General features: G+C 47.5%; 2 protein-coding genes across 2 annotated transcripts; both read right to left on the reverse strand.

Annotated features, from left to right (window-relative positions):
• Nucleotides 1-11,806: 11,806 nt before the first annotated feature.
• LOC133347952 (receptor-type tyrosine-protein phosphatase eta-like) lies at nucleotides 11,807-25,798 on the reverse strand. The gene is given in 9 exon segments (XM_061560717.1): nucleotides 11,807-17,376; nucleotides 17,870-18,005; nucleotides 19,548-19,708; nucleotides 21,820-21,894; nucleotides 21,896-21,943; nucleotides 22,436-22,570; nucleotides 24,165-24,241; nucleotides 24,651-24,785; nucleotides 25,771-25,798. Coding segments are annotated over 9 exon segments (981 nt in total). The 3' UTR covers nucleotides 11,807-17,190.
• Nucleotides 25,799-31,127: 5,329 nt separating this feature from the next.
• Nucleotides 31,128-57,893, reverse strand: LOC133347585 (receptor-type tyrosine-protein phosphatase beta-like). Its single transcript, XM_061559983.1, has 11 exons — nucleotides 57,606-57,893; nucleotides 42,025-42,370; nucleotides 40,426-40,698; nucleotides 37,817-38,089; nucleotides 37,337-37,609; nucleotides 36,846-37,118; nucleotides 35,652-35,924; nucleotides 34,531-34,803; nucleotides 34,100-34,372; nucleotides 32,168-32,435; nucleotides 31,128-31,325 (listed from the first exon to the last, which is right to left on the reverse strand). The coding sequence occupies exons 1-10, from the start codon at nucleotides 57,693-57,695 to the stop codon at nucleotides 32,200-32,202; spliced, it is 2,583 nt and encodes an 860-aa protein (XP_061415967.1). The 5' UTR covers nucleotides 57,696-57,893; the 3' UTR covers nucleotides 31,128-31,325; nucleotides 32,168-32,199.
• Nucleotides 57,894-59,308: the final 1,415 nt, after the last annotated feature.

A 59,308-nucleotide genomic window follows, 5' to 3' on the forward strand; every position in this document is an offset into this window, starting at 1 on the left:
ACACACCACACCACACACCACACCACACACCACACCATAAACCACACCACACACCACACCACACACCACACCACACACCACACCATACACCACACCACACACCACACCACACCACACACCATAAACCACAACACACCACACACCAGACACCACACCCACACCACACCACACACACCACACGACACACCAAACCAAACCACACTACACACCACACACCACACCACACCACACACCACACCACACTACACACCACACACCACACACCACACCACACACCACACCACACACCACACCACACACCACACCACACACCACACCACACACCACACACCACACCACACCACACACCACACCACACTACACACCACACACCAAACCACACACCACACACCACCCCACACACCACACGACACACCACACACCATACATCACACACCCACGCCACACACCACACCACAAGTGCTGTATAGCGAGCACCTGTTAAGGGCCTGGGCACGAACTTTTGGGTGTTGTGGCCAGCGCACGCAGGCCAACGTTGACGCAGAGCGCCGCTGATGATGCTTGCCGGCGTGCCGACATGGGTGGAGGCCCGTGCCCGGTGCAGATATCACTCCCCGTTTGAGTCTAGCCGTGGCATATGGACATTAATTGGATTTATGGGCCACCAAAATGAAATGGCATTAAATCTCCGACACTAAATGCTCGTGAGATGGGACTAAGCACCTATAAGTAGCCTGGAGGGAACATCAGTTTGAGCCAAAGGAGCCGCTGTTATCGTGTTTTACAATGGCCATTATTTTTTAATTGATGGCTGCCGTGTCTGGCGTTACGACCATAGAGTCGTTACGTATGACCGCGCTATTTAAACCGGATTGTAAATTAAGGAGTTGGCCCCGACGAGTCAGCGCCGAGGAAGGGCGCTCGCTTACAAGGGCGCCCACCGCGGTCGAAACGGGTTCTCGCGTGTTGCGAGTTGATAATCATGGTAGATAGTCTCTGCCCTGCCACCAGTGACTTACATTGGCTTACACGGGCACCCAAACACTTGCATAGAGTCCCGCAGACTTAATGAGATACCCATAGACTTACATAGAGATCCATAGACTTACATAGAGACCCACATACTTACATGGAGCCCATAGACTTAAATAGAGACCCAGAGACTTAATGAGATACCCATAAACTTACATCGAGATCCACATACTTACGTAGTGTCGCGATTGGGAGACAAGGGTTTCCAAGAGGCACCTTCTTTATTCAACAAGCCCACACTTCACGGGTTCGTCCTCACACTCTCCATCGTCGCCTAGCCTCGCCTAAACACGACCCTAACCGCGTAACACCGATGGCGCCGACCGAGACAGCCAACAACGATCCGGCCACGCAATATCTAGCGAAGACGACAGCGACGACGAGACGAGTCCACTCCCAGAACCGGCAGCCCTGAGCTCCCGCTCTCAACTCCTTTTATGCTCCCAGTGCGGCCTGGCCCCGCCCTTGACCGCGCCTCCCTTCTCGAACCCGCTAGCAGGTTCCAGGGGCCTCCAGATGGGGTCCTCCTTGACCCTTGCCCCAGTTCCTCCACTCTGCCAACACCCTGTGCACGTCCTCACCGGCGTGTGTACTCTCCATCCACCGCAGTTGCCGCTGCTGTCCACCAGCCGGCCCTATTACTCTACACTTACATAGAGAACCATATACTTACATAGAGAACCATATACTTACATTGAGACCCACAAACTTAATTAGATACCCATAGACTTAAATAGAGACCCACATACTTATGTAGTGACTTACTCAGAGACACTAAAAGTAGGAGGCACTCTGGTTTATTAACACGACCCGACAGTAACGCTTAGTAACTAAAGTTCCCAGTCAGGACAGCTGGCAGACTGCCTGACTCACGACGCCGAGACGGTGAAGACTCCAGCAGCAGCACGACGGGAATCCCCCCACTCCACACGACAGCCCCGAGGTCCCCTCCCAGGGCCCCTCTTATACCGTCAGCGGGGCCTGGCTCCGCCCCCAAGGCCACGCCCCCCTTCTGGAACCTACTAGCGCGTTCTCGACGTGCCCCTTCCGTGACCTTTCCCCTACATCCCTCTGTCTGGTCTATCACGTGAACTGCTGTCAGTCAGGGCTGCTGCAAGCTGCAGATCCCCTTCCCTGCCAGCAGCCAGCGCTGTGCCGCTACGTGACCGATTCTATGTCACTACACTTCCATAGAGACCCATAGACTTACATAGAGACCCACAGACTTACATAGAGACCCATAGACGTACATAGAGACCCACAGACTTACATAGAGATCCATAGACTTACAGAGACCCACAGACTTACATAGACTTACATAGAGATCCACAGACTTACATTGAGACCCACATACATAGAGGCCCATATACTGCTGACAACATTGTTACGTTTTGTGTGTTTAGTTTGTCGTCATTCCCCCGCACCTCCGATTAGCACGGTTGGTCACGTACGGTGCGAAAGAAGTTCAACGTACACAGAGGCGCGCAAGGATCACGCCGGGACTCGTAAACGTACGTAAACTGAGTCGCGATGAAACGCGCTCATCAAGTGCAGTGAGCGGATCGTCTGAGGCCGGTCACCAGCGACTCCCGCGGACACCCGGACTCACGTAGATAGCCCCCAGGCTCGCACAGAGAACCACACAGATCACGCAGCAGGGGACGACTCGTCGAGCCGCGGGGGAGGATGGGGGTTAATTTATTTTGAGCGGTAAACAAAGCTGGAGAAATTTCGATTTAAAGCTTTCGTGACTGCAGGGATTCATCTTCTTGGTTCTTTCGGTAAAGTCACGTAGAAGGGAAATAATAAAATAATAAAAATAAAACATAATAAAATAATTATCACGACGTTTCGGCCACAACGCAAGCAGTCGTCCTCAGGTGAAGAACAGGTTTGTCGAAAAGACAGCGTTCAGACGCGTTCAGACGCTGTCTTCCCGACAGACCTGTTCTTCACCTGAGGACGGCTGCTTGCGTTGTGGCCGAACGTCGTGAGAATTATTTATTCAGTTTTATTTTATTATTTATTATTTCCCTTCTACGTGACTTTACCGAAAGAACCAGGAAGATGCGTAGACTGAGTTGTGATTTCAGCTGTGTCGAAGCGAGGGGGGCGCTTCTATCGTATGGCATTGGGGGGGGGGGGTTGGTGGCGGGGGGGAGAGCAAGAGTTTGTGTCGATGATGTCACAGTTGAATGTTGAGGTCCTTCAACCAATCGGAGGCAGCGGTAGACGCGTTGTACGAATTGCATCGATTTGCCGCCAGGGTGTGCGGTGATGTGTTTGATTTGATTGGGCGTGACCACGGTCGCGGGTTCGGCGATTCTTTGACGTTCCATTTACGGGACAAGGGTTACGCCGCACATCTGCCGCAGCCGCTCGAACCACTGCTCAAAAAACAACAAAGACACGGGTTCTCTGTAATAGCCTCTGGCAGGCTGTTGGGGGAAGTGCTGTAAGCGAGCACCTATGAAGGCCAGAACAATCACACAAGAGGGTGGGTGGCCAGCACCACGCCCGACCGCCTCTGTCTCCCCAGTGGCGATGTTTTTACACTCCGCAAACAGATACTAATTTCAGGCTGAGTCGACCTAGGGGAGGACAAGGACCGGTTCAGATAATCGTCACCGGTGTGTTGGCCGTGAGCGGTAATCGAACTCGGGTGTCCAGGTTCGTGGCGCAGCGCGCTCACCGCCGCACTGCCGCTCCCCGAAATCTCAGCGACACACGGACACGCAGACGAGGCAAAAGCACGTTGAGAAAGTGAACCTTTCTCTCGGGACGCAGGGACCTCGTGATGCGGTCTACGAGTGTAGCTACACTCAATGTCACCGTGCACTTTTGTTTAGGCAGGTAAGGGAGTCCAATGAGGAACAGTATGTCTGTGGAAATCGTGACGACGATCACGGGACGCATGGACCCCCTCACTGGGAATGGAACTCATCCCCTTCAAGTTGTGAGTCATGTGCTCTGGCCACCACAGGAGAGAGAGAGAGACACATACACCGATGGTGAAACAGCAACAAGCCCGAAAGCCAGTCTATAACGGGAGCCTCTATTTTGTTCGTGTTTTCGACTGCACAAATAAATGCGCGCACATGACATACGCAAACGCACATGCAAATCTAATGATTTTTTTTATTCCTTTGCCAGGTAAGGCCCACTGAGCTATGTCGCCCTTTTTCAGAAGCGACCTGGCCACAAATGATGGCTCAACGAAGTTGCTTATCGTCATATGGAAATGTATTGCACCCAAATACCCGAAAGGCATGTTGGTTCTAAATGTGGAGGGGAAAAAACAGAGGACCCGGAGAAAAAGTCACTCGACCACGGGGAGAGAGACACGGGATTAAACCCACGACCTCCTGTATACCAGGCGAGGCAGTTAACATCTCTCCACCGCGGCGCCCCAAATAGAACTACGTTGCCAACGTCCCAAAGTTTTACGGATGTCGGTATTAGTGTCGTCAGTGAGCTTCCAAGCGGTAGTGTAGTAGCGGGTAGCGTGCCGCACTACGAACCCGGCGACCCGAGTTCGACTCTCACTCACAGCTAACGCCAGTGACGATTGTCTGGATAGGTCCTGGGCCTCCCCTAGGTCGACTCAGCTTCAAATGAGTAAACATCGCCACTAGGGAGGCAAAGGCGTCCGGGCGTGGTGTGGGTCACCCACCCCCTCGTGTGTCGTGTCGGTCTTCATAGGTGCTCGCTAACAGCACTTGCCCCCAAAAAGTCTGTTCAGGCTATACGGGGGATATTTGTCTTTTGGTGGAGTGTGGTGGTAGTGGGTTTGTGCGTGGTGAGTGTGGTGGTGGTGGGTTTTTTCATGGTGTTGAGTTTGATGGTTAGTGTGGTGGTGGTGGTGCACCTGCCATTCATCTCAGTCAGTCAACCCATGGCACTTAGGTCTGTCCGGTGACCTCTTGCCAGCGGGCGTTGGAGATTTAACATGGCTTTAAAGTGCACATAGCCTGGCACAAGCGCCGTGGTGACGTCACCGCCACTTAGTGACGAATGGTGGTTATTATTGTTGTTGGTTGGTGGTATTTGTGGTGGTGTTGGTGGTGGGTTTGTGCGTGGTTGTGTGGTGGTGAGTGTGATGGTGAGTGTGGTGGTGTTGGGTTTTTTTGCGTGGTGAGTGTTGTTAGTGGTGGTGTTTGGTGGTGGTGGTGTTTGGTGGTGGTGGTGTTTGGTGGTGGTGGTGTTTGGTGGTGGTGGTGGTGGTGTTTGGTGGTGGTGGTGGTGGTGGTCGAGAGCCACGCAGGTGAAATAGAAGCCCTCCATCAGCTGTCGCGCGGGACACGTGGCCCCGTGGGGTCGGCTCTGCCAAAAAATCCGGCAGCACAAACTCTGGGCGTGGGATTCCTGTGGGGCTTAAATATAGCCCCTTTTAGTGGCGAATCGTGCCGCCAGCTCCTTCCCAGCCGGGGACCCAGGATTTACGCTGGCCACGTGTCACCCACGCCAAAACCGCACACACACACACGCACGCGCGCGCACACACACACGCGCGCGCGGACACACGCACACGCGGTTGAGCATCCGTGTATGTGAGTGTAATTTCTGTCTCGAGTTCGATTCCGACACACTGCCACCAACTCCAGTGACGATTATCTGAACCGGTCCTGGGCTTCCTGTAGGTCGACACAGCCTCAAATGTCTACCTCGTGTGGCGGTGTGTAAGCATCCGTATGTATTCTTTCGCACCGTACGTAGCCAACCGTGCTAATCGCCACTGGGGAAACAAAGGCGGCCGGGCATGGTGCTGGCCACCCACTCCCTCGTGTGCCGTGTTGGCCTTCACAGGTGCTGGCGAACAGCACTTTCCCCAAAATATGTTAGGGCTATACGGGGGATCTTTGTTGTGCTGGCCAAACCATACGCTTGAGCTCTTGCCCCAACAGGCTTTGAAGGTTACACGGGGGTTCTTTGTGTATAATACTTAGATTGACGTGCAGGGAGGTTTGCACATCTCTAGATGGGTTACACGGCCACACGGGTCGCGGCCAGGCCAATCCAGGTGCGTTTGTATGTTTGTAAATCATAGATTGATATTTATATTGTACATGTATATATACACACATTTAGACAAAAATCATCCGAATAGCCTTGAACAAACTGGTGGGGCAAATGCTGTTCGCGAGCACCTCCGAAGGACGGCACGGCAGACGAGGGGGTGGGTGGTCAACACCACGCCCGGCCGCCTTTGTCCCCCCAGTGGCGATGTTTACACACCGCACCAGGTACTCATTTGAGGCTGAGTCGACCTTGGGGAGGCCCAGGACCGGTTCAAGTAATCGTTCGAATATTTGTAGACACGTGATTTCACGTGGACATTTGTTTGTACACGCACATTTATCAAGCGTGAACACGATCGTGGCATGCCATGTATTAGATGGCAACGTCTTGGAAGAGGCCTTGATCCAGCATTAGATCAATCATGGCTGGTGACGATGAATACCAACCTCGAGTTTGGGCTGGAATAGATCAATATGACGACGCAGGATTTGCTGCCATGGCGAAACAGTGAAGCCCACTGGATATCCAATACAGAGGGCGTTAGTTCGATCTCTCGGCGTGGCAGTTAAAACAATGGCGACGTCCCCCCCCCCCCCCACCCAAATCTCCCGTCGAATGTACGCCCTTCTGGCAGCAGTGAGACGTGAGCAAAACAGCGATGAGCCGTTACCTTTTACATGTAATAGAAGAGTGATTTTCATCTCTAGCTGTATCATCCAAGGATGATGTGTCATCACCAGGTAACGTTTGTCAAACGATGGGGAAGTTGATGGTGGGAGGTGGTAAATTGTTGCGAAAAGCGAAAGTTGGGGTTTGCGTTCCACATCCGAGGCTATGGATCTAGAGACGACATTCGCCCCCTAGCGGTCACTGAACTGAAGCCACAAACCACGACGCACTGGGGCACCGTGTGGAATGAGGTAACACTCAGAAGTGACGCTCATAATACAGGGGCCCCTCTACTGACTTATACTCGACTTACGAACTTTCAGAGATACGAACAAACCCTGTCCGTATGTCCAGTTGCCTGTTCGGACCGAGAGTCGTAAGTTCAACCGCCGCGCAATAGATGGCGGTGGTGGCACCTACTTCTGCAAAAAGTGAAAAAAAACAGTGGAATCTACATCTACAGGGGATGATACAACTTGTGAAGCCATTCCCCGTGTTTAGTGTACGTGCCGTAACAACATGTTTGGAATCGACAGGAGTAAAATTGGATTACGAACAAATCGACTTACGAACAGACCTCTGGAACCTAACTCGTTCGTGAGTAGAGGAGTCCCTGTCACAGTAAAATATATATATATGTTTTACTAAATATCGGTACAGAACCATGGTCACATCCGATTATCACGATTGGTTACGTACGGTGCGAAAGAAGCCCAACGTACATAGCATCGGCGAAACAGAGCAAAAAAAATCTAAATCAAAAAGAGATACGTGCATGGAATGACTCGGAGAGACGCAAATAGGAACACGTGGACTAAGATATCGCTGGCGAGTTACATAATGTACGTTCTTAAGAAAGTGTGGATTGGGCAGGACACACCACGGCTAGAAGTGGTTGATGATGGCCCCATGTCTTCTTGGTTCTTTCGGTAAAGTCACGTAGAAGGGAAATAATAAAAATCAAACATAATAAAATAATTCTCACGACGTTTCGGCCACAACGCAAGCAGCCGTCCTCAGGTGAAGACCAGGTCTGTCGGGGAGACAGCGTCTGTCGGGAAGACAGCGTCTGAATTCAGACGCTGTCTCCCCGACAGACCTGGTCTTCACCTGAGGACGGCTGCTTGCGTTGTGGCCGAAACGTCGTGAGAATTATTTTATTATGTTTTATTTTTATTATTTTATTACTTCCCTTCTACGTGACTTTACCGAAAGAACCAAGAAGATGAATCCCTGCAGTCACGAAAGCTTTAAGTCGAGATGGCCCCATGATCAAGAATAATACCGCAGTTGAACGAGTCCGAGAAGATGAAATCGGCTCTGGGTGGATTATTATTGTTTTTTTCGGTAAAGTCACGTAGGTAAAAAATGAAATAAAAATAAATAAAAATAAAAGAATAAAAATCACGACGTTTCGGAGGCAACACAAGCTTCCGTCTTCAGGTGAAACCGTCACAGTAAAATATCTGTATCAAGTGAAGAGAAGTCCCAAGAGGTACGACCTTATATACTGGTTAAGGGGGGGTGGAGCCAAGATGTGCCGCGGGAGAGGAGGAGTTGTGAGATGGTCAGTACTGCTGCTGGAACTGAGCCTTTGTGATGTCGGTGTAGAAAGCTTCAAATCTAGAATGGATTGTTATTGACGTCGCAAGGGTAGTAAGAGGTGGTGGCGAATTGGGCATGCCATCCATCCAGACATCCAGTGGATCGACCATGGCCGATGATAAGACTTTAAATATCACGGTGTGTTTGTTTACCATCGTGGCTGCGCGCCACGGTGTAACGTTTACCCAACTTGCGTGGTTGGGTTTTTAGTATTGGGCATCTGTGAAGAACAGCTTACAGCTCATCTTCTTGGTTCTTTCGGTAAAGTCACGTACAAGGGAAATAATAAAATAATAAAAATAAAACATAATAAAATAATTCTCACGACGTTTCGGCCACAACGCAAGTAGCCGTCCTCAGGTGAAACCAGGTCTGTCGAGGCGACAGCGTCTGAATGAAACAGCACACGTGCTTGGAGCATATATACTGTATAAGCTGGGTTGGAAGGGGGGGTAAAGGGGGCGCCTTGACAAAAGAATTTGCATATCAAGAGGAATCCAGCATACCCATGGGAAATGCAGGTATGTGATTCGTACTACTTGTGTCCGTGCATTATGCAGGATTAGATTAATCCCTGCAGTCACGAAAGCTTTAAATCGAAGCTTACAGCTCATCGAATTCCTCGAGTATGAATAAATATTCTCATTCTGGTTGGCAGTCGCGGAACCTGCGCTGTGATTGCTCACATCACACGCTGGTTCAACGCAATCGCACCGATGCCCGCGTATCGATACGAATACTTGCCTCAGCGAGGGATACCGTGGAACGCACCCTCTACAGGCTCGTGGCAACGAAGCACTTTGCGGCTTAGCTGATGCCACAAACACGAATTTAATACATCGGCTGAGGTTACTGCCAACGCAATATACAGATATAATGATTCAGTCGTTCCTATTTGCATCGCATTGATTTGCTGCTGCTGCTGCGGTTTCAAGATGATTTTGCTTAGCCAGATGAGAACTGTCCATTGAGTAAAGCTCCGGATTTGGCAAATCGAATGATGTCGACCGTCAAAGCTAACGGTGCGTAAGTGCAGGTATTATGGTTATTCTTGATTTGAAGCTTTCGTGACTGCAGGATTCCATACTCTTTGATTCTTTCGGTAAAGTCTAAATAGGAAGACGCTGCTTCAGCAGTTCCACTGCTGGATTATATTTTTTCCGCCTGAGGACGATCGCTTGTGTTGCGACCGAAACGTCGTGATAAATTATTTTTTGTTTTATTTAATCTTTCTACCTACGTGACTTTACCGAAAGAACCAAAGAGTATTAAGGTTATTTTCGACGGCACTAATAGCCAGGCTGGTCGCTAACAGCTGCGCCACCGCTCCCCACCAGCACCAGCACGACCAGCGGCAGTAGCAGCCAGCAGCACCAGCAGCCGTTCTGTGCGCGCCCTAAGGTCACTTGGAACCATCATCACAGCAGTGGCCCGCTGCCTCGTGGCCTCGTCGGCTGACAGCCGGTGAGTTAGTGCGAACCCCGCTGAGATGTTGGGCGAATGCGGTGGTTGGTGTGGGTTGTGTGTGGGGTGGGGGAGGCATCAAAGCAAAGCCCTCCCCCCCACGGCACTCCATCTCCTTATGTTCCACACGGGTCATGCTTTCCGAGATCTCGTGCGTGCGCGACCTTTTTTGGGGATGGCTCATCCTAAAATTCTAAGAACACTTTACGTTGTTTTTCTAATCCGCTACATTTACACGGACGGACTGCGTGCATTTGCGAATGACCGTGGGCTTAGTTTCTCACCGCTGGCCCCGAAGTTGGAATTGTCGGCATCAGGCGCTACCACTCGGGTACAAAGTTCGCTTATCTATTACCTCTAAATAATAATGACGATGATACGTTTCAATCTTGATTTGAAGCTTTCGTGACTGCAGGAATCCATACTCTTTGGGTTCTTTCGGTAAAGTCACGTGGGTATATTTTATTTTATACCTACGTGACTTTACCGAAAGAACGAAAGAGTATGATGATTTCGATTTAAAGCTTTCGTGACTGCAGGGATTGATTTTATTGGTTCTTTCGGTAAAGCCACGTAGAATGGAAATAATAAAATAATAATAAAACACATAATAAAATAATTCTCAAGACGTTTCGGCCACAACGCAAGCAGCCGTCCTCAGGTGACTTTACCGAAAGAACCAAGAAGAGTATGATGACGTTTGCATGCTGGAAAATAAGAAGAGGTTTGGCGGGGGGGGGGATAGTGTGGGGGGGGGGGGGTAATGACGTCACGCCACGCTTGTGAGGTGGAGGGGAGGGGGTTGATTGGGCTGAGGTGGAGAGGGCTGTTGTGAAGAGGATTGGGGGGGGGGGGTAATGACGTCACGGGACGTAGAAGGTAATGAGGAAAGGAGTCCTGACGTCACGCGTCACCGGCGAGTTGGAGCAGAAGGATGGTGACGTCACGCTCGATTTGGGGTGCGTTAGGTTGGGGGTGACGTCACCAGACGCGGGTGGGGGGGGTATTGGGAGTAGAGTGGGTTAATGACGTCACGCAGCACGGGTGAGGTGGACGACAGGGAGTGATGACGTTCAAGGGACTCGGGAGTGGTGAGTGGAGGGGGCTGGGTATGACGTCACGCGACATAGGTGATGCGTTTGCGAGGAATTGATGATAAAGTAATTCGATATCCTTTCACCGCAGAAGTTCCTATATTATTGTACTCTACATTATTACAATTAAATGAGCGTATTAATTACCCAATAAATATAAAATAGGGCAAAATAAGAGGATTATTTGAACATATTTTGAAGTCTCACTGAATCTCAAGACTTTTTCAGGAGAATTGCTGCCGAGTTTTCGCAGTATGGGAGGCAACGTTACTGCTGCTGCTGCTGCTTCTGGATCCTAATTGAAGTGATACTGGTAGGAACCTCCTGGTTACACCAGCCCACAGGGGATTATTGTGTCCGTCCGTCGTGCAGGGAGGGGCTGGGTGGGGAGGGAGGGGCTGGGTGGGGAGGGAGGGGCTGGGTGGGGAGGGGAGGGTGGGGCTGGGTGGGGAGGGGAGGGTGGGGCTGGGTGGGGAGGGAGGGGCTGGGTGGGGAGGGGAGGGTGGGGCTGGGTGGGGAGGGAGGGGCTGGGTGGGGAGGGGAGGGTGGGGCTGGGTGGGGAGGGGAGGGTGGGGCTGGGTGGGGAGGGTGGGGAGGGGCTGGGTGGGGAGGCTGGGGAGGGGCTGGGTGGGGAGGCTGGGGAGGGGCTGGGTGGGGAGGGTGGGGCTGGGTGGGGGGTGGGAGGGGGGGGGGCTGGGTGGGGAGGGGCTGGTCACCCCGTGGTGCCCTTATAAAACTCAACGTTTAACCTACTCACGCCGGCTTGTGCCCGCCCTCACAGTCGGGCATATTTGCGGAATACACCACGCCGCCGTTGACCCTGGCCATTGACCGAGCAACCCAACGTTCCTACCAGCTCCCTCCGCAGGAATGTGTTTTGCAGGTAACGTTTCAGCAAGCGGATATTGGGGACACAAAACAAGCTCGTCACAAGTCAAAATATATTCGTGAACTAATTTACACAGTAAAAACAATTACAGTAAAATTAAACCCAAAAAAATACAATTATGTTTGGCTGGCACAGTAGATCGAAATGCACAATTATAACATATATAACACGACCTGATCATCATGAATACGATAACGACAATACTGGCACACAATCGTCGGTCCAAAGCATAGCCTCTGCAATACCCAACAGCACTTTGAATCCCGCCATGCGCAAGCGACCTTCCCCGTGGCGTTCCCATAACCGTGGGGATTTGTTCCCGTGTACACGGAGGCTGGGGAACTTGACAGACTTCCCCCACTACCTTGAAGCTGCCGCTCCGGGAGATGGGAATCGAACAGGCGCGCTGACCATGAACAAACATTTCACTACCTGTGAGATATTTCACTACCTGTGAGATCTTCACTCAAAACTGCCCTAGCTGCCACTGCTATTCAGTGGCCTGAAATCAAATGTATCGCTCCAGATGACCGCTGCAAAGTATGATCTTGAATTTTGATTATGGTGTGCTGATCTTTAAAGGTGCATTGAAAAAATGTCGATACTCCTACTGATACTCCTGCTGTTATGGAATGACTCATGCTGCCAGCTATGGCTGCAAAGTTTGGTCGTACATGTTATGTATATCGTTTATTGTTAAATTTGAATCACAGTTCCTATGATCACTGTTACATTGTTTTTATAGATTTTTTTTAGTAATTTCGAAAACGCTTTGGTTTAGCCATATTTGTTTGTTGTAGTACAGAGTTAGACTGATAACTTTAATCTAAATTGTCTTGTGGTTGTTATTATTTGACTTGCATCCCACTGGGATTTTTGCACACAGCAGTTGATATGCGGTGCTTTTTCTGGAATATTTTGCTGTTTTTTCCTGAAATGTTCTTGTTGCGTGTAGTCACTTTAAGATGTTTCCTTGTTCATGGCTCACAGGGCTCTACCTAATAAATGAAATTGAAAAAAACTGAAACAACCACGGGCTGCTGCTCGGCGAGCATAGCAAGCATCGCCACTTCACACGCGGATTCGGGAGTGTGTCGTCGAAACGCCACGCACGGCTGGAACCACAAAGTGAAAAGCGCGCATCTCTCCATGCGAACATTCGTTATTCATGTTGGTCATTTTACACAGCATCACAAAAGACAAGTTCTAATCAGTTCCGTGGAAACCCATTATCATGGCCGCAATGTGTCACGTGGCATTGAACGTTATATCGTAAACAATTAGAAATCACTAACATATATACAAATTCTTACTTTACATTTCACCCTATTTTAACATGTACACACACGTTCGGCTCACCCCGATTACTTTCGCAAAGGCAAACAAGCAACTATTATCTTCAACTGTACCACGTGATAGAAGATAATGAAAATATTCCAATCTCTTTTCAAATCTGGCATGGATTCGATAGTGGGCTCGGCAACGCGAGTACCGCGCTGTGGAAAGTAAAGTGGTCGTGAACAGGACACAGTGGCACCCGTCATGGGAATGTGGACTTTCCAGTGCACCAACGACGAGGGGGCACGAGCCCGTTGAGCGCAGGGGTGGTGCGGCCAGTGCCGGATTAAGCTAGTGCGGGGCCTGTAGCATTTGTTATAAAGGGGCCCTAAATAAAAAAAAACACATAAATATTAAAACACAATTTTTTACTTGCACAGTAAAGTCATTGTATTTTTTCATTTTCTATGCAGCCAGATAATACGACAAATCGCTAACCTTCAACACCCGGTCGTTCGTAAAAGTTGAAGGTGGTATAGTACTATAGTAATAGTGCAAGTGCAGAATCACTGAACCGGAATTGATAGCTTGAAAGCATTTAGCGCGGGGCCCTTGAAAGTGCGGGGCCCGTAGCATGTGTAGCTACTTGTGCTACATGTTTAGCTACTTGTGCTACTGGGATAATCCGCCACTGGGTGCAGCCACATCACAAGGCACGGTATAAAACGCGCGGCAAGCGCGTCGAAATAATTAAAAAACCAAAAATGTTCGTGGTTTATTTTGTTTTGCTTGCCAGGGACGGAATGCACAAGTCCAATCCACTGATGGATGAGGATCTCCCCATACCGCGGGGCAATTATTTTCTTTTTATCACACTTCACCACCACGCCAGTCAGAGTGGCTCAGTGACAACGGAGTGACTATTGGGTGGAATGACATGGCAGTGCCGGGCATCGCACGCCAATTACAGCAGCGCTGGGGATGAAGACACTTCGTAGAGAGAGGCAGTGAGTCACAACAGGGAGAGAGAAGCGTAAATCCTTGCGTCTGGACTTGAACAAGCGGACATAATCTGCGGTGCGTTTGCCGTGTGAATATGTAAGTGAGTTCCCACTGTGAGTCATCTCTACTGATGTGCTCCTGCGCTCCTTAGTACGGTGGCAGTGTTACAGGAATGGAAATGGCGAGATATAGTTTCCGGTTGGTGCTCATCACATCACGGTGTAATTTTTAAAACGTATTTTACACCGACGCGCGCAAGACGCAACGGCGAGCGTTGGCTCGGACGAGGGCTGCTGATGATACGGGGAACGCGAGCGAGAATCGGGCGACGGCTCAAGCGGCGTCAACGTCAATGGCCAAACAGAGCAGGCATTGGAACGGGGAGAAAGGACCAATTTACCCCACAAACCACGAGTCTAAAAAAACTGTATTTTTTTATTTTACTAGGTAAGGTCCACTTAGCTATATAACTCTTTTTCAAAAGTGACCTGGCCACAAATGATAGCTCAACGAAGTGGCTTATCATAACGTGGACATTTATAGCAGCTAAATACTCTTAAACACACGTTTCTAAATATATAGGCAAAAACCGGAGGATCCTGGAGAAAAATCCACGCGACCACAGAGAGAATACGCAAACTCCAAATATACAGGCGTCGGGGTCGGGACCGAACCCACGACCTCCTGTATACCAGGCGAGTTAACATTTCGCCACCGTGGCGCCCCGCATAAAAACATCGCTCGGCTGATACGGATATCTCCTACACCGACGGAGAATTGAGAATAGCTCACAGTGCAACCGCGGTCACCGATATCAAACCGTGGTACGCAGAGTGACACCACTGCCCGCTTCTATCAATCACTGGCAGCATGTCAGATATTCACCAGGCTACTTGTGAAGCTGTCCACTGGCTCACCCACCAACCTGAACATGAACAAATAAACATAAGGTGCTTGCCACAAATGAATCACAATACCTTGCTGATCTCGCCAAGGAGCATAGACCATCACGCAAACTCTTCTTTAGAACTGCTTTGTGTGTTTAGTTTGTTGTCCTTCCCCCGCACCTTTGAATAATACGCCTGGCTACGTACAGTGCAAAATAAGTTGAATATACATTCGTACATAAACGTTGCTGATTGGCTTCCCTCCGCTCGCAACAAGAATGACTTGCGCCCGTCCAGGTGGCACATTGCACGAAGCGCTCGGCTCGTGATTGTAGAGGTCACGAGTTCAAATCCACGTCGGGTTATGACTGAGTGGTTAATTTTAGAGACTGGTCCCTACCATGGGAATGTGGAATGTACACCTGTGGCTCAGGGTCGTTAATCAGAGAAGAGCGGGACCCCACGGTCAGTGGGAAGGGAGGCACTGTGGCTTCTATTTTGAGGAATTTTGTTTAGGCTATCAGAAATAATTGTAAATTTGTATTTTCTATCTTAAAAAAATATATTCTTTGCAGTTACTTTTTCAAGTTTACATGATGGATGTAGCTTGCACCGTAAAATATGTATGTTCATGAGAAAACATACAATTAGCATTGATCAATGCATCTGGCTGGGTGACAGTGTGGAAAAATTAGCAACTCAGAGTTGGCAGTTTGTGACTCATCACCATTATCTTGTTAAAAATAAATACTAAATTGCTTGTTTTATGCCAATAGTATTTCACAACTTCTGTTGTTCCAAGGTCTCCCTTTTAAAATAATCTCTTTTGGCTCCTGAATGCATGTTGTAGCAAAAAAATGAGTGGGGATTAAATATTTCCAAGTTCACTGGTGCAGAAACTACCACATGAATATTTCTTGTTTTATTTTAACCCTCCCATGCATCTCGTTTGGTGGAGAGGACTCGCTCTCTGCCCTAAATGATCGCCGATGAAATGACCTCGGTTAACACAACCGATTCAGCCGTTTGGTATGGCATACCGACGCTTTGTTGCACATTCTGAGAGCTTCTTCAATCTACACCAGCGGTTCTCAAAGTGTGGTCTGCGGGCCGTCGGGTGTGCCGTGGCGGTCCTGCAGGTGATCCGCGGGGCTGTGATGCAAATGCAGGTCGACCTGGAAATAATTAACTTTTTATATACCCTTTGTTTCGGACAGTAATATTTTACTCAAATTTTATTTTAAAAGTTTAAGTTAAGTAAACTACCCTGATCAAATTCGCCGAACATTAAGATCTAAATGCCACCCGAGACAAAAAAAGCTTATAGCTGCATAATTTTTTTTATGTTCCGGTAATATGCATATTTTTTTATTCCTGGTATTTAGAGAAAGAAGTGAATGCATGTTGTCATCAGACGGGAGGGAAGCTGGGTAGTCCACGGAAATGTTTGCATCGTCTGAGTGGTCCACGGGCCAAAACAGTTTGAGAAACACTGACCTACGCAAACGATATTGTCGGGCAAGCAGATGTACAAAAGCACCAATTAAATTTGGTAAAAAAAGAAGGAAATGAATTCAAGCTCCCAGAATATTGAGTGAATGTCATAATACAACGCTCCACGTGATGGGAACTTGTTCCGGAACGGACAAAGCATCCCAGCACGTGGAACGAAACACGGGACATCGTGCGGGAACGACACGCGCCGGAGAGCCGTACGGCGCACACCCGCGGAAATCTACGCCGAGGGCCACATCGTTGGGACTAAACCGTACCAACATCATTCTGTGTGGAGCGTGGACTCTGGCCACCGAACGACGGTATTAAATTTTGATTTAAAGCTTTCGTGACTGCAGGGATTCATATTCTTGGTTCTTTCGGTATTAAACTCGCAGTTTGTGCTGCTCATTCGTGAATTTATCCCACGACTGCATCCATTGGGGGGCGAAAATTTCAATTTTGTGGCATTGCGCGGTGAAAGAAAAAAATTCTCCTGCGGATCACTCGTTACCGCTTACGATGAAAGCAGTCGCCTGCAATCGCAAGAGACGAACGTTTTGGCGACTTCAAACAAACCATCAGCTATGTACAAGAGCCGAGGATGGTGACAAGCTACAATGATCTTCTCATCTCTGCTCTCCTCCCCCAGACACCACACCCCCCTCCCCACCAACGACGATAGGCATGGATTGTCCCGACGGGTCCGTCCTGCCGACCCCCATTGCTTGGCAGGCCCCGGCTGGGCCACGCCATTTCAATTGTCGGTGAGGAATGTGTGGTTCTCGTTGTTGTTCTGGTTGCGCGGCTCCATGTGGAAGTTGTCGACGATGTTGTTCTCGTAGATGCCCTCGTTGGAGTAGATCACCTCGTAGTCAGAGTCCTTCTTCTTCTCCTCCTCCAGCACTTTGAGTATACACTTGTGGATGAATATGTACTGCATCTGCAAATCGCACGTCCACCACGGTCAGAATTTTAGTCTCTTTGGTCTCAGCCGAGCCGACGGCAGCCTGCGCAACTTTAGCCAAGTCTTCGCGCGCGAATTTCATTTAACCGGCATTGTTTATTTTAATAGCCACATTACGTGCACAAAATAAGGTTTTACAAAAAAAAATCCACAGGTTGTCATCCAGTGCGCGAGTGTGCGAGCGTATGAGTGTGTAAGCCAATGAGAGTGCACCAGTGTGCAAGCGTGCGGGTGTGCGAGTGTGCCGGTGTGCGAGTGTGTCTTTGTGCGAGTATGTCTTTGAGCGGGTGTGTGGGTGTCTTGAGTGTGCGAGTGAGTGTGTGTGTGAGTGTGCAAGAGAGTGGGTGTGTGAGTGCGCTGGTGTGCGGGTGTTTCTTTGAGTGGGTGTGCGGGGGTGCGAGCGAGCGGATGTGTGAGTGTGCGAGTGAGCGGCGTGCGAGCGTGCGAGTGCGTGGGCGTGCGGCCGCACCTCGGTTTGCACCATCAAGACGCGACTCATGCGCATGTCATGCACGATGCGGTAGATGTCGATCTCCGGCTTCTTGTCGATGTCTTGCAGGAGGTGGTCGAGCGAGATGAAGGTCCCGGTCCTCCCGACGCCCGCGCTGCTCCCACACGCGCACGGAGACGCAGCACGCAGAGCGCCGTCGTTTAAATTCCTTGCTTGACTTCGATTCGAACTGGGATCGTGTTTATTCCCTCTGGCAGGCTAGGGTGGCTAGAGGCAAGATGTTAACTACCTCGCCTAGTATACAGGATGTCGCAGGTTTGATCCCGACCCTGATGTCTGTATGTGTGTTCTCCCAGTGGTCGCATGGATTTTTCTCCGGGTCCTCCGGTTTTTCCCTCCACACTTAGAATCAACACGCATTTAGAGTATTTGGCTGCAATAAATGTCCACGTGATTAGCCCCTTCGTTGAGCTATCATTTGTGGCCAGGTCGCTTCCAAACAAGAGCTATATAGCTCAGTGGCCCTTACCTTGTAAAAATAAAAGTTTAGTTTACAGAATGCAACAACTACCTACCGGCTCGGCAGTTGAAGCAACGGGCAAGTTTCTTTCAGTCCCCCCCCCCTCCGCCCCTATCACCTGTCCACCCAGCAGTATAAATGGGAACACCACAGAGTTGGTCAAGCGGCAGGTCGAGTGTGGTGGGGTAAAGTGTGGGTAGTACTCCCAGACTCTTCTTCCTCCAAGACGTCCGCCCAGCGTGAAGGAGGAAGGCCAAACTGCCCTCTAGAGTTGCCCGCTAGAGTTGCCCACTAGAGTTGCCCGCTAGAGTTGCCCTCTCGAGCTCCGTCGAGCCGAGACCCTTCTGCCAGCAGTGGCGTGAGCAACACGCACAGCAGGGCTGCACTTCTACCATTGCCCTCTATTTACTACTCCCGCTACTTTCTGTGATATTTGTGCGTTGACTGTCACAGTGCACACCAGCATCAGTCAGCCTTGGTCAATCGACTGCTGGATGAAGGCGTCCCCCAAAGTCACCGCTATCTTTCACGATCCTGCGATGCGATGATCCACCTAGCACCTGTACACGAGCCGATTCCATTGCTCCATCTCCGGAGGGAACGCCTTCTTAGGTCCGTTCAGTTTCTTGGCATTTCGTTAATAATCAAGGCCACAATTTTGTCGCGATTATCTTTAGTCAAATTAATGGCTGATGTGCGGGGAAAACGCAATAATTCGCGCAAAGGTCACAGAATAAGTCGGGGTGATTACCCACCTAAAATTTTCAACGTGAAAAAAAATAAGTAGATATTTATTTGAAAAAATGAAATGAATAAAATAACTATTTGGTTATTTCGGTAAAGTCACGTAGAAAGAAAATAAATTAAATAATAGAATACGACGTTTCGATTGCAACACAAGCAATCGTCATCAGGTAGAACTAAATTTGAGAGAGAGACAAAACACAGACACGGAGACACACAGACAGACACACAAGCAGAGAGAGACAACACAGAGACACACAACATAGACTGTCTAGAGAGAGACACACAAATTAACGATTTTCCGTGACCATCGTGACCTCCTTGCCAAAGCCAGCATCGATCACGGTCTATCGTCATCACACATCATCATCGTAGTCATCGTTAAAATTATTGTCACGATCGTTAGAGTCGTCGTCACCGCCGCCGCTGCACCTGCAGTGGACAACGATGGGGCCGCCCTTGTTCGTTGTATTCACGTGGGTGCGGAAGATCCGCACGAAGTTGGTGAGCGAGTCCGTCGTGTCGGGGACGCCGTGGTCTGGCCACGCCGTGAAGTGGAAGTGGTACAGCGGTCGCATTTCATCTGTCTTGTGCTGAGCCGGAGGATAGGGGGGGGGGCGCAGGGAGAAAGCGGCGGTTAGTGCGCCCGGCACGCCACATTCAATATGGAGTACATCTCGCATTGGCTGTGCCGGCTGGTCACGTGCCTACTACTCTGGCGAGACAGCGGTTGGCATGGGAGAGGAAACGTCGTTTACGAGGAGGGAGATAGCGGTTTGCCAAGAAGAAGATGGCGGTTGGTGCGGGAGAGAGAAAAGGCGGTTTGCAAGGAGAGAGATGGCGGTTGGTGCGGGAGAGAGAAAAGGCGGTTTGCAAGGAGAGAGAAAAGGCGGTTTGCAAGGAGAGAGATGGCGGTTGGTGCGGGAGAGAGAAAAGGCGGTTTGCAAGGAGAGAGATGGCGGTTGGTGCGGGAGAGAGAAAAGGCGGTTTGCAAGGAGAGAGATGGCGGTTGGTGCGGGAGAGAGAAAAGGCGGTTTGCAAGGAGAGAGATGGCGGTTGGTGCGGGAGAGAGAAAAGGCGGTTTGCAAGGAGAGAGAAAAGGCGGTTTGCAAGGAGAGAGATGGCGGTTTGCAAGGAGAGAGATGGCGGTTGGTGCGGGAGAGAGAAAAGGCGGTTTGCAAGGAGAGAGATGGTGGTTTGCAAGGAGAGAGATGGCGGTTGGTGCGGGAGAGAGAAAAGGCGGTTTGCAAGGAGAGAGATGGCGGTTTGCAAGGAGAGAGATGGCGGTTGGTGCGGGAGAGAGAAAAGGCGGTTTGCAAGGAGAGAGATGGCGGTTCGCAAGGAAGGAGATGGCGGTTTGCAGTCAATGGTGGGACGGCTGCAGGGGAACGGTGGTGGTGGTGGTGGTAATGTCTGGGGAGGGGTGAGAGAGTAAAAATAAACATTCGTAGCTGCCGTCTGTTGACAGCGGGGACCCTTAAGAGGCTGGTTGTTTGCGCTTAAGGTCATGACCAGGGCTTAATTTCCGGCGGGGGTCCATCTCAGCAAATAGCAGTGCGCCCAGCACACCGTGACTAATATAATTCTCGCTGCATCGTGGCTCCCGGTCATGGTGGCACTTCCCCTCAAGACGGTCCCCGTCTCAAAGCCCACTGCAGTCAAGGAGGACAACATTCAGTGAGAATGACGCTCTGGTGGGCACGACCGTCCATACACGAAACGTGCAGGGGGAGCGGGGATCATCGCTCATGAAGCCCTTCGCTGTGAGCACAGCAAGACATCTTAGCGGAGTTCCTGTAACAGCTGTTAGGGTTAGTGGTCTTATGCTACGGAATGTGGTCTAGAGATACGGGGGTTGGGGGGGGGGCAGCTATTTACTCAAAATCTCAAACAAATTGCCACGGTCACCAAGAATTACACTTTTTCTTTTTCGACACGGAAGAGTGCTACGACGAGTAAGGAGACTTTTAATGAAACATTTTAATTGACGCGAGGGAAATGCGCGACGACCCACAGATGCACTTTACAAGGCACTTTTCATGTTTTTTTTTTTGCAACTTAAAGGTGCCTTTCTTTGTAACCTTTACTCAAATGGCAGCAAAATGTACTTATTTCGCTCGTCTCATCCCCTCAAATATATTCCTCATTGACAACATCCTGCCCTCCGGTCAATGACTTATTGTGGGTTGTGTGCATTCACGCACGCATGCACTAGGCGCGTGCGTGTGTGCGTGCGAGTGTGTACGCATGTGTGCGCGCCTTGAGACCAGTTGCACAGGTATTCGGTGCTATATATATTAGATCAACTCGGCCTCAAATGAGCACCTGGTGCAGTGTGTAAACATCGCCACTGGGGAGAAAAAGGTGGCCGGGTGTAGTGTTGGCAACCCACCCCCTCCTCGTGTGCCATGGTGGCCTTCATTGGTGCTCGATAACAGCACTTGCCATCAACAATCTTTTAAAGGCTATATATGGGGCATCTCAATACAATAAACTAACATATGATAATGGTGTGTATGTGCGCTTGCATTTGCGTGCAAGCGTACATACATGTATGTGCACACGTTTCATGGGAACGCGTGTTTCTGAGCACGTGTACGTACACGTGCATGCTTGTGCGCGAATGCTTGTTGCCCGCACACGGTGTGCGTGTGTGCGTTTGTGCATGCGAGAGCGCCCGGGGGTGTGAGCGCGCGGGCCTCACGTTCTTGACCAGCAAGTGTCGGATCGTCCACTCGGGGCTCGGTTTGTCCCACTCCATTACGAGGCCGATGTCACCAGTAGCGCACTGGCGTGATGTCCATGGGCCAGTAGCACTCGCACTTGGGCTGAGGGGAGCCGCGCGGACGGAGCAGAGACAGAGGAGACAGAACGCAAGGCAGCGAGCGGCAATCAGCGCGGTCAAGTATGGGTCGAGCGACCCCCATGGCGGAGGCCTTCATAGAGTGGTGGGGAGTTGGAGGGGGGTGGGGGGGGGGGTGACACGTCTCGATTGTATCATCTCGTTTGCTCCACGAGCCTGAACTAAACGCTCGCGTGGAGTGTAACGCATTACTGCCAATGGGCGAGATTTGTATGCAAACGACATGCGAATGCTGTAAATTGGCTGAAGTGGAAAACTAAAACTGCTCGCTAACAGCACTTGCTCCTACGGTCTGTTTCAAGGCTATACGGCGGAACTTTGTGGGAATAGTGGTCGGGGGGGTGGGGGAGGATGGAGTAGAGTCGGTGAGGGGGGGGGGGTCAGTGGAGTTGGGGGTGAGGACTGAGTGAACCACTACCTAGACCGATCCATGACCGCGGTCGGTGCTGACACTCACCTGCCCACGCTCCACACAGTTGGTGAGCATCACGATCTGGTTGACCTTCTGCTCCCACACCATCCTCCAGAAGTCCTCCCTCGTGCCCGCCAGGGGCCCCTGCGCGGCGATGTACTCCCGTGACGAGGAGTGGCCCTGCGCGCCGCACAGAGACAAAGATCCCCTATGTAGCCTCTCAACAGACCGTTGGGGCAAGTGCTGTTACTAAGGCTGACAATTGTACACGAGGGAGCGGGTGGCCAACATCATGCCCACCCTCCATTCGTCACCCCAATACTGATGTTTATACACCACACCAGGTACTCAAACAAGGCTCAGTCGACCTAAAGAAGGCCCTGGACCTGTTCAGATATTCGTCACTGTTGTTGGCCGTGAGAGGGAAACAATCTCGGGTTACCAGGTCCATAGCGCAGTGCGCTAACCGCTATATAGACAAAGATCCCCCGTATAGGCTTAACAGGCTGTTGGGGAAAGTGCTGTTAGCGAGCACCTATGAAGGCCGGCATGGCACACAAAGGGGGTGGGGTGGCCAGCACCATTACCGGCCGCCTTTGTCTCCCAAATGGCAAAGTTTGCACTCATTTAAGGCCGAGTTGACCTTGTGAAGGCCCAGGACTGGTTCAGATATTCATCAGTAGTGTTGGTGGTCGCCGGGTTAGTAGCGCAGGTCGCTAACCGTCGCACCACCGCTCACACACGCACACGCGACACTTCTTCCTGAGCTGCATGGAATGCCGCAAGTGGAGGAGAAAGGCAGTCACGTGTTTTGTTCGCCGAGGTTTAAGGGGCAAAACCTTTCTTAGAATTACTGTTGTTATTTAAACTAGAAGACACCCCTTCACCTCTTAAGTTCTAAACACGAACCAAAGTCATCAAACCAGATGAATGGCAGCAGCTATAGCACGTGTCTAATAAAGGACTTCGCCATGCATTGCTTGGTCTCCTTCACTCTTTATTCGGGTTAACACCCGCACCCCGCTGGTCCCAACACCGGACTAGCTGCTCCTCGCGACGCGCCCTGCACGCGCTCTTCAGTCAGTCTTTCCCACTCCCCCTGCTCCGCACACCGCTGGCCGCAGGTGCTGAAGCCCTGCAGCCACGTGGCTGATGGCGCGGATTCCCCCCAGCCACCCAACGTGGTCGCGCTTCTTCACTTCAACAACTGACCCGGAGCCCTTCTGGGCTCCCACCTATATCCCATTCACCATGTGACCCTGTCTCCTCCCTCAAGCACGCCCTTCCAAACCTTCCAGATCTCGCCTCCCCATCGCGCCCTGCTGGCTCCGCCCCTAGGTTCCGCCTACACTCACCTCGCTTCCGATTGGACCCGAGGTGAGCAGGGGACCTTCACATACGCCCCCATACTGGCTCCGCCCCCCAATACCCTGGGCCGTATGATTGGCCCAAAGGCCAGCAGCGAACTCCGCTTGCGCTCGCATTACACGTGCAATGGCCAGTTGAGACCAGTCTCAATCTCTCTCCTTCTCAAGGGAGATCTGGCTATACATAAATACAGATGTGGCTATACATAAGTATTTATGACCGTGTGAATGCGTAGATTGTGTGAATGGACCTTGATGTATTTGGCGTTGATGTCAGTGATGGACATCCTTGATGGAGTGTGGTAGTGGTGATGGTGGTGGCGGTCGTAGTGACGGCAACGGCCGTCGTGGTCACGACGGCAGTGATGGTGGTTATGGTGGTGGTTGCGCAGCGTAGCGACGCTCACCTTGATGTAGTTGGCGTTGATGTAGTCCGAGTGAGGGATGTCCTCGACAGACGCAAGCTTCACTCTGGTGACGTCAACTGCCGGGTGGGGCGAGGGCCAACGCAAGACAAACATCAATCGAGGTTTCTTACGTTCACTGATATGTGCCTATACCGAGCCAGAACCAAACCATAAGGCACTGTCCTCAGCAGACATGTGAATCTGGCTCTGGAACGAGCGGAGCCAGAGTCATGGCTTACGACTCAATAATTGCCCGTGACGTTTGTCACTACGCTGCGAGATCACGGCGTCATTACATCATCTACACGTGTCTCAACTCGTTCACTGTGCGTACACTAAGCACACTAAGTCGCACTGCATCGTCTCATCTACATGGTCTGGTTTATTGCGTGTGAAGTCAGTAGCATGGCTAGGCATCTGTAGTGGAAAAAAACTCAACCCACACTGAGACGCTCAGGGGACAATGTCAGCAGAAATGACACTCACACGGGAGGATGTTGGTGTAGCGGTTCTTGGTTCGGTTTTCAGCCAGTGTCGCCGCTTCCATCGCTTGACCCTTGCCAACAGCTGCTGAGCTCCTGACAGGTGTGAAACATTGACCAGAATTGGTGAAATTGGGTGCTCAAACGGCTCAGCATCTCAAAGCACCTTACATCACATCTCAACCACTCCAATGCCCTGCTGCAGTCTAGCCAAAGGATCCCTGGTAGCAGCTCTCTGTACAGTACAACACAAAAACAGGACCGACTTGCCAAAGGGACGTTATTCTCCCAGTGAGAGGCAAGTTGCTATGCGGTGTTGCCACTTAAGTTGCGAGTAACTTATCAAATGTGTCAAATTGGGACCGTGATGCCAGCACACATGGCCTTGTCTTTCTAACAACCTGACCAGATTATAAAGGGTGAGTCCAGTTTCTTTTATTTTGTTGCACCAGGTGAAAGGTCAAGAGACCGGGATGAGTCTCAGATGCAACAGTGAGCCGGGTAACCAAAATGATCAAAGCAAAAAAATATAAAAGCCAAGTATTGTGGTTAATGCAGACATGATTCCTCGTAAAAGGTTTTGTTGCCAGAAAAAAGGGGAAAACCTATTCTCATTTGTTGGAACTGGCAAAGGAGGTCCCATGAAAGTTTCGATCTTCAATCCTTATGTTTAAAATATTTTCACAAGAAGTTTGAAAATGAGAATCGAGCCAGATCAGGAAATATTTTCTTTTTGTTATACTTGCAGAGAGGTTATGGACAAAGTGCAGTGACATGGAGCTGTAGTAGAGGTGGGGTTCCAAAAGGCAACACGTTGTTATTACATTTAGGTGGAATTCCGGCTTACACGGACACGACGGTGCATTATGGCGGGACTTATCCATGCCCAGCGGTAGACATGTTGTGACGTGTCAATTCATTGGCTAAAGTAGGCTTTTTACCATCGCGACACAAGCGTCGAATCCTGCGTGTGCGTATCACTTATTTCCGATTGGTATATGTCGCAGGGGGCATGATGGACGACGGTCATAGCATAAAAACAAAGAGGTAGACAAGGAATAGAAAAACGCCTGAGATCGACCAATGAAATTATATTGTGTACAGGCCTCTGGATGGTTTGTTACATTGCAGGATCGTGCGAGATGGCGGCATTCTGGAGAGAATTTTATCCACCAGTGGACTCACAATGGCTGATCACAATGTGTCGCATGCGGGACTTGTTTGGCCATACTTCACCACGCTGGTCAACGCGGGTTCGTAAAGTAGGAGGCCCACTAACCTGGTATTCCTCGGAAAATAAATACCCAGAGTCGGCCTCGCGCTTCTTATAATATTCCGGAAACCTGGAAAATGAGCAATCAACGAGTTTGTTGTAATGAAAGCAACTGAAAAAAACGTTCAATGTTACTCATTAAGAATATCGAACATCTAATCTGTACAATACGCAAGACTTTTAGGGGGGCAATTAATTAAGCGTGGGGCCCCTGTGCACGTACATGCGTTATGTAAAGACAGTATCGTTTTAATGTGCTCGATATCAGCACTGGACATTACAATTGTCACAATATATTGGCCACTATTTATTACATTAGTATTATTTATATGCTTGGTTATGCAGGAAAGACTCGCCGAGTCTCAACTATTTCAGGAGGGTCCTGTCAAGGTTTTTGCAGCAGAGGAGTTAAGCGCTATGTTCTTCCCGAGTAAATAAATTTGCGGTGTCATTTTGAACTCTGGACCATGAAGCCGACAAACAATGGTATACTTTTCTTCAAATTATGTCACAGGATCTTTAATATTCACTTTGAAGAAAACGGATTGTATTTTATGCGAATACGCCCGCAGCATTAACCAGGACGGCCTTCTAGATTTTAACCGTAAACCTGTGCAAGCAACAAGCTGTGAACACACTACCGCTCGATCACGCCACCACTCAGACACACTCAGACTTACTTGCTAAAAGGCACTGGACTTCTTTTCCTATAATCACACAGATGCAAAAACAACGTTCGAAAATCAGCAAACAAGATCAACAAAATTCAGTATGCGACGACGCATCGATGCAACCATTAACGTGTTCATATTCATGATCAGGGCTATTAATTTCTTACTGAACATGTTCTGGTTCACTATCAGACCGGAGTGACCAGATTACTATTAGCAGACAGCCATAGTGAAAGGAATACTGAATGTGGTGTGCTGGGTGCGGCATATCTTCCGGGTAACTGTTCGTCTGAAGTAAGTGGCACGTAACTGGTAAGCCAAACTTCGTTTTCCATAATAGCTCATAGTGTAGCAGGCTGCTCCGCTTCGCGAGTATGGGAACGTTTCTGTGTGCACACAACCGCACGGGCAGGCCGAAATGCTACCTATCAAGCAATTTTTTTTATTTTACTAAGTAAGGCCCCACTGAACGATCCAGCACTTTTTCAGAAGTGACTTGGCCACAAATGATCACTCAACGTAGTGGCTTGTCAAGTGGAAATTTACAGCAGCCATAATACTCTTAAATGCGTGTTTCTAAATGTGGAGGGAAAAACCGGAGGACCCAGAGAAAAAAAATCCACGCAACCACGGAGAGAACACGCAAAAAATCTAAATAAACAGGCGTCAGGGTCGGAATCGATCCCACGACCTCCTGTGTACCAGGCCAGGTAGTTAACATCTCTCCACCATGGCAAGATGTCGATTCGAGAAAGCGTCTTCCTCTTTACCCCTATTCCAGTGGCACATCCGAGTCGAGCCAGCATGAAACCGTCACGGTTAGGGTGGTTTTCCACTGGCCATTTGCCAAGCCGAGTCAGACCTAAACCTTGGCTTCACAAGACATCCGCATTTAGCTCTGGGCCAAGCGGGATCAGCGGCGTGGTGTTCATTATGCGTGACGTCAGTCAGTACAGCTCAACGCAGCTTCACCACACCCTTCCCAGCACAAACCGGAGCAGGGTGCAGAGGTTGCAAGCTCAGAGGTCACTAACACGGGGGTCACATGCTTGCGTGTGACGTCAGCGGCAGTGGAATAAACAACCTGGTGTCTCCCGAGCTGCTCCGGGATGGCTCAGCACGTGGTTGTGCCAATTGCAAATGGTGGTAATTGTGCCGTGCGTGTGTTTTGGCCGTGTCTGCATTACCTCATTGTAGATAGTTTATTTGTCAGAACTTCGTTGGGTACGCGTTTCCTAAAGAAACGCAGAAATGGACAACGATGTCAATGATTTAAAGCTTTCGTGACTGCAGGGATTCATATTCTTGGTTCTTTCGGTAATGTCACGTAGAAAGGAAACAAAAACTATATATAAAACAATATTGTATTGTTTCCCTTCTACGTGACTGTACCGAAAGAACCAAGAATATGATGTCAATGATGTTGTTTTAACCCTCGGATGCACCACGTCCTTTGTGGTGTACTGCTACGATTCGTTGGCATTTCAACCACGGTGCATGCAGTTCTCTCCCTCGGGTATCACATATTTAAGGAGCATAAACTACACAAACTCCGGTCATCCTCGCAGCAGTGGCGGCTTTTGGCTGGCCATCGAACAAAGACGGTCACCGCATTGCGCGCTTCCAGATGCGCTTCTGGAACGCTCTTCCTTCCGATATTAGGAAGCTGCTGGAGCTGTGCACGTTTAAATCTGGATTTAAAACTCATTTAATTAGAACTGCTTGCATGTTTAATTTGTTGCCCTTCCCCTTGCACCGCCGATGAGCACGGCTGGCTATGTAGAGTTCCAAAAAGAGTTCAACATACATACACATATGTGGCGGCCTAGCAGTGGACAATGTGACGACTATTGCAGAAGCATTATGCAAGGTGGTGGTGGTGGCAGGAGGAATCTGTGTGTACTGTAATGGACATGATGAGAATGTTGCGTATAAATTACATAAATATTGTTACAAAATCAACATTCACGTGGAGTTCGTTTAACTCAGCTATATGTTGTGATACTTTTAATAATCCATACGTGAGAGAGTTCAGCACAAGGGACCTTAGTCATCATCGTCATCCTACATCGTGAATTACAAATCATCTATTACCAACAAGATACAAATAGGCAATACACAATACCATATCGGTACCTCTGCATAAACATTACGGTATTTCATCCACACAACCTTCTGGGAGTACATACATTTCAGCAGCATTGGATCATCAACACAAGCAAACTGACTGCATTATGCATTTCCAGAAGGCTGTGTGGCGTGTGGGATGTGCAAAAGAAACGTAACGTTTTATGTGGAGGGACAGATATGGGATCGGGACATATTGTCCGCTCATTATTTTTTTTGCTTATGTGGTGGTCAGGATTGACACACGCGCCACAACCTAGGGGAGGGGTAGGTACCGGTCTGAACCGGTCCGAACCGGTCGGGCAAGAGGCGGTTGGAACCGCTCTGAGGGGAGGGGGCTGGTGAGAGCTGGGGCCCCCAGAACCCCCGCCCCTCAGAGAGGGAGTATATAAGACGGCTCCCGGAGAGCGGGAGTCAGTCCATCTCAAGCGGGAGTCAGTCCATCTCAAGCGGGAGTCAGTCCATCTCAAGCGGGAGTCAGTCCATCTCAAGCGGGAGTCAGTCCATCTCAAGCTGAAGCAAGAAGCCGCCCGAAGACCCTGGACCCCAAGCCGCCGATGCCCGTCGACAGGCCGGGGCTGAGTGGGGTGCCGGTGGTGGGTTAGCCTTCCCTAGGCTGAGGAGCCGGAGGGCTTGAATAGGGAGCGTGGTTAGAATAGCCCGGAGGCTGTACCTCCCTAGGTTGGGGTAAAGGGGCCATTCCCCAGTGTGTCAAGATGTCTAACTGTTAGTGAATGAAAGCGTGTGGCCTCTAAGAAGTCTCCGTCTCCTTCGAGAACGTTACACTTATATCCTCCACGATGACGTGCATTATGAGAGTATCATGCATGACTAACAATTCAACATATTTAAGAATGACAATTAAGAGACAAATAACATACCGTATATGCTACGAAAAAGAAGAATTAGAATAACATAAAAATCGTAAAATCTCATCAATGGTCCTCTAACTATCTGAGACAGTGTTCCAGTACCCAACCAGGCTGCTATTATGATTTAATTTAAAACACCGTGAGCCACCAACTGAATGCCGTGAGGAAAATGTTTGCAATTTAAAAGCAGTACTTGTGTAGTGTTATAAGGACGGACTTCTAAACTTCTTTATGGCACACACTGTTTATTATCTTAATACACAGTCCCTACCACACTAAGGGGTATATGGTCCCCTCACCCGTTACCCTCAGAAGGTACAGCCTCCGGACCTTGCAGGCTATCTAATCCCCCTGCTCTCCCAGCGTCCTCTGGCTGGACCTAGGGGATCTCTCCCCAACCACTGGTTACACTGATCCCTAGCCCTGATAAGGGCTGGAGGGCTTGGTCCAGGGTCCTAGACGTCTTCGGCCGACTTGGGTCTTCGTGCAGCAGAACTCCTAGAGCTCTCAGCGCTCTGGCTTTTATACCTGTTCGTGGCCGGGTTGTCCAATCCCCGGCCACCTTGTGGGACCCTCTGATTGGTCCTTCCCAATCTGGCGTTTGGATCCTACCTCACCACATTTGACCCTGACCGTTTGATTGAGTGGGAAAACCTTGTTTACGATCCGCTCTCTCACAGTTTGCGAACAGCGAGTAGTTAACACCACTACACTTGTACACTATCGATCTGGGTGAGCGTACGGAATGTAAAATGTATATATTAAAGTGCCGGGCCATTACCTTCGTCGATAGAACAGGAATCCACTGACAGCACCAGCAATCACTACAACCATTGCAGTCGTCAAGCAAGAAATCAGAATGACATCTGGGCCTGCAAAACACAGACCACATAACCATTTGCAAAGCGGTTTCAAACAAACACTTTACATTCTACAGCAGTGTTCCTTTAACTTGTTTTGGCCCGCAGACCACTCAGCGGATGCAAACGTTTCCAAGGACCAGCCAGCCCCCCCACCCTGATGAGAAAATGCATTCACTTATCTCTAAATACCAGTAATACAAAATGATTCATATTATAGAAACATAAAAAATGTATGCAGCTCGAAGATTGTTTTTCTTAACGATTAGACGTTTGAGTTAGGGTAGTTTTCATTAGGGTAGTTTACCCAACCCAACGTCATTTTTAAATTAAATATCATAAGTAAAATATGAATATGTCCAAAAGAAAAGGTATAAACATTGTCATTATTTCCAGATCAACCTGCATTTTCGTCACAGCCCCGTGGACCACCTGGAGGACCGTCACGGACTACTTTTGAGAACCACTAATCTACAGAAATGTGTTTTTTTTAATCTTTAATTATATGAGATATATGGATATGCGTACAGATTAGAAACATGGCCACTGGAAAACAGGATGGTACAAAAGTGGCGATGAAATAGCATCTTTGCTTGAAACACCATAAACTCACATGTTTTCACTAATTTGTCGACACTTGGCGAACATAAATTCTGGCAGCATGCCTCTACTGACACATTGTACGTAGTGCTGTAGTCCAATGCACCGGTGAAATAGGCATTTTCGCTTGAGTTAAAACTGCGTTCCCATTGAACCGATGAACCTTTTGATAAGACCACGTTGAAGAATTCGACATTTCCTTCGGGTTTTACCCACTTATATTGATGTGATTGTAATTCTCTACTTCTGGTGTGACATTCTTCATTTGGTTTGGATCTGTTGACACATAGACGTGGAATAAAAAACAAAACACTTTACTGTTAGGAGAGAAAATGGCAGGGTGGTTACTAATGCAGAGCCCTCTCGGACTGGAAAAGTTCTAAGTTCAAATCTCGGTCATAGCTCGACGCAGCCCATTACCATATTTTCGTGGCTGATACAAACAAACACCACTGTGTGATTGTGAACAGTGGTCGTCCTATGGATAGACTGGCCCCCACTATAAGAACGTGGAATTCCACGACTGGGTGAGTGCCACCATTGTAGAAGTACCACTGAATCCCAGAGGTCATATGCAGCGCCATGCCACAGCGTTGCATTTTCCAATGCACTCCTGACAAAAATTGTTGTTTGGCTGGTATCAGGGCCAAACTAGTACTCAAGTTGTCGAAAGGTCTATTGAAAAGGAACATCTTGCAATCCCCCAAAACTGTCAGGGAAGCTCTTTGTACAAGTTACAAGGATTATGGTATATCATCTGTGGGCAAGGCCAAACGCGAACATAAAGAGGTACAGGAAGACCGAGCTGTGAGACATCTGAATTTCAGGTAAGCTCATAAACCCTAAAATGCCCTCTTAGAGGGGTTCTCTCAAGCTCCCTCCAGTGGGGACCCCTTCCTCCAGCAGTGGCGTAAGAAAGCAATTGCAGGGCTGCACCTTTACCTTAAATCTGTTGGCCTGCAATTCCAAATGGTTGTTACACTCATTATTTTGTATACACACACGCGAGTCACAAACAAATGTCATCATCAGAAATTACAGCATTGCCAATATTAATTACAGACATGTTGTTTTGCGTGGATATTAACGCGACCACTTATCTTATCCGCAACACTTACATGTGACCTGTGCCGTTGGCTCGAGAGTATTTTTACAAGATGAACTGGACGTGGTAACCTGAGACATGGTATTTGGTGCATGGCTGCAATTTTTCGAAAGAGCACTCCGTTTTGTCGGGATTTAGATGTTCTATTAAATCTAGAGATGTGTCACCGTTGGTCAGTAACACGGTATAATTATCTACATTGCCAGAAGCCTTGTCAAAGCTCACTGACAAGCTCTTATTGAGATCTGTATTGATATTCAAATTTCTAACCAAGTTAGGATCTGAAAAAAAGAAGAGCACACAAATACAAGCGTGTTACAACCTTGACAGCAGTTGACTTCATTCGCGCGAGAGAGCCTTGCTCTTCTTTCGTACGGCGTGTAGCAGCAATACGCAAATCTTTTTTGGAAAAGCCAGTGAAGTTATAAATCAATGGGGTTTTTTTTTTTGCCATTCATCGGCATCGGTGATGAGCTGACAAACACTGCTTTGGTGCCGCCGTTCTGTGGTCTCAATGGGGGCAGAGGACCCACACGTCGCATCGTTTGTTCTGCTCCACAGTCACAGGTGGAATTCTCTGATAGCCTCCACACAGGGCAACAGCATCACAACTGCGGCACTCGCAATTGGGCAGTGCTGAATCGTCATTTGCAACTGATGTTCACGATACAAGCGGTGAGTGCCGTATACAAATAATTATAACTGACTGCACATGATTTACAATGGAGGATAGAGCAGTGGTGCAGTGGTTAGCGTACTGTGCAATGAACCCAGAGACCTGAGTTTGTTTCACGACCACGGCTAACATCAGTGATGATATCTGAACCGGTCCTTGATTGCCCCTTCACTAATCTGCACTGACCAGCATGGTGAAGTATGGTCAAATAACCCCCATGACTGACATGGCATGGGGAGAACCTGCATCTAATAGTGGATTGACAAAGTCTCATGAATGGTATTATAAGATGAAATGTATATGCTAACGCTATATTTAGGTTAAGACACGATTACAGCTCTTAAGCTTAAAAATAGTACAGTAGACTCTCGATTATCCGCATGCGGTTTAACTGATTCGAGGACTAACTGCGCACCCGAGATTTTGACGTAAAATAATGACTCTGATTTACCCTTAAGCCCATATTAATAATCTAAAAACAGTTATACATTGTTATTCTTGGAAATGTTTATTACAAGCCACGTGCTTAAACTGTGCTCCAGTTAATCCGAAACCCAAACAATAGACCTCTACAGTACAGTAGTTGCATATCTTTACAAAAGTGGGTGGCGTTCGATTGGTTATTGTCATGGCTCTGCTGTCAACTTAGTGGGCGGAATCTTCTGCACGGGAGCAGGAAAGTGTTACCACTGAGCACGCGCATCGACCGGTTGAATCTTTACTACAAATTTTAGCTTTGCCCATTAACAAACAAATAATTTACGTGTATATTAGTGGATTTTGGCATCGACATCTGCGGAAAATTGCTATTTTTGGATTATCCGCGATTTTGAGTTATCCGCGGCCGTCCTCCCCATCGTTAGCCGAGGTAATCGAGAGCCTCCCGTGGTTGGCTTGTGAGGAAATGCACCTCCTAGGTGTGCAGATAATAAGGTCACTGACAAGGAACTCTGAATATAGTTCTGCCAATAGCTCCTTCCACAGCCCATTCTCTAAAAACGGGGTGGTGCACTGTTCACTCCGAGAGTTCTTTATGCCGACACCACAATTGGGGATAGCATTGGGGAGAGACGTATTAAGAAAAAAGAGCCCTAAACTTCCCCTAACTTGGGTCCATGGTCTTGACTGTATCCATTCGGCGTGTAATGATTCCCAGTCTGAGCGATTTGATAATTTTCCAGAGTTCATACAACTGCATTAAAATTGGCAAACATGACATAAATTCGGAATGCGTGTGCTGTCACTCTCTGCGAGTGTCACGGGACTTACTTGTGCACATATCTTTCTTTGCCTGAATGCCCTTGCAATCTCCACCAATGGTTGTGACAATAACCTGGTACAGTCTGCCTGGATCCAGCTTCGAGAACGTGTGTGATGTTTCGTTCGCCATGAGAGATACATTTCCAACAATGAGATCATTTTTAAGTTCCTTCAGCTCAACAGTGTAACTGGCTGTTTTGCACGTGGTCTGACTAAATTCAACCGTTAGGCTGTCGGTGGTGTCTCTATTTTCGAAAATCAAATCTTCAACAGCGGCAGGATCTGCAAAGACAACACGAGTATTGCACGCATGACAAGCAGAAGTGCAGCTTGCGGGAAGACAAAAACGGCGTGGGGCACAATGCAAATCGGAATGTGCGGAGTAAAGGGGTAGGATTTGTATGAACCGAGAAGCCACCCAGTACCCCCATAAGACTTACCTGTACAAGCTGTTTCAGTCACAACCTTGCTGTACAATTCTCCACTTAATGTTTTTATATGGACCTGATATATCTTGCAAGCATCTAGATCAGTAAATAACTGGTTAGTGGTGCCATTTGATAGATTTTCTGACCTAACTACAGATCCATTGGTTCTGTCCACCAGTTCAACTGTGTAATGAGTCACATCCCCCTTGGCCTTAGTGAAGTTCACCGTCAGGCTGTTGGTGGTGCCCTTATTTTCAAGAGTCAGATTTTCAACGGCTGCAGGAACTGCAACATGAAACACGCACACAAGCACAAGAGATTAACAAAAGTGTTGGTGGCCTGGAAGGGCCATCTATATCACTGGTCAACACACTTTTTCTGGCATAAGGTATTACAACGGGTTTAAGGTAATTTCGGGGTGCTGAGTCCAAATCTGGCATCAGTTTTTGTCTATCACATCAGGTTTTTTAAGATATCAAATATTGCATTTTCAATAAAAACTGCAGAAGAAAAATATTAAAAAATGTGGATATCTACATAAAATTATATTATAAGCACACTATCCTAAAAATACAGCACCATATTTTAACACTAAAGCAGTCACTGACTCACAACTTGCAATCATAAGTGAGTTAATTTCGGGTAAAATCAATGAAAATGGGGTATGCCGATAGCATAAAATGAGATGTGATAGAGCAAATCTGAGATCAGATTTGGAATCAGCACCCTGAAATTAGTCTAAAACAGCTGCAAAAGTCCAGGCCAGAAAAAAATGTTTTTTTTTGTTGACTCCCTGTTACAGCGCTCCATTAGCAATATGAAAGCTGCACATTCATTACTTTGTTTGGGATCGACTCAGAACATCATCCATGAGGGGTCCATAAAAATGCATTCCGCTTTGTAGAAAGTCAACTGTGGTTATCCTGTGGAGATGGTGCCTACCACGATATCCATGGACAATGAATGGCCACTGATGGTAAGGAGCACTGCACCAATGTTAAATTGAACAGTGATACACTGAAGCTGGCACTGAGATAAAATCATATATTAACTGTTGAAGGTGACGACAGTTGGCAAAGTGATGCATTTGTCTTTAATGACAATGTTATAATTGCGTAGGTGTGTAGACTCACATGTGCGCCTTTCAGCATCCGCTTCAGTGCTCTTACAGTCTCCACTCACTGTGGTGACATAGACTTGGTAACGCCGGCCCGGGACTAGATCATTAAAGGTGACCTCAGTGGTGCCATTTGAAAGCTTTCCTGATCTGACCACCGATCGATTGGTTGTGTCCACCAGTTCAACTGTGTAATCAGTCACATCCCCAGCGGCGCCAGTGAAGTTCACTGTCAGGTTGGTTGTGGTGTCCTTATTTTCAAGAGTCACATTTTGAACGATTTCAGGAACTGCAACATAAAGACATGCACACGAGGTCAACAATGGTGGTGCCTGTTCAGCAGCACTTTAGTAGAGGCTTCACCTTCCCCAGTCAGAATGTTGCAGATTTAAGTCTTGCACAGGAATCAGCCCATCGTTGATTGAGAATACATTTGTATGAATTCTTCTTCTTGTTTTCTTTACTTTAAACAAGTAAACCCGTAAAAACAAAGTTTTTCACTCTAAATCCTTTATATGCGTGGCGGCTAGAGTCCTCTCGTCCTCTGGCTTGAGATGGCTGCAATCTATGGGTCAGATGATTGTCTGCCAGTATTAAGCAATTGGTAATTAAATATTTAATTTGTTTTCCCTAAACAGTGTAAAATTTTGGAAAAAAAATTTCACGAAAATTAATTGTCACACACAACGAGTCTGTGTGGAAAATGTCAGCTCGATTGGATCACGGGAAGTGGGTTAAAAAACGAGCGAAAGATTTGCACGGTCCTAAGCAAGCAAGCGAACTTAATATAAAGGATTTAAAAATATATTCGCCTGTGGAGGACGTGGGGATGGATCCCGCGACCTTTGGCATGGGAAGCGAGGGCGCTACCAACTGCGCTACTCCGCCACGGCCTGTGGAGGGGTTACGCTCTGGGCTCTTACACTCTGACGTTCAGCCAAAGCCATGAATGCGTTCTATTTGAATATATGTAAAATACATTTTTTTTTGCCTAAAAAGTGTAACATTTTGGGAATTTTTTTTCATGAACAATAATTGTCTGGCACAACGAGTCTGTGTGGAAAATGTCAGCTCGATTGGATCACAGGAAGTGGGTTAAAAAACGACCGAAAGATTTGCACGGTCCTAAGCAAGCAAGCAAGCACGCGAACTTAATATAAAGGATTTAATAAAAAAAAAGTGCGATGACTTTTTTCGTGTGCAGACTTACCTGTGCACATTTCAGCAGTCACTGGAGGGCTGGTACAGTTTCCACTCTCTGTGGTGACATAGACTTTGTAACGCCGGCCCGGGATCAGATCATCAAAGATGGACACAGTTGTGTCGTTTGGAAGATTTACTAACATGACCACAGATCCATTGGTTGTGTCCACCAGTTGAACTGTGTAATGAGTCACATCCCCAATGTCACCGGTGAAGTTCACTGTCAGGCTGTTGGTGGTGTCCTTATTTTCAAGAGTCACATTTTGAACGATTTTAGGAACTGCAACATAAAGACATGCACACGAGGTAAACAATGGTGGTGCCTGTTCAGCAGCACTTTAGTAGAGGCTTCACCTTCCCCAGTTAGAATGTTGCAGATTTAAGTCTTGCACAGGGATCAGCCCATCGTTGATTGAGAATACATTCGTATAAATTCTTCTCCTTGTTTTCTTTACTTAAAAAAGAAAGTGCGATGACTTTTTTCGTGTGCAGACTTACCTGTGCACATTTCAGCCGCTGCTTCAGTGTTGTTACAGTCTCCACTTACTGTGGTGACAATGACCTTGTAATTCCGGCCAGGGACCAGATCATGCAAGGTGTCCTCAGTGATGTCTTTTGATAGATTTCTTGACTTAACCACAGATCCATTGGTTGTGTCCACCAGTTCAACTACGTAATGAGTCACATCCCCTGTGGCGCTGGTGAAGTTCACTGTCAGGCTGTTAGTGGTGCCGTTATTTTCAAAAGTCAGATTTTCAACGGCTGCAGGAACTGCAACATAAAGACATGCACACGAGGTAAACAATGGTGGTGCCTGTTCAGCAGCACTTTAGTAGAGGCTTCACCTTCCCCAGTTAGAACGTTGCAGATTTAAGACTTGCACAGGGAACAGCCCATCGTTGATTAAGAAAACATTCGTATGAATTATTCTTGTTTTCTTTACTTAAAAAAAAGTGATTCTTTCGTGTGCAGACTTACCTGTGCACATTTCAGCAGTCACTGGAGGGCTGGTACAGTTTCCACTCTTTGTGGTGACATTGACTTGATAACGCCGGCCCGGGACCAGATCATGAAAGGTGTACACAGTTGTGTCGTTTAATAGATTTTTTGACAAGACCACCGATCCATTGGTTGTGTCCATCAGTTTAACTTCATAATGAGTCACATCCCCAGCGGCGCTGGTGAAATTCACCGTCAGGTTCTTGGTGGTGCCGTAATTTTCAAGAGCCACATGTTGAACAGTGTGAGGAACTGCAACATAAATCACACACGAGATAAACAATGGCGGTGGCTGTGAAGGGCCATCTTGTTGACAAAGGGGTGGATCAGTTGGTACAGTCCACCCAGTCACAACAGGAAAGCTGCACATTTACAATTTATTCACAGTGTCCAATCAGCCCCTTATCCATTCGGGGTCCGTAAAACAAAGTACTATTTTGCGAGGCACCAACAGTGGTTATCCTAATGAGACCATGGCTCCGACTTTGGATCCATGTAATTTCCACCATAGTTTTACGGCAGTCCATTGAAATGAGTGCTCTCCCATAGCTCATTTGAGCAAACTATACAACTATAATAATTGTTTTATTTTACCAGGTTAAGCCCACTGAGCTATTAACACTTTTGCAGAAACGACCTGGCCACAAATGATAGCTCAACGAAGTGGCTTATCACGTGGAAATTTATAGCAGCCAAAAACTCGAAACAAATCTTTTAAAATATGGAGGGAAAAACCGGAGGACCCGGAGAAAAATCCACGCGACCACGGGGAGATCATGCAAACTCCAAATATACAAGCATCAGGGTCGGAATCAAACCCACGACCTCCTGCATACCAGGTGATGGAGATAACATCTCACCACCATGGTGCCCCAATCAGATACATCTTACATTTGAACCAAGATATTCTTAAAGATATGTTCTCAGTTTATGCTTGTGTGTGTGTGTACAGACTTTTCCGTGCACATATCATAAGCCTATTTAATAGATTTTACAGTGAATTATATGGGATGCAGGAAGCTTGAACTAAGGACCTGCCTTTTGGGCAGGTATATGAATCCTTAATTCATCCTTAAGCATAATGAATCCTTCATAAAATCACCGTATATATATACATTTTATTGGATGCTGTCATTAAGTCAACAAACACCTTTGGATTGGGAACAGATGGTTTCATCTGCACCGTACACACCCACACACCAGTAGATGAGTGATCTTATACTGGAATGCTGGTCAGGACCCCACTGACAATCGTCATCGAGACACGGTCAAGCTTGCCAGGCGTGAGGCTCTCGATGAGGGCCTCGGTTTTGTTATTCGATAGAATGCTGTTAAATTTCGATTAAAAGCTTTCGTGACTGCAGGGATTCATCTTCTTGGTTCTTTCGGTAAAGTCACGTAGAATGGAAACAATAAAAATAATAAAATAAAACATAATAAAATAATTCTCACGACGTTTCGGCCACAACGCAAGCAGCCGTCATCAGGTGAAGACCAGGTCTGTCTCCCCGACAGACTGTCTCCCCGACAGACCTGGTCTTCACCTGATGACGGCTGCTTGCGTTGTGGCCGAAACGTCGTGAGAATTATTTTATTATGTTTTATTTTATTAGAATGCTGTTGTTCATGACAGATGCAGTCATAGCATCAAACAGATTAACGTTATAAAAGTCCACATCACCAATGGCCCTGAAGACGTTCACACGCTGGGGAGTTTGAGCTGCCTATATTGGCAACAGTCAATTGGGTAACAGGTGCTGGAACTATGAAACAACACAAAGCAAAACAAAACTGAAATGTACACATTACATTTGACAAACATATACGAGACAACATAAGCATGTTAACAACAACAACGCTAAAACTGTTAAGAAGAAGAATAAGTGGGCTTGTGCGGAGCGTTTCTAGAAGGGATGTTGGCCGGTGGTCGAGACTTACGACAGAGTGGCAGCCAAAGGGGTGAAACACAGCAGAAAGGTCAACCACCAAGGAGATGGAGCAACAAGATCAACTCGCGTGACCGAGATGGATTGTGACATCGCATAGACCACGAGGGATGGCGACAGCGTGGACAGGCAATGTATGTTGAACTTCTTTCGCACCGTACGTAGCAAACCGTGCTAAGCGGAGGTGCAGAGGAAGGACAACAAACTAAACACAAAAATCAGTTCTAAAGAAATTGGCTTTCAATTTAGATTTAAAATTGCGAAGCCCCAGTGGCTTCCGAATAGCGTTCCAGACGGCCGCAGAAGCACATCTGAAAACTCGCGATGCAGTGACCCGTCTTTGTTTGACGGATAGCCAAAAGTCGCTTCGAGTATGACTGCAAGTTTACCTGATGGTTTATGCTCCTTGTTGAGATCAGAAAGGTGTTGTGGTTCATTTGTGGCAAGCACTTTGTGTGTAAATGAGTGCGACCTTATAACGTATTAATTCGGCAACTGGAAGCCAATGCAGCTAAGCGAGCACTGGACGGACACGTTCAGATCTTGCAATATCCATCACGACACGTGCCAAATAAATGTTGTACACGCTGTATGGTTCGTGTTGATGCGATGACAACATGGGAATAGATCCTGGCTGTGTACCTGTGCACATTTCCTCTTCCACACCGGTGCTGTTCAGGTCTCCACTGACAGTTGTGACTTTTGCTCGATACAGCCTACCCGCAGTGAGGTCCGTGAAGGTTTGTTTCGTTGTGGAATTTTGGAGAATGTCCGTCTGGACAACAGAGCCACTCTGTCCGTCCACGAGATCAACTGCATATGAATCCACATCTCCGATGGCCAGTTGGAAGCTCAGGTAGAGGCTGTTTGTGGAGCCATTATTGTCCAATATTACATTTGAAACAGGAGCAGGACCTGCAAAACACGAACGAGTGCAACGTATGGAGACGGTATGTTACAAGACAACGTTTATACATTGAAAACGCATGTATTTGTTTGGTGTGCACGTGTGTTGTTTAGTTTTGCATACATGTAACTAATATGCAAATTTTAACCGGTTTAAACCAGTTTTTATGGGTTAACCTGACCCTCCCTTTCCAAGTTGGACTCCCCTGATTTTCAATATGCGAGACACATCGTGAAGGCTCTAACCCCTCCAATTAGACCGTCTTTCCAGAGGTGTGACCGGCATCTGGCGGCGATAGCTGTCGAATCTTGCCGCTGTGCCTGTCCTTCACAGGTCACCGCTGTCACACTGGGAAGGGTGTCTTGGGTATGTTAACTTTTTTTCCCTCCCCATTGGAAGGGAAGGGGTGGGAAAAGAAACGCCTGTGGATTCAGGCGTCTCCAGGAGCAGCCCAGAACAGAGTACGTCTGTCAATTCTTCTCCGCTGATCCCCCAAAACGAACGCGCCGTTGTTAAAACACACACTTTAAATAATGTATCGACCATGGGAAAGCCAATCACGAGATTCCCAGAAAAAAATCCCATGTACTGTGTTAACTGGAAAGGAGATGGTTCATGAAAAATTAATTAGAGGGTTTTTTTGGGTTAGATCGTGTAAATATAAATATGTCGTGAAACCCGCCACCACCCGACACAGCCATTTATTAAGGTTCGTCACGTAAACAAAACATGCCAATCCATTCCTAGTTCAGCACACCAGTGTGTTTAAGATTAAACCCACAAAATGTACAATTTGATGAAAAATCAACTTTGCAAATTTTTTATTCCATTCTTCTGCCACTCCCCTCCTCCTCCATATGAAAAGCTTGTCACAAAAACAAATGTTCATTTTTATAGACCAAAGCAAGATAAAAAATATTACCACTCAATGTAAAGAAGTTTGCCACGAGGTTAGTTTACAACAGAGTTGAAACAAACCGACACACGCCTTCACGTTAGCATGGTTGGCTATGTACGGTGTGAAAGAAGTTTAACATACATTACTAAGCTATTTTTTTTATTTCACCAGGTAAGGCCCACTGAGCTACATTATATAGCGTTTTTTCAGAAGCGATTTGGCCACAAATGATAGCTCAACGAAGTGGCTTATCATGTGGAAATGTATAGCAGCTAAAATACTTTAAAGTATACATCAGGCGTTAGGGTCGGGATCGAAACCACGACCTCCTGCATACCAGGCGAGGTAGTTAACATCTCGCCACCATGGCACCCCATGTACATACATACGCCATGCTAAAACTAGGCATCCCTTTTGCACAACTGTAACATCTTACTTGTCTGCGTATTGTTGTTCCACCTGACGCTTGTTTGCTGCCAGATGATGACCGTGTAGCCGGCTCCGGGGATGAGGTTGGTCAAGTTCGCTAGGTGTTGTTGGAGATTACTCAGCGTGACGCAAGTGCTCGATACAGTTCCCCCACGGGAGCCACTCGCTGCACCAGAAGAGTTGGTGGCGTAGGTGACATTGTAGACGCTCTCATTACACGCGGCTTCGTTGCTCCACGTCAATTCCACGGTCGTTTCACTCACATTAACATGAACATCCAGGGGGGGCTCAGGTGTGGTGGTGGCGGTGGTGGGGATGACTGTTGGGTTAGTAGAAGTCTGTCCGAACCCGCCCTGTATGGAAACGATCAAAAGCAAAATTAAATATTTAGCAAAAGATATCATCACAAGCACGGTCTTAGGCACATCGCAGATGTACAGCGTGGTTCAAGATGTCTCGAGACTCCAAAATCAATTGACCCCTAAAATGTTTGTCTCCCTTTGTATATTCATTTATGTTTTAAATAAACCTTACTTATAAAAAATAATTTGGAGAATTAAATTGGGGTCACACGACATCTGGACCAAACCGCGTACTGTGTGGTCCATATGGGTGGTGGCACCAATGTCCTTTCCACAGTGTACATCCAACAATTGCACGTAAAAACATTTCTCAATAATAGTGGCAAGACGAGGTCACCGGCAATGTCAATAACACCATTAATCATATGATGAATGCCATCAGCGTTGAATTTTTTTGTTTGCTTGGTTCATCACATTTTTCTAAGCACAACCCATCTGTGAAACTCGCGAGCCCCTGGCCGCCTCCTTTTCCCTGCCATTTCTCTGAAGTTCGGCCCGGCCCAGATCTCTCGTGTGGCCAAACCACCGGCCGAGATTCCGTGAAGCGTGCAAGATATGGGGGGGGGGGGGGAGGACTGGACTTTGATAGAGTCACAAAGGGGCTCAGGAAAGCCCAGTATTGAAACTACTTAAATGGTTGACGGATGTCCATGGGTGTCGTGGGTGTTGATGGCGAGCGCCGGTTGGGTCGGATCTCCCGGCCGTGGCAGTTGAAGCAATGGGGGGCACGCGTGGCTTAAGTCTCTGTCCACCCAGCGAGTACGCAGTCCACACTGTAACGGAGTTACGTTGCAGTTCGTCGATCGGGAGAGTTCCGTGTGGTGGAGTGAAGTGTTAGTCCAGTGATGCTCTCCAATGATACGGGGGCGCCCCCGCGGTGGCGAGATGTTAACTCCCTCGCCTGGTGTACAGGTGGTCGTGGCTTCGATCCCGACCCTGGCGCCTGCTGTATATTTGGAGTTTGCGGTGTCTCTCTCTCCCCACCCCGTGGTCGCGTGGATTTTTCTCCGGCTCCTCCGGTTTATTCCCTCCACATTTAGAATCAACATCACCGCGCGTTTAAGAGTATTTGGGGGCTATAATAGAGGTTTTTGGGTTAGATCGCGTAAATATATAAACGTGTCGTTAAAACCCGCCACCACCCGACACAACCAACTAGTAAGGGTTGTCACGTAAACAGAACGTGGCCAATTCGTCACTGGTACAGCACGAGTGTATAGTGTAGTGTATTGTGTAGTGTATAGTAGTGTAATGTATAGTAGTGTAGTGTATAGTAGTGTAATGTATAGTAGTGTAGTGTATAGTAGTGTAATGTATAGTAGTGTAGTGTATAGTGTAGTGTATGGTATAGTGTATAGTAGTGTATAGTGTAGTGTATAGTAGTGTATAGTGTAATGTATAATAGTGTAGTGTATAGTAGTGTATAGTGTAGTGTATGGTATAGTAGTGTAATGTATAGTAGTATAGTGTATAGTAGTGTAATGTATAGTAGTGTAGTGTATAGTAGTGTAATGTATAGTATAGTAGTGTATAGTGTAGTGTTTAATAGTGTAGTGTATAGTAGTGTATGGTATAGTGGTGTAGTGTATGGTATAGTGTAGTGTATAGTAGTGTAGTGTATAGTAGTGTAGTGTATAGTGTAGTGTATAGTAGTGTAGTGTATGGTATAGTGTAGTGTATAGTAGTGTAATGTATAGTATAGTAGTGTATAGTGTAGTGTATAATAGTGTAGTGTATAGTAGTGTATGGTATAGTAGTGTAGTGTATGGTATAGTGTAGTGTATAGTAGTGTAGTGTATAGTCTAGTATACTAGTACAGCGCACCGGTGTGTTGGAGAGCCAAGCCACAACATTTACAAACTGAGTACGACGTTTCGCCAGTAATTACTACTAGTTACTGGCGAAACGTTCTGTTCAAGTTGGCTGTGTCGGGTGGTGGCGGGTTTTAACGACACATTTATATATTTACGCCATCTAACCCAAAAACCTCTATTATGGATGATATTGGTCGCGAAGGCCTACGTGTTAAACTATTTGGGGGCTGCGATACATTTCCACACGATAATACACTTTGTTGAGCTATCATTTGTGGCCAGATCGCTTCTAAATAAAGAGCTACTGTATATAGCTCAGTGGGCCTTAACTGGCAAAATAAAAAAGTTTTTTTTTATTTCTGTCAAGACATCTTGCCCGGTGTGGAATAGTGTCGTTGTCTCTAGACCAGAGGTCGCAAACGGGTTTTGATTCCTTACCCGTACCCAGCTGCACCAGGGTCGCAAACGGGTACCCGTACCCGGCCGTACCCGTACCCGTACCCGGCCGGGTACGGGTAGGGTACGGGTATCGGGTACCTGATTGCGACCTCTGGGATGAAGCCATGTTGCAGGCGCGGGTGGATTGATTCTAGGAACTTGAATTGTGAGAAGAGACAAGACGTTGGGAAATGACAAACAGTTACTCACCAGTGACTCACGGCCTACCCGTACCCATACCCGGCCGCACCAGGGTCGCAAACGGGTACCCGTACTCGGCCGGGTACGGGTAGCCGGGTATCGGGTAGGGTACGGATATCGGGTACCCAGTTGCGACCTCTGCTCCAGAGCTCCTTCGAGTGGAGGCCCTTCTGCTAGCAGCGGCTTGAGAAAGTAATTGTTGCGTGATGTCGACAAACGGTGAATCCAACCGATCGGGTTTCGAGTTAATTTTGTCTAAGCAGGTGAGAATTCAAGCAATCAAATGCCCCGAACTGAACGTGTGAATCAATCGTGGACACATATTCTTGGGTTTTTTCGGTAAAGTCACGTAGGTAAAAAATTTAAATTAATAAAAGTAAAATTTAAATAAAATAAAAAATCACGACGTTTCGGAGGTTCCACCTGAAGACGGAAGCTTGTGTTGCCTCCGAAACGTCGTGATTTTTATTTTATTTTTATTTTACTTTTATTAATTTTTATTTTTTACCTATGTGACTTTACCGAAAAAACCCAAGAATATGAATCCTTGCAGTCACGAAAGCTTCAAATCTAGAATCGTGGACACCGCACTGCCTCCACATTTTAATTAGAGAGGCAGCAGCGCAGAGGTCCGGAGTAGACACCAGAATGCAAATACTGTTTTGTTTTGAACAGTGACCAGGAAATGAGCGTCAATGTGTAAACAGTGTCGACGGGGCTTCTTTCCTAAGAACCATTCTGTAACGATGAACTCAAATGCGCAAACGGGGCTCGAATGTAAAAAAAAACCCAACAGCCTTGAGCCAGTGATGGAAGTTCCTCATTTCTGTGGCAGAGTTGAGTCTGGCTGTATATATGTATGTACAGCGTGGTCCACGTGTCTTGCGACCCGACAATTCATTGACCGCTTTAAACTATTGTCATTGTAGTGCGTATTTAATGTGGCGCTGCACTCTGATGTTGTAAGAGTGTTGTTATAACAATTAGTGTTGTTATAACAACTCTATATTTATTTAAAGTTGCGCATTTTGATGTGACGTCACATTTCTCAAACCCCTCGTCACACATCGTCACAAAAATCTGACCCCCCCCCCCAGGTGCGTGACGTCATTTATGGACAGCCCCTTATATCGAGTTTAGTGAGACATTGGTTTAGGAGTGAGAGTTTCATGATTTGAAAATAACATTTCAGACAACTTTAAGATTATTATTACCACCTTTTTTAAACCGATGACAGCCTGAGTCTCAAGTCTCAAGACTTTTTCAGGAGGGTCCTGCCAAGTTTTTAGAATAGGATGCAAAGTTACTGATGTGTGTCATTCTATCTAAGTTATTTGCAACATTGGGATGATTGGCTAATACCAGTTACACTGTATGCGGTTATTTTTTGCGATGATTGGAAAATGGAGAACCCGGACGAAACCCATTCAGAGCAGTGGCAGTAAATACACACTCCACTCAGTCATCTTCTTGGTTTGGACCACTCATTGATATGCAAATGTTTTCCCTAACCCCCTCCCTCTCTCTGCCTCCTCCCCCCTCTGTCTATTTAAGGCCACCCCACAGAGATGATCACCCCTCTCTGGTTCCTGTGTTGCTCCCTCTATGTATCTTGGTGATATCTGTCTGCTAATATGTCTGTCTATAGTTTTCTGGTTAGATTTTATGTCGCTATTTCATTATACCTGATGATGATTGCTTGTGTTGCAATCGAAACGTCGTATGCTATTATTTAATTTAATTTATTATTTTATCTTTAGACGTGACTTAACCGAAAGAACCAAATAATCTTCTTGGTTCTTTCGGTAAAGTCACGTAGAAGGGAAATAATAAAATAATACAAATAAAACATTATAAAATAATTCTCACGACGTTTCGGCCACAACGCAAGCAGCCGTCTTCCCGACAGACCTCTTCTTCACCTGAGGACGGCTACTTGCGTTGTGGCCGAAACGTCCTGAGAATTTTATCTTAGAATGTTTTATTTTTATTATTTTATTATTTCCCTTCTACGTGACTTTACCGAAAGAACCAAGAAGATGAATCCCTGCAGTCACGAAAGCTTTAAATCGAAATTTAAATCCACTCAGGCACTCACATCAGGAGTCGAACCCAGGGCCATCTTGCTGAGCCACCTTTACGCCTAAAGTTGTGGGTAATCATTCATCTAACCAGGAAGTGTTTTTTCATTACTTGAGCACACTGTCAATCAATTAGGTCTGCAATTAAGATTAAACAATGTATTAATCTTTCTTGATAACGATGCTTGTGAAATGTCGTGTGTCCTGGGTTCTAGGATAAAACGACTCTTTCACCCGGGCTGGGACGGTTGGTGATGATGCAGCGACGTGCTTATGCACAACCATTGACGTATTCCATAAATAAGACATCTTCTTTTCTGACTTTCTAAAACAGATCAATCACCTTCACAATTACAACCCTGTATGCATTTCAATGTTGTGACGTCGCCTTATTCATAGAACTGCCAAATAATTGTGCAGTCAGTTTCGTGTACATGTGTCACACCACTGTCCGACGCGTTTGACGTGCATTCGTGCACTGCCAACGTGCAGCCCTTTCAATCCGCTGCGGACGAGGGACCTCCCTCCAGTTGCCACGTGGCTCGTAGAGGTTGCGAGAAGTTTAGATCCGAAACTCATCCCTCGTCATTCTAGATTTGAAGTCTTCGTGACTGCAAGGATCTTTGGTTCTTTCGGTAAAGTCACGTAGGTAAAGATTTTTTTAAAGTAAAAATGAATAGATTAAATCACGACGTTTCCATTGCAACACAGCAATACATTTACTGAAGTAAACCACAGCAATACATTTTACTTCAGTAAAATTTCTTGCTGTGGTTGTCACACCTGATGATGATTGCTTGTGTTGCAATCGAAACGTCGTAATTTAATTGATTTATTGTAACTTTTTTTTAATGTCTTTATCTACGTGACTTTACCGAAAGAACCAAAGAGTATCATCCCTCGTCGATCGGTACCAGGCTCTGAGCCAGTCATCTGCTCTCGGATCAATCCCCTTGCCTTGTGCGGGTTCTAGGGATGATTTGACCATTCTTCACCACGCAGGCCTGTAAGAGGTGGTTAAGGTGGGGGAGCCTCGATGTAGAATCATAGAATCACAGTTATAATACTGGTAGGAAATTCCTGGTTACACCAGCCCACAGGGGATTATTGTGCCCGTCCGTCGTGCAGGGAGGGGTTGGGTGGGGAGGGAGGGGCTGGGTGGGGAGGGGAGGGTGGGGAGGGGCTGGGTGGCGAGGGTGGGGCTGGGTGGGGAGGGGAGGGTGGGGAGGGGCTGGGTGGGGCTGGGTGGGACTGGGTGGGAGGGGTGGGGCTGGGTGGGGAGGGGCTGGTCACCCCGTGGTGCCCTAATAAAACTCAACGTTTAACCTACTCACGCCGGCTTGTGCCCGCCCTCACAGTCGGGCATATTTGCGGAATACACCACGCCGCCGTTGACCCTGGCCATTGACCGAGCAACCCAACGTTCCTACCAGCTCCCTCCGCAGCAGGAATGTGTTACTGTATTTTGCTTCGCTACCTGGACTCAATGACCAGTTCAAAGTCGCCTCACTTTATTGTGGTTTAGGTGCCCAGTTTCAAAGGTTAAATATGATGAAGATATGCCTCGTGAATTCCGCAGTCTACAACAGTATGAACAATGAATCCTTCTTTGCACAAAGTGGTACTAATTTTATCTACCCTGCAGAGATAACAGCCCCAGTCGATCTCTGACCACGATTGGAACTTATAACCCTCTGCTCGTGGGTCAAGTGCTCTGCTACACCGTCACAGTATCAGACCATTAGCCCGTTGTGTAACACACCTCAAGTGAAATATACCGCGATGGACAATGGCTTAAAAATAGGAGCTCGGGGTTGCACTTAGGTTGATTGTAAAGCTGACCCCAGGGCTTCATTTCAAGTGGGTCTGTCTGGATCAGGCACCGGCGAAATATTTTCCTGCGCCCGGCACACCGCACCCAGTATACCGCTCGTTATGGTTGTGCGGCTGCCTCGCATGTGGCCCCTGACCTGACATAATCCAGTCGACCAGCGACCCGGAAAATATTCGGCGAGGAAATTACGCCCTGAACCAGGCCTTACATGAAAAAATGTACAAAGTATATTTATTGCTTAGGCCTGTAAAACTTTGCCATCTAGTAAGCCTAATTCTGGTTTCACGCGTAATTAAATACTAAATATCTGCAGTGAGAAGTGCATTTATGCTGTAAACAGCTCATGCAGAATAACAATTTGTTAAGAGTTCAAGGTGCGGCCCGGCAATTGCTTTACTGCTGACGGAATGGCTTTTACGAGAGCAAACTCGAGAGGGAATTTCACCTACTCTCCCATGCTGATCAGACGTGTTGGAAGAAGCGGGTGTGTACCAGTGACGTGCGGTGAAGTTAATGGCTGGGGAGGCACTGGCTGGTATCAGAGCCAGATTCACACACTAAGGGGGGTGTGGCCTCACGGAGGGGGCGTGTTAGACACGTCCCCCTCAGTGAGGCAGATGTGATAGCTGCCTCCCCTGGTGCTTTTCAATGCAGTTTCATGACGAGACCAGCGAGCCTAAATATCTTTATACACATAAGTGAAATAAGTTATCTGGAGTATGGAAGGCGAGGACATGAAATGAAGTGGTCTACAAACATTACATTGGTGACATACTGAGATAGTAACAGGCGCTCCATCCAGTTACTGAGGGGTTGCGCAATCAGAGGGGAGGCTGAGCTCGTCGCTGCCTCACCTATCGTCTCTTCCTGTATTTTCAGCGGAGCTCCGCAAATTTGGCGATTTTGACTATAAAAATTATTGCAATCATACAGAAATGAAATTTATAACACAGATCAGTGGAAAAATCTTAATATTTATTTGATTTGATTATTCTTTTTTTTTACTTTTCATAACAGCTATTTTCATTGGAGTATGCCTCCCCTTCCTCCCCTGACCGCACGTCCCTGGTGTGTACCCACACTTTACCCCACCACACGTGACCTACCGATCGACTAATCAATTATACCTGCTGGGTCAGGTGGACAGAGACAGGGGATTGGGATTTGAGAAAATTTCACGCTTGCTGCAAGTTCCAGTGTGCTAACCATTACACCACCGTGCCCTGTACTGAAACTTGTTTTTTTTTTACCATGATGACGCAGCTCTGCAAGAATCTGATTCGTCTTCGACATGATGTCTTCCTTTTTTAAAGTTCGAATAACCATGCTCAATTGTTAGCAATCTATCAACTCTTATTTATTATACTCTTTGGTTCTTTCGGTAAAGTCACGTAGGTATAAAATAACATAAATCACGACGTTTCGGGCGCAACACAAGCGTCCATCATCAGGTTCCTTATTTATTACACCTTCACTGGTGCTATTTGTTGCTGGTCACTCAACGTTTATGGCCTTTAGGGCCTGTGCTCGACAACTGTCATTAAAAAAAAGAAAATCCCTTTGCTTTCATTTGAGTCAGTTTATAAATACCTTTCATTTCTCTCAGGGGTATGTTTAATCACCAATATCAACACATAGATACACTATACTGTATGTGATGTTTCTTTAAAATGTCGCAGTTTTCTCAGGGCCTCATATTGTTAAATTTAACCAACTACAAGTCAATCTCTCTCTGCCCTGAAAACAGGCCATTGTCTAAAACGTCGACCTGCTGTACATTTTCCCGTTTCAATGCATGCAGTGTTCATGACAAACGTGGCGTGTTTTTAGAGTCGGGCCTTGTAAGTCAACCGTCTAAACCTAGTGACTTGAGGTGCCGTGGTGGCAAGAAGTTAACTACCTCGCTTGTTATACAGGAGGCTCGTGAGTTTGATCCCGATCCCGACCCTGACGCCTGCTGTATATTTGGAGTTTGCATGTCTCTCCTCATGGTCGCATGGATTTTTCTCCGGGCCCTCCGGTTTTTCCCTCCACATTTAGAAACATGCATTCAGAGTATTTGGCTGCTATAAATTTCCACGCGATAAACCACTTCGTTGAGCTATCATTTGTGGCCAGGTCGCTTCTAAAAAAATGCTACATAGCTCAGTGGGCCTTTCCTGGTAAAATGTTTTATAGTGTTTCTTAAATGGGTGGCGTCTGCCTATACATCTGAAAACAGGATTAGTTTAACAGACTGCTGATGAGAACCAAAAAGGGTCGCACCCAGTCCATAGTTTGCCTGCCTAAACACATTCTGAAATCAAACATGAGTCTTCGAGGCTCATTGCCTGATGGACTAGAACTTTTGTTAATTTTACTCATAAGTTAAACACATTTTGGCTTAAACGGGCCACTTTTGGCGTGAAAACAAACCTAAGGGGAGCATTTTTTAGGAAAGACAGCGTCATTCAGACGCTTTCTTTCCGACAGACCTGTTCTTCACCTGAGGACGGCTGCTTGCGTTGTGGCCGAAACGTCGTGAGAATTGTATTTTATTATGTTTTATTTTTATTATTTTATTATTTCCCTTCTACGTGACTTTACCGAAAGAACCAAGAAGACTAAGGGGAGCAGTGGTGGCAGTAGTAAGCGCGCTTTTGTATGAACTCGGAAAACCAGAGTAACATAGATTCAAGATCCACGGCTAACATCAGTGGCCAGCAGCATCTACACCGCTCCTGGACACCTCCATTACAGCAACACACGCAATGACAGTTTAACACGTGGTAGGCTTTTGCGACCAATATCATCCATAATAGAGGTTTTTTGGGGTTAGAACGTGTAAATATATAAATGTGTCGTTAAAACCCGCGACCACCTGACACAGCCAACTAATAAGGGTTGTCACGTCAACAGAACGTGCCAATTCGTCACTAGCACAGCACGCCGGTGTGTTGGAGAGCCAAGCCAAAACATTTACAAACTGAGTACGACATTTCGCCAGTACATACAACCAGCGTCATCAGGCGACAGCCGGATTGTGGAGAAGTCTAACTGTTTCGTTCCTTATATAGAGGCGTAGATGTGGTGACAACGCTTCTGCGCTCTTGCGCCACGTGGAGGAGGAACACACACAATGACGACCAGCGTGGTGAAGTATGGTCAAACAACCGCCACGCCACCGCAACCAACACGGCATGGGGACGGGGGGCTTCATCCAGCGGTGGATCTACAACGAGCTGTTAATGTTTGTTTTAACGAACCCGAAGGTAGTAATCCGTCCGTAAAACATTCGTTCTTAGCGCTGGACCTCAGTCTTCATTGCGCAAAGTACAATCGGTGGACGCCCCTAAACCCGTCTTCAACTTTGCCCCCTGGGTGCGTGCGTTCGTGAGCTCGACTCGCAGCTTCCTGCTGATTGCGAGTGACTCAGGGCACAACGGTGTCCTTTGTATATCCAGAAGAGTACATTGCATCGCCGCGTCGATGAAAATCCAAATGTTACGCTCGCGTGTCGAGTTGGTCGCGCGCGCGCACGTGCGTGCGGATGAATTCATATTTTTTGTTGATTTTAATTGGCATTTTAATGTATCTTGATTTGAAGCTTTTGTGACCGCAGGAATCCATACTCTTTAGTTCTTTCGATAAAGTCACGTCGTTTCTAACTGTGTGACTTTAGTTCTTTCGGTAAAGTCACGTAGTTAGAAACGATGTGACTTTACCGAAAGAACAAAAGAGTATTTTAATGTATCTCACGTGTTTACGTGACCCTCGCAGCCCGCGAGAGGCGCTTTCAGTTCCATCGAATCGCAGGGACGCGAATCGAACCGCGCGGCACTTTTACCGCAGCATTTTCTCAGGGCAGAAACAAAAAGTTGCGCTGACAAATATCAGGATCTTACCCCCCCCCCCCCCCCCCACTGCTCTCGTGGGTACAGATCATGGGAATTTCCTCTTTCAGATCACACAAAAAAACAGGCGCGTTGACATTAACTACCCTAGCCACGCGGTTCACTGCCGCGCCCGGTTACCATAGTTCGCTCAGAGATAACGTGTCGTCGCCATGACGACCGGCCGTCACGGTTGCCATAGTTCGCTCAGAGATAACGTGTCGTCGCCATGACGACCGGCAGTCACGGTTGTTATGGTTCGCTCAGAGATAACGTATCGTCGCCATGACGACCGGCAGTCACGGTTGCCATAGTTTGCTCAGAGATAACGTGTCGTCGCCATGACGACCGGCAGTCACGGTTGCCATGGTTTGCTCAGAGATAACGTGTCGTCGCCATGACGACCGGCAGTCACGGTTGCCAAAGTTCGCTCAGAGATAACGTGTCGTCGCCATGACGACCGGCAGTCACGGTTGCCATAGTTTGCTCAGAGATAACATGTCATCGCCATGACGACCGGCCGTCACGGTTGCCATAAAATGACCTCCAAGCCCTCCCCCCCACCCCGTGTTTGTAGAGATGTTGCAATAATTGACGATTTCCGTAATTTCCGAGATGAAGACGCACCCCGAACATTTTGCCCGGCGTCAATAAAACGTGACACGCAACATTACAGCCTCTTGAGCACACCCAGGGACACATGGACAATATTTTAAGACTTGAACCCACCCCCCACCCCACATCTCTCTCACAACTTCTCCGCTAACACACAGGAGTGGCGTAGGGGAGAGGGGGGGGAATACGTCGGATAATGTGAAGAATGTGGTCCATAATGCCGTTTTACGATTGCAGTCCACATCGAGGTTGTGTCCATGAAGGGGCCATCCATTCAGTACGTACGCATGGAGGGGTTAGAGGGGGGGGGGGTAACCCAAACGCGTACGCTTGCGTATGGGGGGGGGGGGTCTACTGACACTGTACGTACGCATAGGAAACGGGGGGGGGGGCGGTTGAAGCGTCGATAATCATTTGTCTACATTGGCCTTCAAATTAGTTAGATAGTCCGGCGTTGTGGACGATCTGTTTGCTTAAACACGTGAATATTATGAATCCTTGATCGTTTCTGCGTGGATTAAATATCGGCCGTTCTATAGGATTCGGGGGGGGGGGGGGGGAGAGTGCGTCAGTACGCAGGTGGGGGGGTCAAAAGTCCGCGTGCGCACAGGGAGGGGAGGAGTTGTCAAGTCTTGACAGATTTTTGCGGACCTACTCAATGGGTAGCCCCTAAGGCAGTTTTGTGCGTGGATAACACTGGTCAACACACTTTTTCTGGCATAAGATGCTGATTCCAAATCTGGCATCAGTTTTTGTCTATCACATCAGGTTTTTGAGATATCAAATATTGCATTTTTCAAAAAAAACTGCAGAAGAAAAATATTAAATGAATGTGGATATCTACATAAAATGATATTATAAACACACTATCCTAAAAAGTACAGCACCATATTTTAACACTAAAGCAGTCACTGACTCGCAACAACTTGCAATCATAAGTGACAGAGTTAATTTCGGGTAAAATCAATTAAAATGGGGTATGCCGATAGCATAAAAATGATGTGATAGAGCAAATCTGAGATCAGATTTGGAATCAGCACCCTGAAATTAGTCTAAAACAGCTGCAAAAGTCCAGGCCAGAAAAAAAAATGTTTTTTTTGTTGACCAGTGTAATGTAGCCACTTTTCAGTTTACCACGCTCTTGAGTTTTGTTTGGGAGGGGGAAGGGGTTCTGTAACTTTTAAGACTTCTGAGTTTGTGTTTCTGTTTGTATTCACGTGCATTTATTGACACAAATTCTTGAGATGATGTTTCCATTTCGATGCTATATAAGCTAAAAGCAAACTCTGTTTACGTTCTTTTTTTTTGCTCGTTTCTCCAACTTATATTCCAATTAAATCATGGACACAATGTCATGAAATGGAGGATTTACCATTTTGAACTCTGCAGCGAGCGGAGCATCACGCTGTGTTCTAACGTCGCCGCGGAGAATGGCATCATAGAACCACATCGCAAGCGACTTCAACGAACATCTCCTATCCACGGTACAGGGTGCATACCTTTGCATACATGATGTAAGTAGTGGCACGTATACATCCAACAGACAATTAAGTCTCAGATTTTAAATAATCCAAATTAAGTCAAATGTAGTCGTGCAGTCGTTTGGTGACGGGGCTGGTTAATTCGCGAGCAGCTGAAATCCAGAAACAAGCCCAAGTCGCAGCAAATGCGGACTAAGTGTTTCTTGACCTACTAAGACACCCAACCAACTAGAATTATATTATTATTGTAAACCGGTCATATAAATGCCACAATTTGAATTGTAACAGGCTGGTTTTTCCATACAATAAGTACTGTTAATGTTACAGAAAGTGGTGTTCATGATCTGGCTTCACGAGCTTTTTACTGTATGGGCTGTTTTAATAACGCAAGCTGGCACAGAGGGGGAACTCCCCGCTCCGATTGTGATGATAGGCGAGTGGGGGGGGGGATACTTTAACACAGTGTGATGCACTGCTAGCTGAATCCGACTGTTTTCTAATCGCAAGCCGTGTGCTCTCAGAATTGCACAATGTGGATACAATTCAACAGTGACTACAGTTTGGCATTTTGGGTTGATGTTGTGAGTCATTGAAACAAAAATCAAGTTGCTCCCGAAAGCGTTTTCATGGCGAGTGGTTTATGTACTGCATTGTAGTCTTTCATCCCCGGCCAAGTTTCATTCCTGGCCATGGTGTCATGGCATATGACGTCATCCACATGGGAGAAAGGTTTGTTAATCTATCGAAAACTATGTCGGTATAAACCCTGATGTGTTTTCCTTGTCGCCGGAGGACGTACCAAGCAGCATAACAACTCTGCACCAACAAACCCTCCTTCGTTTACATTAAACGAATTACATTAAACGAATTACATTAAACGAATTACATTAAACGAATTACATTAAACGAACTGGCAGTGGTACACAAACATACATTACCAAAAACTGAACACGTTCGTCAGTAACACTGTGGCCTTAAAGGGAAATATGTAATAAGTAACGTTTCGGGAAATGGCCCTTCTTAACAGCACATGCAAATAATTACATGAGATAATCTTCATTTACATTGTAGATAATCTTTAACACGTTAACATTACCGTCTTTAAAAAAAAGGTTATAGTCTCCCCTGCATCCCCCAAGACACATAGACCAGGGGTGGGGAACGTCCGCCCCGCGGGCCGTACAAGGCCCGCGAAATCATTTGGTCTGGACCTGCCAAGGCAACCGCAGGCGGGACTCGAAATTCAATACATCTAAGAGCAAACCTGGAAAAGCAGTTGCGAGTAGCAGAAAACATCATCAATACCAGCAGCTAACATCACCCCACGCCTCGCCAAAGAGAAACAGTTCCAGCCATCGCATTAGGGGTGAGTTAATTAAATGTTTGACCAAATATAACAGGCTCATTTTTAAGTTGATCATTTTGTATGTCCCGCGAATGATGTTATAAATATTCAAATGGCCCTTGGCAGAAAAAAGGTTCCCCACCCCTGACATAGACGGACAGGCAGGAAGAGGCAAATGCAAGGGTTGATTAATCACGCGGCGCTTTTTGCGAAACTGCCAACCCGTCTCCGGCGGTCGGCGAAGCGAGATGGGCCAGGCGATTTCCCCTTTCGCGTTCACACGAGAGGAGGGCATCAGCAAAGCCGTACTACAAACCGCGATGGGGACCCACGGTAGACACAGCCCCCACCCCCCACCCACCAACACCACCCCAGGGACCTCTTAACTCATCTCGGTCATTCATGTGCAATTGGGACAGAGACAAAGATTCCCCCGTGTAGCCTGAACAGACGTTTGTGGAAAGTGCTGTTGGCGGGTATCAATGAAGGCCGGCACGGCACACGATGGGGCGGGTATCCAGCACCACGCCCGGCCGCCTTTGTCTCCCTAGTGGCGATGTTTTACGCACCGCACCAGCTACTCATTTGAGGCTGAGTCGACCTACGGGAGGCCCAGGACCGGTTCAGACAATCGTCGCTGGTGTTGGCCGTAAACGGGAATCGAACTTGTGTCGCCGGGTTTGCAGCGCAGCGCGATAACCGCTGCGTAACAGAGACGCTCACACAGACACGAAGACACCCAGAGACAAAGATCCCCCGTACAGACTTAACAGACTGTTGGGGCAAGTGCTGTTGGCGAGAATCACCTTTGAAGGCCGGCACGATACACGAGGGCGTGGGTGGCCAAGCACCACGACCGCAGAGACACGCAGACACACACACAGACACGCAGACAGACACACACACACATACGCAGACACACACACACAGATACGCAGACACACACAGGCACGGAGATACGCACATAGACATACACGTGTATATAGTGTGTGTGTGTGCCCGCATCTCCGATTTAGCACGGTTGGATACGTACGGTGCGAAAGAAGTTCAATATACGCACACACATACATGCAGTACCGTACGTAGCGCCGTGGAATAAAACAAAGGTTGAGAAGCACCGGTAACTATAGCGCATTGCGAGAATAATAGCAATAACTTTATAGTAGTCCAAGAATAATAACAATTACATAATTGGCCAAAAATATCCAGATGTGCCCAGACACGCCCGAAAACGATTACTGAGATTCAATGAGGCTTTCCTGGACATACGTAAACAGCATCACAATATTCAGCATCTCCATCACGATCACGTACTTATTCGAACAGGAATTGGTCGCACAAAGTAAGGACCATGCTGACCAAGTATTGAGACTTTCTTGGGATAAATAATCAAAATAATAATAATAATAAAAAAAACTGTGAATATCTGTCGATCCACGGTAGGTTTAAAGCCTCCCCCACGCCGTCTCGGTCGTGGGTGTTGATGTTTTTTAACCATACTTCACCAGTGAACGTGACAATTATACCGGCAAAGGGTTTGTGTACCTGTATGAGCAGAACGGCCATTAGGATCAGGTACTTCACCAACGCCGGCCACGCCGATCCCATCTTCGTCGTATCTGTGCGGCTTCTCATCTGTTCACCAAGCCAAATTCAACACGAATTCCAGAGTCATCTACGATCTCGGCTGATAACTGCAACTCGAAGAGAGATATGTATAAGATAGATGTAATTTCTGGGAACTATTATCCCAGTTGGCGAGGCTGTCAAACGGCGGTTGTGTAGAGAGCAGTGGAGTGGAAAGCTCCACAAACAGTGAGAGGACTTTACTCGCGGCTGCCGCTCTTCCTTATGTGATACTTCCTTATACTCGACCAATTGCAGCTTCCACCAGCGTAGAATTAGTGACTAATTAATGAACACGTAACGAGTCACCTATCCCTCCCACCTCCAACCCCACCCCCCACCGCCCCGGCTCAAGTCATGGTCGCGAATCGATTAAAGAGACCGATGATGATTTTTGTTTGTTTGTTTCAAGTTCGTGGTGACCGTAGCGGCCTCTTGTGGCTGGGGTACTCGCCACGTGAACGTATTGCGTGTACGACTGAGACAATATCGATTCGCTTCCCCCCCCCCCCACACTCGCGTTTCGATGAATGTTTCGTTAAGTTTTGATATTAATCGATTAAGGTCCCGTCCATAAATGACGTCACGCACCTGGGGGGGGGGGGGGTCAGACATTTGTGATGATGTGTCACGAGGGGGGGGGGGGGGTGAGAAATGTGACGACACATCAAAACGCGCAACTTTAAATATAGACAACACGTTCTACTTAATTAAATCGACTTTTTAAATAAATGTATTCTTCTACAACATCAGAGTGCAGTGCCACATTAAATAGGCACTACAATGACAATAGTTTAAAGCGATTTGAAGCATTTGGGGGGGGGGGGGCAGAGCTTTGTGACGTCATATTTGACGGGGGGGGTCTGACTTTTTGTGACGCCGTGTGATGACGGGGAGGGAGTCAAAAATCGTCCAAAATCGCGTGACGTCATTTATGGACGGCCCCAGATATACTGCAGATCCACCGTTCCACCGGGTTAATTCATGATGGACAATTTGAGCTTAACTGCAAGCCGCACGCGTTTACAGAGTCATTTCAAACCCGCTCACGTTCATACAAAGCCACAACAATAACAACAACAACCACCGTTCGCCACTATAAGTGGCGGGGACATCACCACGGTGCTTTGTGCCAGTCTAGGTGCACCTTGCGGTCGGGTGGGGTGGGGAAGGCTCGCTGACAGGAGGTCACGGGACAGATCCAGGTGCCATGGGTTACCTGACTGAGATGACTGAATATGCACCACCTCATCACTGTGCCAACGTGATGCGTTTTAGCCGCCCGGCGCTCCGCTCGTTTGTTGTGAACGTCGTTCCTTTTGCTCTCCGTTGTTGCTGGAGGGCGACTGTCTCCAACAGCCCAGTAGCAGCGTCCTTCACGAGCCTCCTACAAAGAGGTCGATCTTGACACCGCTTGTACGAGACGCACGCTCGCGCATACAAAGACAATGTATAATAGTCTACATAGACGGATGGGGCAATTGCTATCAGCGAGTACTTATTAAGGCATGATGTGGGGTGGGGGAACACCACGCCCGGCCACATTTGTCTCCCCAGTGTTGATGTTCACCACATACGCATGTTAAAGTCCGAGGCTCAGAATCGGAGGCTTAGAAGGATCG

This window comes from Lethenteron reissneri, chromosome 26, assembly GCF_015708825.2.
Source record: "Lethenteron reissneri isolate LAM-NWPU_2019-01 chromosome 26, ASM1570882v1, whole genome shotgun sequence".
NCBI classification, from domain to species: Eukaryota; Metazoa; Chordata; class Hyperoartia; order Petromyzontiformes; family Petromyzontidae; genus Lethenteron; species Lethenteron reissneri.

Excerpts from the sequence above, each read along its gene's own strand:
- LOC133347585 (XM_061559983.1), bottom strand. The coding sequence starts at position 57,695 with ATGAGAAGCCGCACAGATACGACGAAGATGGGATCGGCGTGGCCGGCG. Across the intron at positions 40,699-42,024 it reads GAACAACAATACGCAGACAA|GTCCTGCTCCTGTTTCAAAT; the intron begins GTAAGATGTTAC and ends CGTGTTTTGCAG. Across the intron at positions 35,925-36,845 it reads GACTGCTGAAATGTGCACAG|TTCCTGAAATCGTTCAAAAT; the intron begins GTAAGTCTGCAC and ends TTTATGTTGCAG.